This window comes from the organism of the source record quoted next, unplaced genomic scaffold, assembly GCF_019419815.1.
Source record: "Pyrus x bretschneideri cultivar Hongxiangsu unplaced genomic scaffold, Pyrus_bretschneideri_v1 Contig103, whole genome shotgun sequence".
Taxonomy (NCBI): Eukaryota; Viridiplantae; Streptophyta; class Magnoliopsida; order Rosales; family Rosaceae; genus Pyrus; species Pyrus x bretschneideri.
Genome location: NW_025999395.1, coordinates 1,006,827 through 1,078,915, shown reverse-complemented (window position 1 = coordinate 1,078,915; position 72,089 = coordinate 1,006,827). Strand labels below are relative to the sequence as shown.

General features: G+C 36.7%; 1 protein-coding gene, 1 long non-coding RNA gene and 1 pseudogene across 9 annotated transcripts; 2 read left to right on the top strand and 1 right to left on the bottom strand.

Annotated features, from left to right (window-relative positions):
- The first annotated feature begins 10,562 nt into the window (after positions 1-10,562).
- On the top strand, positions 10,563-14,099 carry LOC103942066. 8 transcript variants are annotated; one of them, XR_007253326.1, is made up of 6 exons: positions 10,565-11,134; positions 11,601-11,742; positions 11,964-12,152; positions 12,375-12,457; positions 13,287-13,339; positions 13,872-14,099. It is a non-coding gene; the product is annotated as an uncharacterized LOC103942066 (long non-coding RNA). The 8 variants fall into 8 exon arrangements; XR_007253330.1 differs by having other exon boundaries at positions 12,352-12,457; XR_007253321.1 differs by having other exon boundaries at positions 10,563-11,134; positions 11,964-12,457.
- An 8,174-nt stretch (positions 14,100-22,273) lies between these two features.
- LOC103942067 (hsp70-Hsp90 organizing protein 3-like) lies at positions 22,274-25,678 on the top strand. Its single transcript, XM_048570831.1, has 7 exons — positions 22,274-23,322; positions 24,143-24,431; positions 24,587-24,672; positions 24,756-24,979; positions 25,073-25,139; positions 25,222-25,281; positions 25,395-25,678. The coding sequence occupies exons 1-7, from the start codon at positions 22,426-22,428 to the stop codon at positions 25,506-25,508; spliced, it is 1,737 nt and encodes a 578-aa protein (XP_048426788.1). The 5' UTR covers positions 22,274-22,425; the 3' UTR covers positions 25,509-25,678.
- Positions 25,679-26,551: 873 nt separating this feature from the next.
- Positions 26,552-63,777, bottom strand: LOC125471027 (annotated as a pseudogene).
- Between the last annotated feature and the right edge of the window lie 8,312 nt (positions 63,778-72,089).

Here is a 72,089-nt window from a genome sequence, read left to right as displayed (position 1 = left end):
AGAATTTCCTCAATTCCTTACTAGAATGCACTCTATTTTCACACAGATTTTCTGACTACACACCCTACACTAGTTATATGTGAGAGATTGATGTAAACATGAAAGACTAGTACCTCACATATGTTATAACAAAGAAAGCATTTTCTGGATTTACGATAATGACATGAATATGATCTCATGAATGGAATGCTACTACTTAGAATGAGAACCAGTGATTCCATAAGCTCATATCAATTCCAAACTCCACATTTTGAAACACAAAACACTCAAGATAGAAGTCGAAGGGTTGTAACGGGGCTAGGGTATTGGCTAACAATGAAAGGTGAAGGATAAACAAACATTCTTAAAGCAATAGTGAGCAAAGTATTGAATTAGGCACTTAGAATTCCCTTAAGAACGCAGAAGTCAACTTTGAACACCCAAGGGAAAGTCACACAAAACTTAGGGCCATATTCAACTTTTTGGACCCTTTCTTCAACCATCAACGCTCGTGAGTTCATTCTTACTTATTTTCACTCTTTTTTTTTTTTTTTTTTCTTTTCTTCTTCTTTTCTTTTTTTTGAATCTCAAAACATACATATAAACGTAAGAACAAACTTTTACTCCCCCACACTCATTTTCTTGCATAATGTAACTCAAAAGGAATTCATTTAAGTCATGCTCACTATACTTTAAGAACAAGGGTATAGGAAAGTCCTACTCTAGGCTAGGTGAGGAAAATGTGGGTAAACAAAGAATAAAGGCTAAACAAGGCTCAACGGGGTTAAAACTTACAACATATACAAAATATGGGAAGTAAGGCTATTTGGTTATGGTGGTGGTTACACAACTTCATCTTGATATATGTTATGCAATTCAATGTCATGCTTTGAATGAAACGGATATAAGTTCTAGCATTTAGTTCTATCATGATATAATTGCATTCTAAGTAGCAACCAAGCAAGGAATAATGAGATCATGCAACAACTTTAGAAAACAAAGAATCACATATTATAACTCTCCAAAGAAGGTAATGGCTCGAGTCTCACAGGGTTGTAGCGTTTGTTTGAGTTCCTTCCTTCAAGCATGTTACAAAAACGAATTTTTCTTTTATGATTGCATGTGAAGTCATACATTATAACCATAACCAAGCATATACCAAGAGTAAATCAAACTTTTCTCTATGTTTATAACTCTTTTTAACAGTCATGCAATTACAAACCAAATCCTTATCATTGTGTTGGAAGGTATCCTAAGACACAAACACACAAAAACGACTCAAAACACTCTTTTTAGGCTTTTCAAAACATGTTTTTTCAAATTTTTATGTGATTTTCGGAGTTATAAAACAAAACATACTAAAACACTCTAAAACATCTTAAAAACACCTTAAAACAGCAAGGAACAACATTTGAAGTTATGGGTGATAAAATCCCACGAATTTGCATCAAATATACTTAGTTACCCCCTACACTTAAATCACACATTGTCCTCAATGTTTTAAGCATAGATTTACATAAAACATAAGTAAACACACAAACAACATTTATACATACTAAACATGGCAGAATGTAACTAACAAAGAGAGAGTTTAGGGACGCAAATCTGGAATTGGAGTGCTTTCTCGGTCTTCCTTTGTTGAATGGATGGGTTGATCTTTGGTGATTCCACAGGCTTACTCTTGAACTGGGCTGGAGGATTCTTTTTGGTCTCCTCCACTCGTTGATTTTCCTTTGTGCTACTCTTGAACTGAGCAGCAGGATTCTTTTGGTCTCCCCCGAAGGTCTGAGCTTCCTCCCTTTTTTCTGTTTCTTTGTTCAATCTCTCCAATTCGTATTGAAGAGGGTTAGAGGATAGCTCAGCATACGCAGTTGTAGCTTGTCTCCACATGCTTCAATGTATCATTTTCACTTGCCTTACTTGCTCCCCTTTGCAGAAGTGGTCCCTTCTCTGGAAGTGTATCAACCGTTGAAGATGACTACTCGAGAGCAACGCTAGGTAAGCAATCAGGGAAGGGATTCCAGGCAGTTGGTTCCAGATCGGAAGACTGACTCCAAGTGCCGGCTAATTGCTTCTTTCACTTTGCCATGCGAGTAAGAACAAGGACAAAGAAAAGGACAGGGAAAGAGCATGATATGAGATACTTTTGCTTTTGACCTTGATGATATGAGATACCTTTGCTTTTGAAGAAGCGGTGAATGAATCAGCACATGCTTCCATCTACCGTTTCCTCCTGGGTCATCTGTACTCCAAGCATCTGGTATCATCTTTGGGGAAGAAGAAAAAATTGAGTATTTCGAAACGCTTTGCTGGGAGTGCGCCCTCAGAGGTGAGGAAGAGTTGGGCATTTTCTTCAGGTCTGCCTTGCCATAAAAGATGAAGGTCGACATATATAGGAATTTCAATAGCAAGTGATGGTACTGTTCTTTTACCGTTGTCGACAAACGTTTTGATCCCGCAAATCCGGCTTTTTGAAATAGTGACGACTCTTCGATCTTTGAATATGCCTCTTCGATTTCTGAGCAGGCGCCCCTTCGATTTCTGAATGACGCCCCTTCGCTTTCTGAACGACACGTAGTAGTGCGGATGCGGCTCTGTCAAAGATCTTTTGACAAAGTGGCATGCGCTTTCTGAAAAGCCGGGAGCTTTCGGCTTTGTCACCCACGTTTGTCGGCAAAAGTGTGCAGCTGCTTTCTCGCCTTCCACGCGTCTTCTGAAAAGCCGGGAGCTTTTGACAAAGTTACACACGCTTTCTGAAAAGCTGGGATTCCGTCTGAAGAGCTGGCGATCTTTACGCCAGAAAATCCGACTTTGAAGCGTGGTGTCTCTTCAATTCTGAATTGGTGATTGTGTCGCCTCTCCTTTAATAGAGGTGATCGATCACCTCTATCATGCACACTTTGAAAATTGCCCAGAAATCGTCTCCGGTCCGTCGAGATTTTACTCCATCCAACCCTTCTCTTTTAACTTCTTGAAAAATGGCTAGCTCATCTAACCCATCGAACATTTGCTTAGATTTGAGTCTAAGCAGTGATCCGGTTGCGCCGCGTCAAGATAAGGTATGGTGCCCTTCTTTTTTATCTTCTAACGGTCCTCTTACAGGTGAAGACTCCATGATGACGGATGCAACAACAGCTACGATAGTAGCTCGGAACCTCCTCACTCCCAAAGATAGTCAGCTGCTTTCAGGACGGTCCGATGAGTTGGCCGTTCAAGAGTCCCTGGCTCTCAATGTTCAGTGCGCTGGCTCTGTATCCAACATGGGCCAACGCTTACTTGCTCACTCCCGTCAGGTTGAATCATTGATGGCGGAGGTGGAGAGTCTTAAGCAAGAAATCAAACAGCTTAAGTACGAGAATCGAAGTTTGCACATGCTTGCCAACAATTATTCGACAGGCATGAAGAGGAAGCTTGATGAGCTTGATGACCGTCAAAGGCTTGCAGCTTTCTTCCAGAGGCACCTCTTTCCTGGGTCATCCAGCGTTCCACCAAGGTTTGGGGCCTTGAATGATCTATCTTCGGTGTCTCCCGCTCCTATGCCTTCTACTCCGATGCCTCCTGCTCTGATGCCTTCCGCTCCGATGCCTTCCGCTCCGATGCCTTCCGCTCCGAGAGTTTCGCCACGTAGTGGGTCTTCACGTAAACTACCTTTGTGAAGGCTACATTCTTTTATTTTTCTTTCTTTTTTTTTTATTTTTTTTATTTTTTTTATTTTTTTATTTGAATCAAACGGCATGGAATTGATCTTTGAATGGAAGGTGATACTTGAAATGATCCGGTAATGGTTTAAATTCAAGATTGGATGCCTGAATCATTAACAACATGTTAGTATAAAAGAAAATTGAAATTGGAGGAGGTGGCTTACTTATGTGATCCAATAAGAACTCAAGAATAAACACCCCTTCTTTGAACGTTTCAGGGACTTTGCACTTGGTTAGATTTGATGTGAGGATTGGTCCTTGTCTTGTGTCATAAAATTCAACTTCTTTGGGGTTGTTTATCTCAAGAACGTCCTCTTTGATGAATTCATGATATTCCCTACTTTTCACCTTTGGAAGGGCTTCCAAGGTGTCTTTTTCACTTTCTTCTTCCTTGGAATTCATGAACCTGCAAGGAATAGGGATATGAGGTGGAATGGGGTTAGAACTAATTAAATTTGGAACAACCTTACTTGAATTAGATGGCGTAGGAGCAATAGGTGCCTCCGGCAAAGGTGTTTCCACTCTTGCCGTGGGTTGGGTGTATTCCACTTCCTTGTGATTTGATTTTGATGGTTGAGGGTCCGTTCCAACCTCCTTGCTACTTCTCAAGGCAGTTTCAAATCCTTCCTTCGGATTTGCAATGGTTGAAATAGGGAGTTTGCCTTGGTCTTGAAATTGTCCTACGAACTCCGCGATCTGCCCAATTTGCTTTTCCAAGTAGTCCAACCTTTTGTCTTGATTTTGCCTTGCTTTGTTTAGATCTTCTTGCCCCTGAGACAAATTGGTGAGTAACTTACTAATCGTATCATTATACAAAGACTCACTTGAATTTGTTTGGGCAGGTTGTGGTGGCTGCATAGGTGTTGTGTAGAACTCCTCATATGGTTGCCAATATCCTTCTTGTTGAATATGTTGAGGTTCCCACCACCTAGAGTTTGAATGATCACTCCAATCCGAATTGTAAGTATTGGAAAACATGTCGTTCCTTGATTGATTATGATCAAATGTACCAACTCTTTGCGTTTGGTACTCTTCCATAAGTTGTGACAAAAGAGAAGCACTATCAAGTGCCATGTCTTGCTTCTAAAATCAACAAAATAAAACTAAAAATATATACACACAAACGAAAATAAAACAATCCAAGAGATTAGCAAAGTTGCTAATCCCCGGCAACGGCGCCAAAATTTGATGCGAGAATTATACGCACACAAATTAACCATCTTGTTGTCAAATTGTAGTAAGGATGCAAGTAGGGATCGTTCTAGACCGGGGATTAGGAGGGCTTGCTAAAACCTCTAAATTGACTCAAAAACATAAAAACAAAGTTAAAAACGTTCACAAAGACTCAAAGGACTCAAAACAGGTTCAAAAGACTCAAAACTGCCTAAAAACACTAACTAGGCAGTTTCTGACCTTAAACACAAATTTGGACGAATTTAAGATTATAGGTTGATTCAAGACACTTTAAAACACAAATTAAGACACTTTAACACTAAACTAGACTCAAAGAATGCAAAACTAAACACTTAAAACACTAAAACAAACCAAAAGACTCAAACAGCACCAAAACACTCAAAACTGCCTTAAAAACACTTTCTGGGCAGTTTTGAGCACTTTGAGTACTTTGGACGAATTTAGGTAATAACTTGAATCAAAACACTTAGAAACACAAACTAAGACACTTTCTAACTATATTGGACACTAAAGTAAAGGGGGATTGAGTTTTTGACGAAATTAACTAAAATGCACAGATTGTAATTAAAAACAGATTGTAAAGATGAATGTGATGGAATTGAATGGATGGGATGGCTAGCTAAGGGGTTCATCTCCACACATGTTACACTTGCATAATAAAACGATTTCCAATTGCTTTTCAATAAACCATGATGCTCAACACCCCGGGTTAATTAGGTCCGCTTAAATTAACCTTCAAATCTTCCTAACGTTATTGAATTGGATGATTGCATACGACAACCCAAAACATTCCCCACAAGTCCCCTACATGATTGCATAATAGAGATACAAGCAAGAATCATTACGCTCTATGAAGATTATAAGTGTTGACGAGGCATTCGTTACTATGATTGCATGAAACTTATGCCAAGAATTCGTTTAACGCGATTGTTTATAAGCAACCTCCACTACTTGTGAATATAAGTTCGTAACTATTAGGTGAAACTCACTTATATTCTAGCGTCATATTCATGCATGAAAATTAAGTGTGCACTCTCAATAAACATACATAAATAAGTTATCAATCAAATAGTTAAACAAATTGAATCCACAACTTATGAAACGCAATTAGAAGTAATCAAATCAAAATGCAAGCATAAACATATATTTCGAATCCCCCCCTAGCTAAGGGGGGGGGTTTAGTTCCTCATGATACAAAACAAAGAGAATCAAAGAAACACCTAAACATTCCAACAACTCAAACTTGAATTGTATGAACGTTTAGGTCCTCTTCTCTTCCATTCCTCATTCGTACAAAACAAAGAGTATTGAAATTAAACAAAGAGAATCAAAGAAACACCTAAACATTCCAACAACTCAAACTTGAATTGTATGAACGTTTAGGCCCTCTTATCTTCCTCTTCGTTGTAGCACAAGGTCTAAGGATAGTTTGATGGTGTGAATGGTTTGGGGGAGTGGTGAAAATGGAAGGAGGAGGCCACGGCTTAAGGGAATGGTTGGTGTTTGTGACTGAAATCTGTATGGAAGAATGAATGAATGTTGTGTGAAGTGTGTATGGTTTTTATAGGGAGAGAATGGATGGAAGAGCATGTGCATGGCAGGGATTTGAATGATTATGGAGGGATGTGGCTGAAATAGCATGTGGAATGGCTGAAATGCAATGGAACCCACGGCATGGATGTTTTGTGTGTTGTGGCTGATTTGTTTTGTGAATTATGATGAATGCATGTGTTGAATTGGTGGTGCAATGATGAAATGGATGGGAGAGGGAACATGACAGCTAGGTAAAGTGAATGTGGCTGCATGTTTGAATGATTAAATGATGCATGTGGGTTGGAAATGCATGTGCAATGATTCTTTGGTGCTGAAAATGCATGTGTAAGCATGTGTTGGCTGAATTAAAGAACGTGAGGGAATGATGAAAGGGGAAACATGACAGCTAGGTTGGTTGGTGGCTGCCATGGATTAAAGGGTGAATGCATGTGGCTGATTTAAGTGAATGATTATGGGTGATTATGATAAGTGATAAGTGGTGATGATAAGTGTATGATATGTGATTATGATAAGTGATAAGTGGTGATGATAAGTAATGATATGTGATTATGATAAGTGATAAGTGGTGATGATAAGTAATGATATGTGGGAGTGTGGCTGAAATGAAGGAGTGGAATGTTGGAATGTTATGCACGGCTAAGGATATAGGAAAGGTTTAAATGTCCTAAAACTAAAGGGAACAAGGTTCCAACACTTTGGTCTTCAATTAGGTCTTCAATTTCGTCCAACACTTTGGCTCCAAGCATAGGCTATCCATCCTTAGCCCAAAAGTGCTCCAAAAGTCTCCAAAATGCATCTTTTTGCTCCTTTAGCCCTTTGGACCTACAAACACACGAAAATAGCTTAAAGTACTAAAATAACTAAAGAAACATAACGTAAATGCACGAGAACAAGCCATTTAAGTCGCATGAATATGCTCCTATCATAAAGCCAGTAAGATTTATGCATATTGAAAACTTGCATTTTGAACATTATGAGTAGATTATTTAAATCTAATTCAACTACTAGCACTAGCTCTAGATCTAGTTTATGTAGAATTCCAGACAGTAAATGAAGAACAAAAATTAGAATTTCAAACGAATGACAGTGTCGACTTTGGAGATTGGAATATCCCTAATGTTTCTAGTAAAAACATTTACAAAAAGAAATGGTCAGTAGCCTCTTTTAGAAGTGAACATCACGTCAAAACAGTTGAAAAAGTTTATGCTCTTGGTAAAGAACATGACACTTGTCAATTATTCACACCAAAACAAATCAAAACTCATAGAAAAGATGGTTACAATTACATTCACATAGGTCTAGTCCAAATAGCAGTCAAGCCCTTAACAAGAAGATACCTCAATACCTTTATTTTGTTATGTCTTAGAGATGTAAGATTCACTGACTTTAGTGATAGCATTCTTGGAATGATTGAGTCAAGTCTTTACGACAGACCAATTCATTTTGATTGTTTCCCATATCTCACAGTAAGTCTTTCAGACCCCCACATGCTGAAAGCAGTCACATTAAATATAAAAACTTCAGGGTATCAAGTCCTTGAAGGAGTCCAACCATTAGCCTTAATTTTCGGAGTTTACTACAAAGTCACAGGAACAAACATGAATTTCTAAGCCTTAGTCAAAAGTCCTAGAGACTATACACTACTAATCCAAACTAATCAAGAAAACGCCAACATCAAAATACCCAAAATCATTAGGTGGTCAAATATCAGTTTGTCTTCAGATTGGTGTTTGATTAATGAAAGCAAACCAGTAAGCATACAAAATAACTCAGTCAACTTAGATAGCATAGAACAATATTTTGACATAACAGTTAAAATCAACTTTGACCGACCAGTCAGAAAATCAAGTGTTCACCTTTATGAATTAGCCCAGTCACACAAATCATTAGAACCAAGTAGGAATTCTTTTTCTAGATCCACATCAGCCAATATGGTGGGTCGAGATCAAGATTTAATCAATTCCTTAGCCAATAGAAAATTAAAGGCTGTAGAAACTAGCTCAACAGTCACCCAACAAGAATCAATCATTGACCTGATTAACATAAAACTAAGGTCAATAAAAACAGCCTCTCAGGTGACTCACCTAAGATATCAACCCAATACTCAAAACTAAGGAGAACAAACCTCCTCAACAAAATTCGAAGCAAGTCAAATCAGCCACCAATTATTAGTCTTAAATAAACCATTCAAACCCCGATGGAAGAAACTCAATGCTCACATCGAAGCAACAGAAAATATTCCCAGAAGATTATTTTTCAAAATAAATATACAAAAGAACAAAAATTGGACATTTACAATAAATGGACCAATTTCATGAAAAGGCACAGATTTGAAGTATTTTTCTTCGATTTCATTGAAAAATATTATGAGTCTGAAAAGAAGTTAGAACTCATCACCAAAGAAAATTGGGTTAAAGAAGACAAAACCATAGTCTCTTCTAGCCACCCTCCACAAGAAACAATTTTAATTACAATTGCAAACACAGAAGATTCAGGAGTCAAGTCAGTCATCGAACAAAACAATTTCACAAACCAGAGTTTCCACACCATAGGAAACAATTAGACATAATTGAAACCAAAATAGATAGACTTTCTCAACCAAAACCAATAATTAGGGAAAAACCATTAGTCAACTTCCCAGAGTTTGCCTCTAGCACAATCGCTTTGAAAACAATTTCCACAAGTCAAAAAATAGACCAAATGTTACAAGAGTTAAAACAAGAAAAAACAGTCAACGTTTTACAACACCTAGATGAATCTGGACCAGAAACAATTTCTACAATATGGGATTCAGTAGGCGAGAGTGAAACAAATTCCATCAGAAAAGTAGAAGAAGCTTTTCAAAATCCTGAACTCAAACGAATCACAAACAAAAGAGTCAGCCCAACAACTCTTACCAAAAATTGGTATCCCAGGCCAACACCTCCGGATGTTCAATTTGCGGAAAGAAACATCCAAAATCAAATCTCAATCTCAACTGATAAACTCTATGAATGGAACATAGATGGATTATCAAAACAAGAACTTTTGAACAAATTACAACACATCTCCATGGTTGCTAATAGTTATATTACCAGTCATAACCTCAGTCAAACACAAGTTGTCGACCTTTTGATCATTGGATTTACAGGAATGCTCCATTCTTGTGGGGATGTCCGACCCTAAGCGATTTTAAATGGTACAAAGATGTTTTCATGTCTAGAGTCATGCTTAGAGAAGATAGTAATCAACCATTTTGGAAAGAAAAATTCATTAATGGATTACCAAATCTATTTGCCCATAAAATTAGAAATGTTTTAGTTAATAAAGAATGTATTATACCATATCATACCTTTACTTATGGAAATATTATTAATATTATCCAGAAAGAAGGATTGAAAATATGTATTGATATGAAAATTACAAAGCAAGTCAACAAAGACAAGTCAATAGCCAAATACGAATTAGGAACATTTTGTGAACAATACAGATTACCTCCTATTGCTCCATCTAACAAAAAGAAAAAAAAGCAGAAGTATACAATAGGTACCCAAATAAGTACTCAAGTAGGAGACATTCCAAATATAACAAATTCAAAAATAAAAATTTTGAAATAAATAAATTTTACGAGAAACCCAAGTCTACCAAGTCGAAAAGGAAACCCTCAGGAAAATTCCACTCCAAAAATCAAGAACAAAAAGGAAATTGCTACAAGTGTGGCAAATTTGGTCATTATGCAAACAAATGTAGAGTCAAGAAAACAATCAACCAAAACTGCAACAGTTTGGGTCTTTTACGACTTGAAATATACGGCTTACAATACTGGCATGCCTTAAATGATATTATTCATGACATTCGTAAAGTTCATGTCGTAATACTTGCACATAATGTAGCATTCAAGGCATCACTTTTGTGCAAGTCATTAAATAAAAATATTTGCGCTTAAGTGTTATGTGTTGTATTTGACAATTTACACGACGCATTTTCCTTCTTTTTTTAAGGCATCACATTATGTCGTAAAGTGAATTTTCTATATATTTGAGTCCCTACTTTTTATGGCACAAATGACACATCGCAAATAATGGCTTCTAGCTTCGCGCCTAAACTTTCCCACTCGACACTTGACACTTTTCTCCATTTCCTTCTCAAGCCCCCCAAATAATGGCACCAGTAATTGCAACGTTTTCTATAAGCCCCCCAAAAAAGCTAAAAAAATTGGTGCTAAATGAAAATTCAAAATGATGGTAAAGTCGGCCTTTTTCCATTTCCTTCTCAAACCTTCCTTGCCTCTTCCATCTCGCAGAACCCTCGAGAACGATACAGGCAGTCTCGCCTCTATCTCATTTCTCTTGCCTCCGTCATCTTACTCCTCCTTTCTCTGTCTCTGGAATCGATCGATCTATTTGAAGAGGATCGACAGTTCTGAAATGGTGTTTAGATGGGTGGGGGTTGTGCGTGTGCGGTCCAGCTTGATGATCGTGGAAGCCATCGATTCTGCTTCTACGACATAGCCTCAACTCTGCTTCCATCTCCATTTTCTCTCCTCGCTTTCTCTCTCAGAAATCACCAACGCCAACACTGTGTTGCTCAAAAACCACCAAGCTGTTTGAAATCTCTTCGATTCTCTCTCTCATAAACTACGAAGCACATCGACCTCTTGCTGAAAAACCGTGAATTTGGTCCCAATTCGAAGGAAATTTTAAGCCCAGAAAAGCCTTGGTTTCCTGGTGAGTTCTCAGGCCGATTTGGGCTAGGTAATTTTGTGATTTGTAGTTTATTTTGGGAAATGATTGATGGGTTGTAGTTCATATTATGATTTATAGAATATTAGCATGTTTTTTTTAATTTAGGATTTTTTTTACTGCTTATTTTTTGGGTTTTGTCTAATTTTTGTGGTCTGCTTTATAGATTGTTCTCTTTGGAAGCTTCTTTCTAGCCTTTAGCTTCTTCTTGTCGTGCTCATTGAGTATTGAAGGAGAATTAAAACACTGGTGTGTGTCTGTGTGTTTTGTTAACATAAGAGAGATTTCTGTTGGCCTTTCAGATTTCGGCATGGGAAAGTCCACTTATTTGTCTAATTAGATTGCGCATGCCTTCGATTCTTTATTTAATTGTTCTGTTTGCGTTCGGCTATGATGATCTAAATTTTATATGTTTGGAATTATTCACTTAACACCAATTTGTTACATTCAGGTCTCCACCCCACATTTCACAAGTTCAAATTCCATAGAAGTTGGTTCTGCAGATTGTGTCTGCAATTAGATCAGAGATCAACCGCTCTTTTGTTATCATGCAAAAGATTGCTTTTGGGAAGGAACTGAAGTAGTTACTCTCTGTATGTTTATTGTCATGTAGCTTTGTCTTTTCTAATTAATGGTGTTCATGTTACACTACAATTCATGATGATGAATTAATTGTTTCTTGATTTGTAATTGTTTGTAAATAATGTGGCATATTTGAATTGCAATCTATGTTTCTATGAAAGGGTTGGCATATCATGTTGCTGACTTAATTGTTTATGTTTTTCATATTTTCGATGGTGTTATGATCGATTAGGTGATTGCTGACCTGTGACTTTGCTTAGAGCTCAAATTTTGTGAGCATTACATTGGATTGTATTGCACTTGGTTTGATGTTGTTTTGGTCGACAATGAAAGGACAGGAGAAACAAAGAGGATGACACTTATAACTGCCCTTCCCCATCGGCCTTCTTCAAATTTGGATCACAAGAAGGGAGCAACATAGGTATTGATTCCGTCTTCATTTAGATATGGTTAATGTAAATAATTGGACAAAAGAGCCAAACAAACCCTTTTCTCTCAAATGGAGGCGATGATGTGGTCGACGGCCACCAGCCCCAACTCAAGAGTTTGGCCTTCTGTATAATCGGGTTATAAGATAATTTTATTTCGGTCCATTTCTTTTTTCCTTTATATAAGTGCAGATGTTGTGATGTTTTGAATGAAGGGTGATGAAGGGTGGTTCACACACTTTCTCCTTACTTAGAGCAAGTGGAGATGACGGTTTGTGTAAAAATAAAAACTTACCAGGTACTTCAATTTTCTATTTTATTAATTATTGTTTGGTTTTTGAAATGTTGTATTCAGAGAAGAGAGAGACCAATTGTCCTTGAGAAACAAGTTTCTTTGTCTACATTTCGAGAATTTGCGGTTTGCAACTTTCATTGTTTATTATATTTGATTGAGTTAAACTTAGATTTCTGGATTTTGACTTTCTCGTTTGTTTCTCTATTGTAGAGTTGGCTTCATTTCATTCTAGTAACTCTCTAAATAGGTCCAAGAACTCACTAAATAGGTAGTCAAGAAGAATTCAGTGTTGCCTTCCTTTTTTGCCTGCTGTTTACTCTCTTCCTGGTTGCACTCTCACCGCTTCTGTCGCTCACCACTTTTCTCTCACTCACTGCTTCATCTCTTTTGTTGCTTACAATCATCGCAAAAAAAATTCGAACCCTCAAACCAACATATTCATTTCGACAGTTTCTCTCACAATTAATCTAACCTTGAAACCAACAAATTGCAAAAATCCTCAACTGTTGGATTCTGTTGAGATAGGCAGAATTTGATTGGTGTCTTCATCATCGACCGACACCCAGACTGCTTGGTAGTCATGATTAGTTTCTTCTGTCAACTTTAGGATGTGCATCAATTGTAAAGAGGAACAAAACATTTTTTGTTTGTGTCAACACTTCCAATTGTACTATAATTGACAATTTCTACTAATTAATTTAAGTATTTGGAGTTTAATGTGTTAGTGGTGATTGTTGTTATCTTTATATTGTGTTCCTTACAATATTAATTTAGATGTTATGAAGTTTTACCAATTCACTTATTTATTCTATTTCCTTTTACTATTTTTCAGGTAGCATTCAAGTCTTTGGTGAATTTTTAAATGAAGAGGTTGCAAATGCAGCGGTAATGAGTGGAAAAGTTTATACTTAATTGTATTAGTATTAAAGTCTTTATCAATTTCTAAGTTAACATTTTGTTTTCACTAGCTCTTAATTATCTTGGGAACTTTATCCATTCCCAGCACCTAGTTTCCAAAGACGAAGTTGAGACAAGTTGGGAACTCTCTCTTTCTCTCCTTTTGTTTTAGTTCCCAAGAAAGTTGATTGGATTGAAGAAAATGGAACAAAAAGAAATGAAAAAAATTGAAATTTGTTGGTGCTTCTGTTGATGCTTAATTTGTAATATATTAAGACCCAAAAACTAGATAAATGGCTAACTTTGATGTAAATTGATAACAGCAAGCCACTAAATCAAAAAATAGTGAGTCTTACCTTAGAGTCCTTGGGGATATCATAATTGATAACCATAACCACATTTTGTATGACAATGATTAGGTTTTTTCAGTATCACCTTTCTTACTTGAGATTAAATGTGTATTTCTACATATAGCAATGCAATAGATTTTCTATTATTCCATGTGCTTATGTCTATGCAGATAGAGATAGCAATTAGTGTGGTTCAAGCATTAGGAGCAGTATTTCACTCTCAAAGGACTTCGTTTGGAGGTGTTCAAGGAAAAGTGAAGTCTTTCAAGTGAAGTCTTTCAAGTGATAAATTTCTTTGTTATTAGAGGCCTATTTCGTATTTCATGTGTAGTTTGATATTGACTTTAGCTTTGTTCAACTTGTAATACATTTTGACGATATGATCATTTATGAAATTTTGTATTATGGTAAATGGTAATTTTGTCGATTCACACACACACACACACACACACACACACACACATATATGTATGTATTAATAGAAAATTAATAAATGTAAAATACCTTTTGCAAAATCTACAGTAATTGTTGATGTTAGTCTTCATTTACGATGTACAACGTATGCTGTAATTGCTTTCACAGTATTACGACATTCAACAAACGCCGTATCAAATATAAATTACGGCACACATGTATGCCGTAATTGTTTTCATAATATTACGACATTTCATCAACGTCGTATTTAATTTCAATTAAGGTGCGCAAGGCATGCCTGAAAGGGCATTTACGACGTGTTTTGCTTAAATTATTCACAGCCACTAGAGAATGTTGTATTTGACCAAACATCTTTTACGACAGGGGCTTTTACTGCTTGGGGGCTTACGCCGTGAATAACCGTTTACGGCACTTTTTGTGCGGCGCAAAAGACCAATTATGTTGTAGTGCAATTGAAAATCTCTGAAGAAGAGAAAACTCAACTAATCCAAGTCTAAGAATTAAGAGATACAGACCATAGTCAATCCGAAGATGATTTAGATTCTAATTCGCCTTCTTCCAGTAATTCCCCAAGGAATCTTTCATCCCCCGACATTAAAATAGGATACACTAATACTTATTGTAAAACGATTTCAGTCCTTAATAAACAAGAAGAACAAGAAGATCATCTTATCTAGTTAATCAGCAAAGTAGATGACCTTGAATTAAAGTCATTTTATTTAAAAAGACTTAAGAAGTTAGTCTCCCCTGAAGAAGCCAGTACTAGTCAACCCCCAGTGGCCCCAAAAATCTGTCTTAACATAACCTTGGAAAGTTTTAATAAAGCTAAGAAAGAAATTATAGTCAAAGATCTACAAAGATAAGTCAATAAGATTAAGGAAGAAATTAAGTCCTTAAAATCAGAAAACATAGAAATTCACTCACATTTCAATAGTATCCAAACACAAGCACTCCTTGGCAATAATGATGAAGGACACAATAATTCTTCCTCCGATCAAGAGTCAAAATCCAAGTCCATAGAAAACCCAACAAAAAACCTAGTTTTAGGATTACTACAAAAAATTAGGATCCAGAAATGGTATTCTAAAATAAAAATAATAATTGAAGACTTCTAGTTAGAAACAATTGCCTTAATTGATTCAGGTGCAGACTTGAATTGTATTCAAGAAGGTTTAATTCCCACTAAGTATTTCCACAAATCAACAAAAATTCTTAGTGTTGCAAATCAGTCACAAATGCAATTAAAATATAAAATCCCAAAAACCCATGTCTATCAAAATAATGTCTGTTTTAAAACTCCATTTGTTTTGATAAAAAAAATTTCAAACCCAGTTGTGACATCCCGTCCCGGAGTTATCGGAACCGTACGCGTGAAATTACCATTTTACCCCTAGTTATTTTGTTATGTTGTTTGGTTGTTTGTGTGGTGTTGGCAAACTTTGGGCCACACACACACACACACACACACTGTCTCACTCACCCTCACCCTCTGTCTCTGTCTCTGTCACTCTCTCCCTCCCGTGTCTCTCTCTTTCCCCTTCTTCTTCACCATATACGTACGGACACACACACACACACCCTAAAACGTCACAGATCGAGGGATCCAAGGCTACCATTGAACTCGTGGAGCTGAGAGGAGTCTAGTGGTGCCATTTTCAGGTAAGAATCTCGACGTTTTCACGTCGATTTCACGAGGTCTGTTTTGGGTCACTATTCATGCAAACCTAATCTAGGATGTTTTTGGACATTTTAAGCTTGTAGATGTGTTAGTGAGGTTCCCAGGAGCTTGGGAGTGCTTCGTTGGGTGAATTTGGACGTCGGGAAAGCTTGGTTCAAAGTTGGCCGAACTTGGATCGTTGTTGCAGGTGAGATTCTTTGATTTTTTTAGGCCTTAAAACTAGTCTAACGTGAATCTACTAGTCTTAAGCTTCATTTTGGTATAAAGAACGTGAAAAATGGTTGAAAAACGAGTGAGAAAACAAAGTTGGAAAAATTTGCAGTTTTCCGGCGACGGCGGCGGCGGCGCCGGCGGCGGTGGCTCGCCGGAGAAGACAGGGGAATATTCCGTTAAGGTTAACGGAATATTCCTAACTGACAGTAACGGCGTCAGTCAAGGTTAACGGAATATTCCAGGGAATATTCCTGACGGCGTCACTTGACACCGTCAGTGTGCAGGTCACGTGGCCGCGCGTGGGGTCACGTGGCCGCGCGTGGGGGCGCGTGGACCCGTGCCTGTGCTGGCGCGTGGGGGTGCGTGACGTGTCCAAAAATTATTTTAAAAATATGGTTGTGATCGTGAGGTTGTGTAGATCACGTTGGTATATTCATTTGTCCATTTTGAGCAATGTATGGGAAATTATTTTGAACGGACGGTTATGTGCTTTAAAGTTAACGTTTTTGTAGTTAATTCGCATATAGGTGACACGTATCCCGAGGACGAGCGTGCACATTCGAGGCAGGGGGGCTACGACCCTTCTACTTACCAGTGAGTGGGCTTTTGTTTTTCGTATATACCTATATACATGTTATTTCCCAAAAATTAGTATAAATACCTTGTTTTACGCCGTAATTTTATATGATTGATGACTATGCATGATTAGTGGCATATAAGTGGATTTATATATTTATTCTTACGTCATTTACATATATGTTGGTGCTGCGGCGGCCTAGGTAAGTGCCAGGTAAGCGTTGTTTTACATTCGCATTAAATAGTGGTTCGAGGTGCTTAGAGAGCTCATAACCTGCACCCCCGGTGTTAGTGCTCCCGCCCAGAGTAGGGCACAGTCTTTCACGTGTTGTTCACCTCCCGCACCACACGCTCAGCTTGAATCCAAGTTAGGTGCACAGTCCTGTCGTACAGACCACTATAGGTGGTTCCGACTTGTAGGTGACCCGCAATTATTCGCACAGCCTTCACGTGATCGTAGCACTAGAGCGTTATATGTATTACACCCAGGCTTGTCGTACAGACCACTATAGGTGGTTCCGACTCGTGGGCAGGTTTAGGGAATGAGTGGTAAATTGAGCTCTAGGTTCAGCCGTACAGGTCACTTAAGGGACTTCGGCTGTCATTTTATTATTCTATTGATGTGCTATACATACCTGAGCATTTGAATGTTATATTGGGGCCTTGAGCATGTTGGCATACCCTTGATTATACTTGGCATATTTATACCTACATTTATATGTTTATTTTCTGGGAAGTATACAGGTTTTACGGCGAGGGGTTATTTTACGTTTTATGAAATGGTTTTCTAAGAGATTTGTTTTGCCCACTCACGCTTTTGTTTTTGCGCCCCTCCAGGTTCTAGTAGCTTAGCGGGTTCGGTGGTTTCCCCAGGGACGTCCCGGCATTCTGACAGACCTCCACCTATGTAGGGTCGCCTACGGGCGCACTATTGTCGTAACATTTATTTCTGGGCTGCTGTATACCTTAGGCTCTGAATTCAGCGTTTTAATTTCACTAGCACATACCCTATTACTCTATAGTTGCTAGTTTTAAATTATTCGCACTTTTCTATTACTGTTTCTAGCTTCCGCACTGTGCACATGGCTACGTCACTTCCACGTGGCGGCCAGCATGCCCCGATCTCGGTTGGGGTGTGTCACAGTCATTTTAGGTCTCCCCTTCATAACTCTCCTATATCCTTTTAAGGTACACCATAATCGTATAACCACCAGAATGTTAGGACAAAAAATCACATTTGAGTTCTACACGGAAACAAATCTCAAAAAATTAAGACAATTACAAAAAGATAGCATCTCAAAAACCATCAATCTAGTTACAAAAAAATCAAAGCAAATTAATTTCTTAAAAGAAGAAATTATTTACAAAAGAATTGAAGAACAATTAACAAACAAATCTTTGTTACAAAGTATTGACAACTTTCAAAAGAAACTTGCTAATGAAATTTGTCCGGATATTCGCAACGCCTTTTGGCATAGAAAACAACATACTGTTAAACTTCTTTACAATAAGGAATTTAATGAAAAGAAAATACCAACGAAAGCCAGACCAATCCAAATGAGTCAAGAAGTTATGGAATTCTGCAAAATAGAAATCCAAGAACTTCTCAATAAAGGAATCATTAGGAAAAGTAAATCATCATGGTCTTGTCCTGCTTTCTACGTCCAAAAGAACGCTGAATTAGAAAGAAGAACTCCCAGGTTAGTCATTAATTACAAATCTCTTAATGAAGTCTTGGAATGGATAAGGCATCCAATTCCTAATAAAAAAAGCATTAATTAAAAGCTTTAATAAAGCTGTAATCTTCTCAAAATTCGACATGAAGTATGGATTTTGGCATATTCAAATTCATGAGGATGATAAAAATAAAACAACATTTGTCACTCCTTTTGGTCATTATGAATGGAATGTAATGTCATTCGGTCTTCAGAATGCCCCCAATGAATTTCAGAATATCATGAACGAAATATTTAATCAATACAGTCATTTCTCAATTGTTTATATTGACAATGTTCTCATTTATTCCAAATCGATAGATGAGCATTAGATACACTTAAACATGTTGGCTAGGATAATTAAGTCAAATGGATTAGTAGTCTTAGCAACCAAAATTAAGTTATTCAAACCAAAATTAGGTTCTTAGGATACAATATCCATCAGTTAACCATTTAACCAATAGATAGAGTAATTCAATTTGCAAATAAGTTTCCAGATTTGACAAAACCTAATTATAGAGATTTCTAGGATCTCTAAATTATGTTGAAGAATTTTATCCACATCTTAGACAACAATGTAAACCCTTATTTGATCGTCTAAAAGAAAACCCTTCATCATGGTCCAATACTCATACTTCCATAGTTAAACAAATCAAATCACATGTTAAGGCTTTGCCCTGTCTTGGCATTCCAACTCCTAATTCCTTCAAAATTGTTGAAACTGATGCCTCTGAAATTGGTTACGGTGTTATTCTCAAACAATCAATTTTTTCCGGATCTCTTGAACAAATTGTTCGTTTCCATTCAAGAGTATGGAATCAAACACAAAGTTATTATAGTACTATTAAGAAAGAAATATTATCTTCTATAATATTATGTATTAGTAAATTTCAAGATGATTTATTAAATCAAAAGTTTTTAATTAGAGTTGATTGCAAATCTACAAAACATTGCATCAAAACAGATTTTTGCACGATGGCAAGTTATATTAAGTATTTTTTATTTTGAAATCGAATACATCAAAGGTAGTCAAAATAACATCCCTAATTTCCTAACCAAAAAATTTCTGCTGGGGAAGAATGATAACAAGAAGACTTGATCAAAGGAGGCTTCCAGCCACTCTACCACCACTACCAGTAAAACAAGAATCAAGCCCAAATTCTTAATCGGTCTTAGCCATTACCAACCGTTTCACTCCCTTAGGTTCCACAATAGGAAACCTTAGGCCAAACTACCAATCACCACGTCCCAATTATAAAAAAGGATTAATAAGTCAATATGATCCTTATTCAACCCCAACATACCAATCATCATCATCCCAACCAATCAGCTATACCAAAACATCACCATACGTCAAGAAAAACCCTAATGAATATCTTTTAAGTATCCCTTTCAATCTCAATCAAGAACAAGCACCAGAAAAATTAGCCAAAATAGTCTTTCCACCCAATTTTCATTATCATCCTACATAATCACATAAAACACTGAAATACTATCAATTCATCCTAAGTGAAACCGAGTCCATTTTAATCAAGCCTCTCTACAGCAAAACCCATGAAAATAAAATCCTATTCTTTTTACATTGAAAGGTTTTTAACCGAATCAGATTGGGGAATCCTCCTTTACAAAAGCAAACCCCTTCACACCCAATATATCCACATTCTCAATAACCATTATAATTACTTTGATTACATTGATGCATGAACTAACATCTTTCTCCATCAAATAGAAGATTTTAGTCATTCATGGTTCATTAATTTTGACAAAAGTTTCAGATTGAATTTTCCTGCATGGTTCCCAAAATGGTGGCCAATTCACGGCCCAACAGCCAGTCTCCTACCATAAGAGCTCATGTAGACCCTCTTTGCCAGCTTCAAGTAGAAATTTGAAAGAAGCCGATTCAACTACAGAATTACACATCTCCCAATATTCATGGCCAAGTACAAAGTCCCATGGATCATGAAGTGGAATTATGAAGTCAAAACAGATGAAGTCTACAGAGCCAAATCAGTCAAGTGGTGGGATAAATTCAACTATCAGAAGACCATCAGTCAGGTCCTTACCGAATTTCCCATTACTCCACCTCTAGTCATTCTGGCATAACCAACACGGCCATCAATGCCAGTCATCCCGAAACAATCATTATCGGACATTAGTCCATCTTCATCCCTTAAAGGAACAGTCAAGTCTTCCAAATTGTCAAGCTCAAAGAAAAAGAAAGCAACACAGCTCGAAGATTTAGCACAACAATTACTTGCAGAAACAGCGATGCTCTATACTAAAGAAGCAGAAGCCGCAGACTCCGAATCTTCAGACGCATCCTCACATCAACCATCCAATTCAACAAGCCAAAAAACATAGTCAGCCAAGTAGGCCGATTATCAAAATTCCCAGGACCCATTTGCATAAGAGTCATGTGAAAATTTTAGTCATCTTTCCAAAATCAACCATGTGAAGTGTTCAGGTGTTCAAGCATTATTCGCACCAATAATTCCATGGAATTATTCAGTTAGGCAACACTTTCTCGCCAATTATTATGACAAATTTTGGAGTCATTCAATCATCCATCCCGTGCTTCCACAATAAAAACAACAATTATTCCAACAATTTTCAATGTTCATTAATAGTGAAAAGCAAGTCATCATTGATCAAATAGTAAAAACAAGTCTTCCAAGCTCTTTTCCAGGTCTATAAGAAGTGGACTACGGAGGAGAAAAGGGGAAGTTTGGAATTTCCACAATTTCTCAATCAAAAGTTTCTTTGAGTTCACTGTACCCAAAGAAATAAAAAATTGTAAACACTTTTAATTTTAGAATGTCAAGGATGCCTGCGTGCACCAATATCCTTTTCATCAGTCATTTTCTCATTTGCTGACTTAATCGTCAGTAAATTAATTGTAAGTTTTAGTGTAAATTTTGCAATAAAACTTATTTTCAAATTATATTTGCATCATTATTTTGAATTCATTATTTTCATTATAAAGAATATTTTCATAAAAACTGATTTTGAATGGCATAAAATCCTTATTCACAGTAAATTCATCAACTACCTCAAGTTCAAGGTAAACACCGATTAATCATTTGTTCAATTCTTTCTATTTGTTTATAACAATTGGTTTCATGGAATCTTTAATCCTGATTATCCTCCACATCAAGTTCCACATAACTCAATTAACAATTCATTTAACAGTTCATCCAATCCTAATCATCATTGCCCTTGGTATTATTGTCCTCATGGTTATTATTATCACTAGTTTCGCCCCATATGCTAACTTTATTATTATCACTAGTTCTGCCTCATTTGGTATTGTATATGTATAGATATTGTATATATATATATATATATTGTATATGTTTCATATATTTGTCAACATATATGTATCAGAAAGAAAATATAAATATAAGGTGTTCATGTATCATGAAAAATGTTTTCATATATATTGTATATGTTTCATATATTTGTCAACATATATATATCAGAAGGAAAATATAAATATAGGGGGATCATGTATCATGAAAAATGTTTTCATGTTTCGTAGATGTTTCAAATATCTTACTTTATTTTAAGCATACCTGATTGGCAGAAAACAAATAAAAGTCTTTGAATTTTGTAGAAGAAAGCCTCATCCAACAATCCTTAAGTTCTTTAGCTTCTGACAAAAGTGCGATGATAATGTGTTTGTAAGCCTAATTTACTGAACTATTTTTAGAGAATAGAGAGAAGAGGCCGGCGACAATAAGAGAGAGAAGAGAGATTTAATTGTGAGATATATTGTATCACCCCATTATTAGGATAGGTTAAATTCTTAGCATAATAAGAATACAATTCTAATAGAATAATATCTAACTTAAGGAATATTCAAACAGATACACATTAATATTCTAAATATAATTACAACAAAAATATGTATAACCCAAACAAAAATATATATAGACCGAAGGTTCCAGAACCCCAAACAAAACCCACTTTCACTAGAAGCCTCTGGTTCCTTAAACAAACTATTGATCTATCTTATATTAAGCTCGCCCTTTCGTCTTTTCCTCAATCCCCTCAACCCGCAATCCCTCTACTTTCTGTAGAATAGGTTTCTTCAATCGCCAAACAGCCATGGCCGACGAAGCCAAAGCCAAAGGCAACGCCGCTTTCTCCTCCGGTGACTTTACCGCCGCCGTCAACCACTTCTCTGAAGCCATCGACCTCGCTCCCACCAACCACGTCCTCTACTCCAACCGATCCGCCGCCTACGCCTCCCTCAACAAATACTCCGAAGCCCTAGCCGACGCCAATAAGACCGTCGAGATTAAGCCCGATTGGTCCAAGGGCTACAGCCGGCTCGGCGCCGCTCACTGCGGATTGGGCCACTACAACAACGCCGTTTCAGCTTATAAGAAGGGTCTCGAGATCGACCCCAATAACGAGGCTCTGAAGTCTGGTTTGGCCGACGCTCAAGCCGGTGCGGCCCGCTCCCGGGCTGAACCTCCCCCCATGAACCCGTTTGGGGATGCGTTCTCAGGTCCTGAGATGTGGGCCAAGCTCACTGCGGACCCGTCGACCCGAGCTTTCTTGCAGCAACCTGATTTTGTGAAGATGATGCAGGAGATTCAGAAAAACCCGAGCAATCTCAATTTGTATCTGAAGGACCAGAGGGTTATGCAAGCCCTTGGGGTTTTGCTCAACGTGAAGTTACACGGTGGAGCGGGGACGGAGGATGAGGAGATGCCAGAGTCTCCGCCGGAGCGGAAGCAACCTGAGCCCCGGAAGGAGGAGAAGAAGCTGGAGCCTCAGCCGGAGCCAGAGCCAGAGCCGATGGAGGTGAACGAGGAGGAGAGGGAGGCGAAGAAGAGGAGGGCCGAGGCAATAAAGGAGAAGGAGGCTGGCAATGCGGCTTATAAGAAGAAGGACTTCAACACAGCGATTCAGCGCTACACTAAGGCCATTGAGTTGGATGATGAGGACATTTCGTTTATCTTGAATCGCGCTGCGACGTATTTGGAAATGGGTCAGGTATGGATTGCATATCTAGTGTTTGCCATTTATTTTTAAGCTGCATAATAATGTTTACACTTTGATTGGTAGTATGGTTGACTATAAGCTGCTACTGTTTGTATAATTTAGTGTTCTTTGTGGATACGCTGTGATGTTTATTGATTTAGATGAAGCTGCTCGATGCTGTAACTTTAATGATGATGTTACAGAAAACGAGCTAGCTCAATTTAGATTGATGTATAGACCTAGCCCCATAAGTTTAGTTGGTCTAATAATTATTTGTGGTTTATGAATTGCCCACGCAAATGAAAAAACAATTGAAGTTTTTCCCAAAGACTAATGATTTAGCTGCGACGCTGCACAGATTTTATTCAGTTGCTCTGACCAGACCGTTTGTCCTTTGTTAATTATGCTTTGTTTGTCCTTATGGTCTGACAAATTTGGACTTGGGATGTCCTCTTCAATAATGCTTGCACACCTGAGGCTGAGCTGGCTAGACCCAAATTTCAGTAATCCTCCTTTTTGTATCATTTGTAGAAGTTCATGTTACAATTTGGATGTGGTAGAATATCTACACAAAAAAGTGAAACCTCTTTCGGCTTCATACTTGCATATTCGGTGTTCTTTTTTATGGGCCATATTGTTGTTTGCTTTCGCTCCTTGCTTGGTCATGCTATACCTGTTATAGACTTTGGTTTTCTGATGTGAAAGATGAAAGTAGTCTTGATCCCTAGTCTTGTTGACAACTTTATGCTTCGTCGTAATATTGGTATTGTTAGCTTGTTATGGATTATGGATTATTGATTATTGATTTGAGTGCATTGTTAAATTATATCAGTTTGAGGACTGCATTAAGGACTGTGAGAAGGCTGTGGAAAGAGGAAGAGAGCTAAGGTCTGACTTTAAAATGATAGCCAAAGCTTTGACTAGGAAGGGAACTGCCTATGTGAAGATGGCGAAATGCTCCAAGGACTTTGAACCTGCGATTGAGTCATTCCAGAAAGCTCTCACAGAGCATCGCAACCCAGATACCTTAAAGAAATTGAATGATGCTGAGAAAGCAAAGAAGGATCTAGAGCAACAAGAGTACTATGATCCAAAGTTAGCTGATGAGGAGCGTGAGAAAGGTTTGTCATTAACTTTCATGTGCTTATAACTTCCACCTCCTTGAAACTTTATTATTGCCTGTTTTTATCTGTCTGCATCAAGTGGTTCTGTGACATGTATTTTTACTTATGCCTTCCATGTCTCTCTAGCTTGACTGCTTGTCGATGATGGGCAGGTAATGAATATTTCAAGCAGCAAAAGTACCCAGAGGCTATTAAGCAGTACACCGAAGCTCTGAGAAGGAACCCCAAGGATGCAAAGGTGGGAGAACCTCCAGTGTTCTTATATAGTTGATCATCCAAATGTGTATTAAATGTTGTCTGACATTTCATGGTTTGATTTAGGCATATAGCAACAGAGCTGCATGTTATACAAAACTTGGGGCAATGCCTGAGGGGCTAAAAGATGCAGAGAAGTGCATTGAGCTTGATCCAACCTTTGCAAAGGGTTACACCAGAAAAGGTGCTGTCCAGTTTTTCATGAAAGAATATGAGAAAGCTTTGGAAACATACCAGGAGGGGTTGAAACACGATCGTAGCAACCAGGAATTGCTTGATGGTGTGCGAAGGTTTGTTTATGTGAATTGTTCTACTCTCTGTTGCTTAATTTTTACTTCATGTTTTGTGTAATGCTGGAGAGCACCACTTGAAATTGATTGCAGATGTGTAGAGCAAATTAACAAAGCAAGCCGGGGGGATCTGAGTCCCGAGGAGTTAAAGGAAAGACAGGTGTGTGACTTGCCAAACTTCTTCGTCGGTGATTTAGTTTCTCGAGATTGTAATACGTTATTGAGTTTGTTGTTTCTTGCAGGCTAAGGGAATGCAGGACCCGGAAATTCAAAATATTCTCCAAGATCCTGTTATGAGACAGGTCAGCATAATTTATAGTGTCGCTGTTGTTTCATGGTTTCCTCGTTAATTCAGTTTTATTTTGTATACGCGGTGTATGAATGTCTAAAGTTCCATTGGTCGGGATGTGTTCAGGTGTTAACCGACTTCCAGGAAAACCCCAAGGCTGCTCAGGAACACACAAAGAACCCTATGGTGATGAGCAAGATCCAGAAGCTCGTCAGTGCAGGAATTGTCCAGCTTCGGTAAGCAATGGGAAAGTCTTGACCATGTAATCAGAAAAGAATCCTTTGTCATCCAATTGTACTTTTCAATTATTTGATGTCCATTTGAGTAATTAGCTTAGAATTTTTCACTTCGGAAAATTTTGTGATGTATCTACTGTTTTGGTTTTAATGTTTTTTCATATGTTGGAATCACTCTCTCTCTAAATCGGCATGTCTTATCAATTGGTGGCGAAAATGTTTGCTCACCACCCTATGGATTGCGTCGTATGAGTTTTTAAGTTTAGTTTTCAAATATCTGTAGTAAAGTTAAGAGATTTCCATAGGAAATGGATTAAATTAACGTTAGTGAGGTCGATAGCAAGTTTAGATGATCGTATGCGAAAGCTAAAAACAAACTCAAAAGAACATGAGATTTACATGGTTAGGCGTAAAGCTTACGTTCACGGGTGAAACGCGGTGAAGAATTTCACTATACAAGTGGAGATTACTCTTTTCTTCACCATTCAAATTTCATAAATTACAAACTCTAAACCTAACAATTAGAGGATTAACAAAGAAGATTCTCTCAAATTACTTTTTAACTCACGAACTCATAAATTGATTCTCATCAAATTGTCAAACAGATGAGCCATGAATTGCCACACTCATGGCTCATGCATTTGGCAATTTTGTGAGAATCAAGATGTCAGAGAATGTGGGAGATTCTTCTCCGTTTGTTCAAGTTCTTTACTCGTTTGGTTTAGGATTTATAATTCGTGAGATTTGGGTTGTGAGAATTACATTGTTTTGTATTCTTCATTTGCTTAGTAAAATTTCTCATCGTGCTTCGCCTCTAAACATAAGCCTTTATGCTGGACCACGTTAAATATCATGTTCTTAGTTTGAGATTGTTTATTTCTTTGCTTTCATCTACAACGTTAGCATTTGGTATTTTAATAAAATTCGTTTTTGTTTGCGCATAAAATTACAACACAAATTTATGAGCGGTATCCTTTTTAGAGGAAAAATCACTATAAACTCTCAATGTCTTTTGGTAAAGAGAGAAAAAATGGGGAAAAGGAGAGGAAATAAAGACCCTCATGTTTCTTAAATAATGAGTTGGGACATAATTTATATGGTCCCTCTGATCATACAGTGTAACAAAGTCAAGCAGCAACTTCTTCCTCCTTGGCAGCAAGCTGGTTCTGAATGTGCTGAGGAACAACATCAAACTTAGCTAACTACATGGTATACGATGTACGACCTTTTGTCATGCCCCGTAGCGTACTAACGTACTGAAACATCTCCGCAAGAGGAACCAGTGCATCCACAACCTGCATTAATACCGGCACGAACGATTAGTAAGTGCAACATGATTACCAGTCCATAATACTTCGTCAAGATTCGAAGGTAACAGTCGTGCTATAAATCCTTAACATACCTTGAGACCACCAGGCTTGTCATTAAAGCTGTTGATCTGTCCTCTCCTTGAGTTGAGATCACCAATAACGTCTCCAAGATGTCTTCAGGCGTAACAACTTCAACTTTCATTATTGGTTCAAGCATCTTCGGGGCAGCTTTCTTTATTCCATCACGGAAAGCCCCTCTTGCTGCCAATTGAAATGCCAACACGCTTGAGTCGACATCATGGTAAGAACCATCGAGTAGTACAGCGCGTAACTTGACAACAGGAAAGCCTGCAAGTACACCGTTACTCATACACTCCTCTAATCCCTTCATCACCCCAGGAGTGTATTCTCTTGGCACTGCACCTCCCTTGATTTCACTCTTAAACTCGTAAAGGTCCTGGAAATGCTTTCCCCGTAGTTAACCTGGGGTGCTCCAACATTCGCTTCAACCTGCACAGACCAAGCAATCCCAGTTATGAACATCCAAATCAACAGCGTATCCAAAGCACTCAATTGTTTGAAAATTCGAAAGGAATAACAATTAACACATTTCAAGGAACTATTCAAGACAACGGCCTATCTCAGATAGTCGAGAAAGAATACGTCCCTATGCAAACTGGTTTCAGAAACTCCAAGAGATCACAAAACTGTCCGTATACACACCTTTTATATGCTCATACGTATATATTCATGCATAAGATACAAGCATAAACATGGTTGAGATATAATAGTCCAGACGACACTATGCCAAAACAAGAAAAGGAACAAACAAAGAAAAAAACATCTCGCAATATCTTAAGGATCATAAATAAAATGGACAACAAGAAACATGGAGTAGTAGACACAGACCTTAAATTCTCTCTTGAGCCGATCAACAATAATTTCAAGACGCAATTCTCCCATTCCTTCAATCACTGTCTGGTTTATCTCTTCATCCCTTGGGAAGTGGAAAGAGGGGTCTTCTTGAGGAAGCTTAACCACACCAGCTCCCATCTTGTCAACATCAGCTTTAGTCTTGGGTTCAATGGCCATCTTAATCACAGGATCAGGGAAGTCCATTCGTTCAAGTACAATAGGATGTTCGGGGTCACTCAATGTTTCACCAGTAATGGTATCTTTCAGGCCTGCAAGTGCAACAATATCACCAGCTAAAGCTACCCTTACATCTTCCCTACTGTTTGCATGCATTTCTAGAAGCTTGCCAATCCTCTCCTTTTTCCCCTTGCTTGCATTCAGCACATAGGATCCAGCTGTTAGCTTTCCTGCATAGATTCTCACAAACGTAAGGGACCCAACAAATGGATCACTCATGATCTGAAATGCTAGCCCGGCAAATGGTTTGTCATCACTTGAGGCCCTTTCAATTGTGATTTCTGGGTTGTCTGCATCAGTGCCCTTCATTGGTGGCACATCAAGTGGTGAAGGCAAATAATCCACGACTGCATCAAGCAATGGTTGAACACCCTTATTTTTAAAAGCTGAACCACACAGTACTGGCACGAAATTAATAGCAATGGTTCCCTTCCTAATTAATTTCTTAATGGTTTCCTCATCAGGTTCAACTCCTTCTAGATAGTCCTCCATAGCTTCATCATCCAACTCAACTATGGTTTCTATCATCTCCACCCTGTATTCTTGAGCGAGCTCCAGCAGATCAGATGGAATCTCCTCGTAAACAAACTTAGCACCCAACTCTTCTCCAGACCAAAGTATAGGTCTCATCTTCACAAGATCAATAACTCCCTTAAAATTATCTTCTGCACCCACTGGAATTTGAAGTACAAGTGGTTTGGCACCCAAATTTGTCACTATCATGTCCCTTGTTTGGAAAAAGTTTGCTCCAAGACGATCCATTTTATTGACAAAGCAAATCCTGGGCACCCCATATCTATCAGCTTGCCTCCACAGAGTTTCAGATTGAGGTTCCACACACAAGCATATAGCGCCATCCAGCACCCTGAGTGCCCGCTCCACTTCAAGGGTAAAGTCAACGTGGCCACGAGTGTCAATGATGTTAATCCTATGGTTGTCCCAAAATGTCGTAGTTGCAGCAGATGTTATGGTAATGCCTCTTTCTTGTTCCTGCTCCATCCAGTCCATAGTTGCTGTTCCTTTGTGTAACCAGCGCTGCACCGCCACAAACCCACCCCCCCCCCCCCCCCCCCCCCCCCCCCCCCCCCCCCCAACCACCCCCGGCGCCCCTATTTTATAGTTTCTTCCAGTATAAAACAAAATTCGTTCACTTGTAGTAGTATTCCCTGCATCTATGTGAGCCATAATCCCTATATTGCGATTAGGTCTAGCAATTTCTGACACGACCCGATAACCCGACACGACACGACACGAAATTAACAGGTGTTTGGGTCGACAAGATTACAAATCGGGTCGTTATCGGGTAACCGGATAAGCACCTGTTAAGATAACGGGTTGGTTCGGGTATACACGTGGGTAACACGATACACGATAAGCAGAATATTATTTTTATAATTTTATAACCCTAAAAAAATACTGTAATAATTATATACATTAATTTTACAATTTTATACCCCTAAAAATTATAATATATATATATATATTAAATTAACTATAAAATTTATAATAATTATAATAATTATATATACTATAATAATTATACCCCCAAAATATTAAGTCTATCTATAATAATTATATATATATATATATATATATATATTAAATTTTATAAAAACTATAATAATTATTAATTAATAATTTAATATGCATGATGCATTGCATGATTTTGCATCCATTGAAATTTGATGTGATTTCTTTCCATTCAAATTTCAATAATCAATTTCTTGCCGTTGCCAACTTGCCGCCCTTTTTGAAAAAAAAATTGGAGGGAAAAGGAAAATGTTAAGAAAAGTTGAAAATAAAACAAAAAAGTGAGGGAATTAGGGAAAGATGTTGGAGGGAAAAGTGAAAATGATAAGAAAAAGTTGAAAAGGAAACAAAAAAGAGAGGGAAAAATGAAAATTAATAGAAGTGGTGAGAATTTTTTTTTTTTTTTTTTTTTTAAGTTATTAACTTTTTATCACACACATGACTGTCATGACATATCTCACTATTTTTATAATGACACACGTGACACGTGATGTATGTACTATTCCGTGAACCAGTCAATTTTAATTTATACATACAAAATAAATAGATTTAAATCTACTTAATAAATATATATATACACACACACACACGGAACTTGATTGATGGCATACGAATTCTCCAAAACTAATTTCAACGATCCCAACCGTCAAACTTGTTTGTATATGCTTTGAGATCACATCAACAAAAAATCATAAAAAATAAACATTCAGAGATCAAGTAACGGGACAAAGCTTTTCAACGGTTATAAACGAAAAATCACGATTTTAACGGTTATTTTAACTCCGATTTTGATGATTTTTTATAACTACACTCCTTGACCCTATATGAATACAATGAATGAATTCGATCTTCAATTAAAAATATTTACACAAGTGGATACCACAAAATCTTATGTTATACTTAATGAAAGTATAAATAAACTCCAAGTGTTAGTCAATCTATCGTTTTACGAATTCTCCAAAACTAATTTCAACGATCCAAACCGTTAAAATTGTTTGTATATGCTTGAAGATCACATCAGAAAAAAATCACAAAAAAAAAAACATTCAGAGATCAAGTAACGGGACAAAGCTTTTCAACGGTTATAAACGAAAAATCACGATTTAACGGTTATTTTAACTCTGATTTTGATGATTTTTTATAACTACACTCCTTGACCCTATATGAATACAATGAATGAATTCGATCTTCAATTTAAAATATTTACACAAGTGGATACCACAAAATCTTATGTTATACTTAAGAAAAGTATAAATAAACTCTAAGTGTTAGTCAATCTATCGTTTTACGAATTCTCCAAAACTAATTTCAACGATCCAAACCGTCAAAATTGTTTGTATATGCTTGGAGATCACATCAGCAAAAAATCACAAAAAAAAAACATTCAGAGATCAAGTAACGGGACAAAGCTTTTCAACGGTTATAAACGAAAAATCACGATTTAACGGTTATTTTAACTCCGATTTTGATGATTTTTTATAACTACACTCCTTGACCCTATATGAATACAATGAATGAATTCGATCTTCAATTTAAAATATTTACACAAGTGGATACCAAAAAATCTTATGTTATACTTAATGAAAGTATAAATAAATTCTAAGTGTTAGTCAATCTATCGTTTTACGAATTCTCCAAAACTAATTTCAACGATCCAAACTGTCAAAATTGTTTGTATATGCTTGGATTTTCGAGTGTAGATATTGTACTTGAACGAGAAATGTTTTAATGTTTTGAAGTAGTATTTATGTGGCAATGTGTGGAATGTGCAAATTTAAAATTTTTTTTTTTTTTTTCTTAACGGGTCATAACGAGTCGGGTCACTTTACCCGTTGGGTAAAGTGACACGACCTGTTAAGGACCCGTTAAGATAACGGGTGTGACACGACACGACCCGTTAAGATAACAGGTGTTAGACGAAAACGACACGAACACGATAAACACGACCCGTTTGCTAGGCCTAATTGCGATAATCTTCTAATGGTACTGCATGCTTTCCATAATAACATTACCGCAAATATCAAAAGCAAACTGAAACAAGTACAAAGGCAATTGAAGAAGCCCCGAAAATATCTTTTAAAATAGAGAGCCATTCAGCTATAATATTTCATTGGAAAGACCGAAAAGTGTCATTATTGTATTTACAACCAGCATCCAAGTAGCTACATACCATGGTGAGGCTAACTCCTAGAACTGTCGAGAATGACATCACTTATCAACATTTCCAAAGATTGAATTCCTATCACTATATAAGTTCTATAAACAAACAAAATGGATCCATACAACATTCGATTTCCTTCCTTCGACAAACCAAAACAAAATTTGAGTATATTAAGAACACAGCAAGCTAAGCAGGCTACTTCCACCAAGGTTGCAGATTGACAGTGAATTTTAGTGAAGTTCAGATGCTCTAATCAATCTCAAGTACCCTTATATGCTTACAAAAATGATATTTGATTGAGAAGAAATTAGAATATTAAATGGGAGTTTTAACAAAAAGCCCACGGTATTGTTCACTTTAACGAAAAACCACATTTTTACATTAAAAAGTCAATCCTGGTACTATTAACTTTATCCTTTATTTTGTCCTTATCGTTAAAACTCAAAGTTTTCAAGCTCTTTTCATTAATTTTCCTATATTAAATTCCTAAACAAAATATGAGGCAAAATTATCACAATTAGAAAAATCAATTCTTTTGGATATAAATATTCAATTTGATTCATTTCAAATAAGAACCAAACCAGAAATGCACACAAAAGGTCACTGAATTACCAAATTTGAACAATTTGTGCAGCTGCGTATTCCTCAAAACAATTCAAAAAGCAATAATTCAGCAAGAAAGCAGTAGATAAACAAAAGCAAGACAAAGAATTACTGGAGAAAAATACCCTCAGCAGCCATGGCAAAAACAGAAAGATTTCTTCGGCTCTATTGGCGCAAATTAGAGAACTTTGAGGAGTTGGAGCAGATACGACCCATTATGACCCGTTTTCATAAATTTGCACATACCACACATTGTTACATAAATATTACTTCAAAACATTAAAACATATTTGTCGTTTAAGTACTACATCTACACTAAAAAATAAGAGCCTAATAAACAAACATCCATACACTCCTAGTCTATTACAAATATTAAATGTGCAAGGATATGCAAAATGAAAGAGTTTTTGTTTTCAAGGTTGTGAAGCCTTTCTCAAAAATTTAAACCTTGCCAATAGAACTCAAAGCTTGCATGTTATTCCTTTTACAAAATCTTCAATTTTCATCGATCGTTATGACATAAGATTTTGTGGTATCCAATGGTGTAAATATTTTAAATTGAAGATCAAATTCATTCATTGTACTCATATAGGGTCAAGGAGTGTAGTTGTAAAAAATCATCAAAAGCGGAGTTAAAATAACCGTTAAATCGTGATTTTTCATTGATAACTGTCAAAATTTTTTGTCCCGTTACTTGATCTCTGAATGTTTATTTTTTGTGATTTTTGGTGTATGTGATCTTGAAGCATATACAAACAATTTTGATTGTTGGATCGTTGAAATTAGTTTCGTAGAATGCATATCCCATCAAAACGATAGATTCATTAGCACTTAGAGTTTATTTATACTTTCATTAAGTATAACATATTCATATAGGATCAAGGAGTGTAGCTATAAAAAAATCATCAAAATCGGAGTTAAATTAACCATTAAATCGTGATTTTTCGTTGCTAACCATTGAAAAGTTTTGTCCCCTTACTTGATCTCTGAATGTTTGTTTTTTTACAATTTTTGGCATATGCGATCTTTAAGTATATCCAAACATATTTGACGGTTTGATCGTTGAAACTAGTTTCGTAGAATGCGTATCCCATCAAAACAATAGATTCACTAACAATTAAGAGTTTATTCATACTTTCAATAAATATAACATAAGATTTTGTGGTACCCACTAGTGTAAATATTTTAAATTGAAGATCGAGTTCATTCATTGCATTCATATAGGGTCAAGGAGTGTAGTTGAAAAAAATCATTAAAATCGGAGTTAAAATAACCGTTAAATCATGATTTTTCGTTGATAACCGTGATAGGAGCATATTTATGCTACTTAGCTATGTTGTTTCCTTGCATTTAGATAGTTAATTACTACTTATTAAAGTCTTTTAAGCTATTTTCGTATGTTTTTAGGTCCTAATGGCAAAAGGAGCAAGAAAGTGCATGGATTGGATAGCTTAACCATGGAGCAAAGTGGATGGACAAATTTGAAGATCAAGAGATGCTAGGAATGTGATTAAGATCTAGAAGAATTAAATTGAAGACTTTGAAGATAAGGAATCAACTACAAAGAAGGAATATTATCCAAATTTACGTATCTTATCCAACCTTATCCAAACTTATCTTATCTTATCCTATCCTAATCTTTCCCTACCTTAATTCCAACTTCAAAGAGGACTCCTTCTCACATTAAATCACCTAAATATCAAGTTCTAGAAGCCCTATTTTCGTGCATTAAGTTTATGCCACATGTAACCCTTCTAGAAGTTCTAGAATCTGCCACAAGGACCATTCCTTGTCCTCCTTCGAAGCTGATTAAAAGTGTCCTTGTTCTTTGGTGATTTGGAGTCCTAATTCCTCTCCTTTTCAGCCCAATTTCGTGCCTCCCCTTCACCCTATAAATACATGATACCACAACACTCAAAAACCACCACCCTCTACCCCAAATTCACACCACACCTCAAAAGCCTAAATTCACACAAATCCCCATTGTTGGCAGCAAGGAAGGAAGGACGAGCCACCTGGAGTGTTTCTAGGTGTATTCTATCTTTGTTTTTAATGTTTAAGTTTAATTATCTTTGTTTTGCGAACATGTGGAACTAATTTCTTTTTAGTTGGAGGTGAATTCGAAGCCATGATTATATGTTTTATATGAATTGATTATGTCCAGTTATTGTTTTTTAAGGCATGAATGTGATTTGATTATCTAAGTTATTAAAACTTGTTTATGTATGTGGGTTGGGGGTCGACACTTAATTTGCATGCATGAATTTGATGCTAGAGTATAAGGGGGTCTCACGTAATAGTTATTCACTTATATTCACAAGTAGTGGAGGTTGCTAGTCACAATCATGTTAAGTAAATCCTTGGTATGAGTCTTATGCGTTTCATAGTGATGAATGCCTTGTCAATGCTTATGATTTTTATAGAACTTAATGACTTTTGACATGTATCTCTATCATGCGTTTCATATAGGGAACTTGAGAAAGATAATTTGGTTTAGATGCATATTCCATCTAATTCAATGAAGTAAGGAAAATCTGATGGTTAGTTGTGCGATGCAACTAACTTGGGGTGTTGTCATTCATAGTCTAAAGGAAAAATAACTGGAAATTGGTTCATATGCATATATCATGTGTGGAGAAGGACTCTCTAACTAGCCATTCACCCATATTTTTCCCCAATTTTGTCCAAGTTGTTTAAGAGTCTTTAATCTACTTGTCTTTACCTTAATTTCATCCAAAATCCAATCCCCCTTTACTTGGTTGTGTCTTTCAGTTAGAATATGTCCAAATTTATGTTTTTAAGTGTTTTAAGTCAAGTTAAAAGTAATTTTCGTCCAAATCATCCTTTAGTGTCTAGTTTGAGTCTATTTGATTATTTTGTGCTGTTTTGAGTCATATAAGTATAGTTTTCTATTTTTGAGTCTAGTTTAGTGTTTTAGAGTCTAATTTGAGTAGATTAGCATCCCTTCTAATCCCTGGCCTAAAACGATCCCTACTTTCATATACTACAATCATAGGGTGTTAATTTGAGTTGTCAAGTTAATTTTCACATCAAATTTTGGCGCCGTTGCCATGTATTAGTAAAATTGCTAATCCCTCAGTTTGTTTGTTTATTTTTCTTTTGATATTTTATTTAGTTTTATTTCTTTGATTTCATGTACTAGAGAAGCAAGACATGGCAATTGCTAATCTTCAAGCTCAAATAGCGAATCTTAATTCTTTGTCACAGTATGCCGAAGGGTCCACAATGCAAAGTGTCCCTACATTTGGTGCTTCTTATAGGCAAGAATATCAAGCAAATCAATGTCCACAAAGAGGTTGGAAGAATGTCAACACTTGGGGTTATTAAGATCATAATCAATCAAGGAACAATTTGTTTTCCAACATGTACGATTCAGATTGGAGTGATCATTCAAACTCTATGTGGTGGGAATCTCAACAAGTTCAACACGAAGGATATTGGCAGCCATATGAGGAGTTCTATTCAAGACCTGCACAGCCACCACAACCTCATATACAACCTGCCTAAACAAATTCAGGTACGTCATTGTATAATGATACGCTTATTAAGTTACTCACCAATTTGTCTCAGGGGCAAGAAAATCAAAACAAAGCAATGCAAAATCAAGACAAAAGGTTGGACCACTTGGAAAAGCAAATTGGGCAGATAGCGGAGTTCGTAGGACAGTTTCGAGACTAAGGCAAACTCCCTAGTTCAACCATTGCAAATCCGAAGGGATGATTTAAAATTGCCAAGGAAATCATCTTGAGAAGTGGCAAGGAGGTTGGAACAGACCCTAAACCATCAAAATCAAATTACAAGGAAGATGAAAGATTGCAATTTGAGGAAGAGGAACACACCCAACCCACGGCAAGGGTGGAAACACCTTTGCCGCAGGCACCTATTGCTCCTACGCCATCCAATTCAGGTAAGGTTGTTCCAAATTTAATTATTTCTAACCCCATTCCACCCAATGTCCCTATTCCTTGCAGGTTCATGAATTCCAAGGAAGAAGAAAGTGAAAAAGACATCTCGGAAGCCCTTCCAAAGGTGTAAAGTAGGGAATATCATGAATTCATCAAAGAAGATGTTCTTGAGACAAACAACCCCAAAGAAGTTGGATTCTATAACACAGGACAAGGAACAATCCTCACACCAAATCTGTCTAAGTGCAAAGTTCCTGAAACGTTCAAAGAAGTGGTGTTTATCCTTGAGTTCTTGTTGGAGCACATAGGTAAACCACCTCCTCCAATTTCAATTTCGTTTTCTACTAACAGGTTGTTGATGATTTAGGCACCCAATCTTGAATTTAAACCATTACCGGATCATTTCAAGTATCACCTTCCATTCAAAGATCAATTCCATGTCGTGGGCTCCAATGAAGTTTAAAGAGAGGTATCGTCCGGCTGGAAGACATTAATGCAAGCGTTTCTTGGGAGGCAACCCATGCATTCAAATAAAGAAGACCTAGGAATCTTCGGCTCCCACAACCAGATTTGGGTTCCTAAACCCTACTCTTTATTGCTTTTACTTTGCCATTATTGTCATGTTGTTAATTGTGTTATTTGTTTGTTTGTTTGTGAGTCTATGCTTAAAACATTGAGGACAATGTTTGGTTTAAGTGTCGGGGGGAGGGGGTAAACAAGTTGTTTTTGCATGATTTTCGTGAGATTTTATCACCTATCACTTCTAAAGTTGTTATTTACTGTGTTTAAGTGTTTTTAGTGTGTTTTGAAGTATTTTTATGTGTCTTAAACAGAAAATCCGAAAATTTGAAAAAAAAATTGAAAAAGAGTGTTTTAAAAACCCAAAAAGAGTTGTTTTTAGAGTCGTTTTTGTTTTTATGTGTCTTAGGATACCTTCCAACACAATGATGAGGATTTGGTTTTTAATTGCATGACTATTAAAGAAAGTTACAAACATGGATGGAAGTTTGATACGCTATTTGGTTTATGCTTAGTTGTAGTTGACATTTACGAATTCACATGTAATCACAAAGGAAAAAAAATCAGTTTTTGTAACATGCTTGAAGGAAGAAACTCAAACTAACTCTACAACCCTGAGAGACTTGAGCCTAAACTTTATTTGGAGAGTTATTAATCTTGATGTTCTTGTTTTCTAAAGTCGTTGCATGATCTCATCATTCTTTGCTTGGTTGCTACTTAGAATGCGTTTCATCACTATAGTTCCAAATACTAGAACTCATGCCCATTTCATTCAAAGCATAAAATTGAGTGCATAACATAAAACAAAATGAAGTTGTTTAGTTAAAACCAGAGCCAAAAAGCCTTACCCTTTGCATATGTATTGTATGTTAACCCCTTTGAGCCTTTGTTAGCCCACATTATCCTTACCTAGCCTACAATAGGACTATCCATACCCTTGTTCTTAAAGTATAGTAAAGCATGACGTAGAGGGAATTCCTTTTGTTCTACAACTTGCAGAAAAACAAGTGCGGGGGAAGGTGTTTTTCATGGAAATCTAGGAGGATGCATGTTTTATGTACCAAAGAAAAAGAAAAGGGCACGGGAAAAAAAAAAAAAAACGTGAAAAAGAAGAAAAAGTTGAAGAAAGGGTCCAAAAATTTGAATTTGACCCTAAGTTTTGTGTGAATCGTCCCTTGGTGTTCAAAGTTGATTTCTGCATTCAAAAGTGAATTCTAAGTGTTTATTTCATTACTTTGCTTACTATTGCTTTAAGAACTTTCGTTTATCCTTACCTTTCTTTGTCAGCCAATACCTTAGCCCCGTTACAACCCTTTGACTTTGATCTTGATTGTTATGTGTTTCAATATGTGGAGCTTAAAATTGGTTTGAGCATATGGTATCCCTGGTTCTCGCGTCTAAGTAGTGGCATTCCATTCTTGAGATCATACATATAATGTTAATAATTCCAGAAAGTTCCTTCTTTCATTATACATATGTGAGTATTAGTCTACATGTTTACATCAATCTTCTCACATATACCTAGTGTAGGGAGTGTAGTTAGAAAATCTATGTGAAAATAGAGAGTATATCCGGTGAGGAATTGAGGAATTCTCTAAGGCATGTTACTAAATTCAAAATGTTGTTTTAATTGATTAAATGCGAGCTAGTGAGTGGTGAATATGATTAAGTATATGCTAAAGGGTAGGGATAGCTAAAATCTATGGGAGTAGTAATCCTTAATATGTCATGTTGCATTGGAAATCCCTGAGGCAATTGTTGGAAGGTTTAGATTGTGTCTTGGTTGTTTTGTTTATTTTGTTTTGCTCGAGGACTAGCAAATGCTAAGTGTGGGGGAATTTGATAGGAGCATATTTATGCTACTTAGCTATGTTGTTTCCTTCCATTTAGATAGTTAATTACTACTTATTAAAGTCTTTTAAGCTATTTTCGTATGTTTTTAGGTCCTAATGGCAAAAGGAGCAAGAAAGTGAATTTTGGAGCTATTTGGAGCAGTTTTGGGCATGGATTGGATAGCTTAACCATGGAACAAAGTGGATGGATGAATTTGAAGATTAAGAGAGGCTAGGAATGTGATTAAGATCTAGAAGAATTAAATTGAAGACTTTGAAGATAAGGAATCAGCTACAAAGAAGGAATATTATCCAAATTTCCTTATCTTATCCAACCTTATCTTATCTTATCCTATCCTAATCTTTTCCTACCTTAATTCCAACTTCAAAGAGGACTCCTTCTCACATTAAATCACCTAAATATCAAGTTCTAGAAGCCCTATTTTCGTGCATTAAGTTTATGCCACATGTAACCCTTCTAGAAGTTCTAGAATCTGCCATAAGGACCATTCCTTGTCCTCGTTGGAAGCTGATTGAAAGTGCCCTTGTTCTTTGGTGTCCTAATTCCTCTCTTTTTCAGCCCAATTTCGTGCCTCCCCTTCACCCTATAAATACATGGTACCATAACACTCAAAAACCACCACCCTCTACCCCAAATTCACACCACACCTCAAAAGCCTAAATTCACACAAATCCCCATTGTTGGCAGCAAGGAAGGAAGGACGAGCCACCTGGAGTGTTTCTAGGTGTATTCTATCTTTGTTTTTAATGTTTAAGTTTAATTATCTTTGTTTTGCGAACATGTGGAACTAATTTCTTTTTAGTTGGAGGTGAATTCGAAGCCATGATTATATGTTTTATATGAATTGATTACGTCCAGTTATTGTTTTTTAAGGCATGAATGTGATTTGATTATCTAAGTTATTAAAACTTGTTTATGTATGTGGGTTGGGGGTCGACACTTAATTTGCATGCATGAATTTGATGCTAGAGTATAAGTGGGTCTCACGTAATAGTTATTCACTTATATTCACAAGTAGTGGAGGTTGCTAGTCACAATCGTGTTAAGTAAATCCTTGGTATGAGTCTCATGCGTTTCATAGTGATGAATGCCTTGTCAATGCTTATGATTTTCATAGAACTTAATGACTTTTGACATGTATCTTTATCATGCGTTTCATATAGGGAACTTAAGAAAGATAATCTGGTTTAGATGCGTATTCCATCTAATTCAATGAAATAAGGAAAATCTAATGGTTAGTTGTGCGATGCAACTAACTTGGGGTGTTGTCACTCATAGTCTAAAGGAAAAATAACTGGAAATTGGTTCATATGCATATATCATGTGTGGAGAAGGACCCTCTAACTAGCTGTTCACCCATATTTTTCCCCAATTTTGTCCAAGTTGTTTAAGAGTCTTTAATCCACTTGTCTTTACCTTAATTTTGTCCAAATTCCAATCCCTCTTTACTTGGTTGTGTCTTTTAGTTAGAATCTGTCCAAATTTATGTTTTTAAGTGTTTTGAGTCAAGTTAAAAGTAATTTTCGTCCAAATCATCCTTTAGTGTCTAGTTTGAGTCTATTTGATTATTTTGTGCTGTTTTGAGTCTTTTTAGTTTGTTTTGAGTCATATAAGTATAGTTTTCTATTTTTGAGTCTAGTTTAGTGTTTTAGAGTCTAATTTGAGTAGATTAGCATCCCTTCTAATCCCCGGCCTAAAACGATCACTACTTTCATATACTACAATCATAGGGTTTTAATTTGAGCGTGTCAAGTTAATTTTCACATCAAGCCGTCGAAAAGTTTTGTCCCGTTACTTGATCTCTTAATGTTTTTACTTTTTTGCAATTTTCAGCATATGCGATCTCGAAGCATATACAAACAAGTTTGGTGGTTGGATCATTGAAATTAGTTTCGTAGAATGCGTATCTTATCAAAACGATAGATTCACTAACACTTAAGAGTTTATTCATACTTTCATTAAGTGTATCCACTAGTGTAAATATTTTAAATTGAAGAACGAATTCATTCATCGTATTCATATAGGGTCAAGGAGTGTGTAACTGTAAAAAAATCATCAAAATCAGAGTTAAAATAACCATTAAATCGTGATTTTTCGTTGATAACCGTTGAAAAGTTTTGTCCTGTTACTTGATCTCTAAATGTTTGTCTTTTGCAATTTTTGGCAATGCGATCTCGAAGTATATACAAATATGTTTGACGGTTGGATCGTTGAAACGAGTTTCGTAGAATATGTATCCCATCAAAAAATAGATTCACTAACACATAAGAGTTTATTCATACCTTCATGAAGTATAACATAAGAGGTTGTGGTATCCACTAGTATAAATATTTTAAAATGAAGATCAAGTTCATTCATTGTATTCATATAGTGTCAAGGAGTGTAACTGTTAAAAATCATCAAAATTGGAGTTAAAATAACCATTAAATTGTGATTTTTCGTTGTTAACCGTCGAAAAGTTGTCCTGTTACTTGATCTCTGAATGTTTGTTTTTTGCGATTTTTGGCGTATGCGATCTTGAAAAATATACAAACAAGTTTGATGGTTGGATTGTTGAAATTAGGTTCGTAGAATGCGTGTCCCATCAAAACGATAGATTCACTAATAGATCGTTGAAACGAGTTTCGTTGAAATTAGGTTCATTGAAATTAGTTTGACGGTTGGATCGTTGAAACGAGTTTCGTAGAATGCGTATCCCATCAAAAATAGATTCACTAACACTTAAGAGTTTATTCATACTTTCATTAAGTATAACATAAGATTTTGTGGTATCCACTAGTGTAAATATTTTAAATTGAAGATCGAATTCATTAATTGTATTCATATAGGGTCAAGGAGTGTAGCTGTAAAAAATCATCAAAATCGGAGTTACAATAACAGTTAAATCGTGATTTTTCGTTGATAACCGTCGAAAAGTTTTGTCCCGTTACTTGATCTCTGAATGTTTGTCTTTCGCAATTTTTGGCGTATGCGATCTCGAAGTATATACAAATATGTTTGACGGTTGGATTGTTCAAACGAGTTTCGTAGAATGCATATCTCATCAAAACAATAGATTCACTAACACTTCAGAGTTTATTCATACTTTCATTAAGTATAACATAAGATTTTGTGGTATCCACTAGTGTAAATATTTTAAATTGAAGATCGAGTTCATTCGTTGTATTTGTAAAGGGTCAAGGAGTGTAGCTGTAAAAACTCATCAAAATTGGAGTTAAAATAACAGTTAAATCGTGATTTTTCGTTGATAATCGTCGAAAAATTTTGTCCTGTTACTTGATCTCTGAATATTTATTTTTTACGATTTTTGGCGTATGCTATCTTGAAGTATATACAAACAAGTTTGATGGTTGGATCGTTGAAATTAGGTTCGTAGAATGCGTATCCCATTAAAATGATAGATTCACTAACACTTAAGTGTTTATTCATACTTTCATTAAGTATAACATAAGATTTTGTGGTATCCACTAGTGTAAATATTTTAAATTGATATCAAATTCATTCATTGTATTCATATAGGGTCAAGGAGTGTAGTTGTTAAAAATCATCAAAATTGGAGATAAAATAATCGTTAAATCGTGATTTTTAGTTGATAATCGTCGAAAATTTTTATCCCATTACTTGATCTCTGAATGTTTATTTTTTGCCATTTTTGGCATATACGATCTCGAAGTGTATACGAACATGTTTGAGGGTTGGATCGTTGAAACTACTTTCATAGAATGCGTATCCCATCAAAGTAATAGATTTATTAACACTTAAGAGTTTATTCATACTTTCATTAAGTATAACATAAGATTTTGTGCTATCCACTAGTGTAAATATTTTAAATTGAAGATCAAGTTCATTCATTGTATTCATATAAGGTCAAGGAGTGTAGCTGTAAAAAATCATCAAAATTGGAGTTAAAATAACTGTTAAATAATGATTTTTCGTTGTTAACCGTCGAAAAGTTTTTTCCTGTTACTTGATCTTTGAATGTTTGTTTTTTGCGATTTTTTGCTGCTGCGATCTCGAAGCATGTAGAAACAAGATTGACAGTTGGATTGTTGAATTAGTTTTGTAGAATTCGTATCCCATCAAGTTCAATGGTGTGTGTATTGAAGGAAAATTTATGTCCTAGCTAAGAACATGTAAAGAACATTTGAATACATAGGCAAACTATTAACAAATTAAAGTAGGCATGCATCCAAAAACAATTCATAAAACCCATGACTTTCAAAGCCTAGTATATGGTGAACCATAAGACTCTTTAACAATATTAAAGAGAATAAGAATTTAGAGATTCTTTACCCTTGAAGCTCATCCTTGATTGCACAAGGGATTCACCCAAGTGGAGGGCCTTCAAGTCACCTCCTTGCTCCTTGGATCTTCCTTGTGATTTCCTCCCTTTTAGTGCTCCTTTTCTTCTTTGAGGATTTGAGGATTTGTTCTCCAAAACACCAAAGGTTTGGTGTCTCTAAGTCTCCACACCAAAGATATAGTGTGAAGATGAAATGGATGACTTAGGGAAGAATAGATTGCTAGATGTTCCTCCCCTAAGTGGCCGGCCTCTATGTAGAAAATGAGAGAATATGTTTCACCCAAATTCAATTAGAAAACCCTAATGTGAAACAAAGCTATAATGTTGATTTTATACTTCATTTCATGTGAGTGGCAAACTTGTAATTAATACAAGTTTGCTACCCCTCACCCTTATGGCTGGCCATATGTTGTTATTGGGCTTAATTGCCCATTTTGTTTTAGTTGTCATACAACTTAAACATAATGGGCCTTGTGGACCAAAACGTTTTTGTGCCCCGAAGCCCAAAACTAACTTAAACGCCCAATACGAACGTTTCGTATAATTAATTAACTATTTAATTAATCTTGACCATTCTTCAATTAAACCATTTAATTGCTTATCCATTTCATATAATTTCTTCACTTATATCCTTACTCGGTGTACGATCCATTAGGTTCCAATTAGCGAGGTAGTGGGCGATGTTACTCTTAACAATCGATTGTGAATTGAAACCACATTTCAATTCTCCCTTAAAATTAGTGTTTGCTAAACTTTAGGGCTTCCACAAACCATGGGTGACGCCTAGCAGCATGTCATGGTTACCCAAGCTAAGTAGAAGTGGTTGGAGAACCTATCCAGTTACAACTACAATGCAATACGGTCCTTCTCTAATACAATACTCTTAATCACATTGTTTAAGTGATAGTTTGTTTCATGTCTACTATCCAATGTGATACTTCTCTATATGATTCAATTGAATAAGATTTGGAACAAGCTTCCTTAGTCATATTCATATGCTTTGGCCAAAGACTCTCGAATCATATCTTAGAGTATTCTCCTTCCACCATGGAAGGTTAGAGATCCCTTGTTGTGCATTCATATGCCTACATGACTAGATAGCTTGACCCCAACAATGCCGTGGACACTCCAATGGAATGCCGTTGACATAATCAAAGATCAAGGACCTAACCATTAGACATCAATGATGCCTCAGGTCAAAGGACTACTTTGCATATTGCAACTATCGAGTTCTCACATGACATGTATGTTCGAACTCTCGTTTGATCGTTGTTCAGTGTACTCGATTACTCTTTCGAGCACCTATGTGTTTGCCTTAGTGTCCAACACTAAATGACTTGAGACTAGTTCATACTCACGCTTGAGTCGACATAACACATACTAACCTTAGCGGATTGTCAATGCCCAATTGGCAATCCTATGGCTAAGAACGTTTTAGGAATGAACATAAGAGAAAGGTCTCGTTAATTTAACTAACTTAAATCACTTGTCTCTTAGATCAAATACATTCCTTGGATTCCCTTATTGCTTAAACACAAGATACTATAAATAGTGATTAACAATAAGCTTTGCCCTCTATTAAACATATAAAAGTTTAACACAATAAGTATTCCAAAAAGCTATTACATCAAATGAGTGGCTTTGTGGGCATACTTCCAACATGTATATATATTTATATAGTTATTTATTTATTAAGTAGATTTAAATTTTTTTATTTTGTACGTATAACACTTAAGAAATTGAATGATATGTATATGTAAGCCGATCGAATGGTCACCAATTTTGAATATTTAATTTAATATATATATATAATTATAGTTTTTAGGGGTATAAAATTGTTAAATTAATATATATATAATTATTATAGTATTTTTTAGGGTTATAAAATTATAAAATTAATATTTTGCTTATCGTGTATCGTGTTACCCACGTGTATACCCGAACCAACCCGTTATCTTAACAGGTTCTTATCGGATTACCCGATAATGACCAGATTCGTTATCGTGTCGACCCGAATACCTGTTAATTTCATGTCGTGTCATGTCTGGTTATCAAGTCATGTCAGGAATTGCCAGGCCTAGTTGTGTGTGTGTGTGTGTTTTGGCGCCCTATCTTGTTGTGGATGTTAGAATCTAGAGAGAGATTCAGTAAGAGAAATGTAGAGAGAGTGAAATAAAATTGTGAATTGTATTCATTGAATAATATTACACTTAGGTATATATACCATCATTTACATATAGAGTAACTACCTATCTTATTGACTAAGTAAGGTATAACAAACTCCCATAACATACTCTAACAATACTACTCAACATCATTTTACATTACTACCCTTAGTATCCCCCCTCAAACTAAGTTGAGGTAGCAGAAGAGAAAGTTTGTCTTAGAGAAGAAGGAAGCTCTCTGAGACAAACTTTCTCTTCGGCTACCTTAACTTAGTTTGATCCTACAGTTTGATCCTGTGCACAAACAAAGTGTAGTGTGACAAAATTTGCCAAGACTTTCTCCCCAATGTAATGATAGTCAATCTCCACATGCTTGGTTCAAGCATGAAAAAGTGGATTCTTAGCAAGAGATATAATAAATATGTTGTCACATCAGAGTTTGGAAGGATAGGGGAAGAACAAGCCTAATATCAACTAATAATTTGCAAATCCAAGCCAATTCAGCAGTAGTGTTAGCTAAGGATCTGTATTCTGCTTCAGTTAATGATCTAGCCACAGTAGGTTGTTTCTTAGCACTTCAACTGATGAGTGAATCACCTAGAAAAATACGTAAACCACCTGTGGATCGTCAATCTATAGAATAACTGACCTAATTTGCATTTGAAAAACTATTAATGCTGAGTGGTGTAGAACATTTTGGAACTAGAGACCAAGAGAGATAGAACCTTTCAAATATCTGAAAATTCTTTTGACAACATGAAAATGGGATTGTCTTGGACTTTGCATGAACTGACAAACAAGATTAACTGCAATAGATAAATCTGGTCTAGTCCAGGTTAAGTATTGAAGCCCTCCAACTAAGGATTTGTATTTTTCTGGATTTGAGAGTAATGCAGAAGAGTGATCCAATTTAGATGTGCTCAGTGGAGTGGCACAGGGTTTGGCACCATCCATATGTGTCTTTTTAAGAAGATCCAAGATGTATTTAGTTTGAGAAATGAATATACCCTTGGAATACCTCATGACCTTAATTCCCAGAAAATAATGAAGTGATCCCAAATCCTTGATAGGAAATAAAGCATAGAGTTGAGAAATCATAGTTTTGCATGCTGCAGAATTTGGTCCTGTAATTAGGATATCATCAACATACACCAAGATATACACCACTAAAGCATCTTGCTTTACAAATAGAGAGTGAGCATCTTGCTTTACACCACTTTGCATACCAGGCTCTAGGAGCCTGTTTCAGCCTATACAGAGACTAACGCAATTTACAAACATGATGTAGTTTAATAGGATCTTCAAAACTGGGAGGTTGAACTAATAGGAGCATATTTATGCGACTTTGTTATCTTATTTCTTTCCATTTACTTAGTTAATTTCCATTTATGATCGTAATTTAAGTTGTTTTCGTATTATTGTAGGTCCAATTGGTAAAGATGACAATAAATGGCTAAATGGAGCAATTTTGAGTAGTTTTGGACTTGGATTGGATAGCATGCGTGTGGAGCAGTAGGGCTGGACATTTTTGGTGTTTAACATGTGCTAAATATGTGCTACAATCCGGAGGAATCAAATTTGGAAGCTTGGAAATCAAGGAAATACATAATCTTATCCAACCTTATCCAGACTTATCTTATCCAAACTTATCTTATCTTATCCAAATATTATCCACTTTATCCAACATTATCTAATATTATCTCCAGCTGCAAAAGGAGTCCTTATCCTATTCTAAATACTTCCCATTTGATTCTAGGAGTCATAATCCATTCAAACACCCTAATTTTTTTTCTCCTTGGTTTTTGCCGAACCCTACCCTATATATATGTATTTCTGCCACATAATTGGGGGAGAAAACTTGGTGCCACATGTTCTATTCCAAATTGGTGCCGCAACCTGCAAGAGCCAAAGGAGAAGGATTGTGCTGCATCTTGTCATTCAACCATTGGAGTTTTCAGAGTTCTTTTTGTCCTTACTTAGTTTTCATGTTTATTTTAGTTTGCTTTCCAATTATGATGGACATGTGTAACTAATTTTTTTTTTTTTTTAGCTAGAGGTGAATTCGAAGCCATGATCATATGTTTTATATAAATTGATTACATCCAGCTATTGTTTCGTAAAACATGAATGCGATTTACTTATTTGCTTTATAGATAACTTATTCTTGTATGTTTATTAAGGATGCATACTTAGTTTGCATGCAGGGATTGGATGCTAGAATATAAAACAATTTCACCTAATCGTTATGAACTTATATTTATAAGTAGTAAAAGTCACTAGTCATGATTAAGTTAAGTAAATTCTTCGTCAATTCTTATGATTTTCATAGAACTTAATGACCTTTGATATGTGTCTCTATCATGCTTTTCATAGTTAGGGAACTTGAGAAGGATAATTTGGTTGTGTCGCTGAGTCCCATTCAATGAACTTAGGAAAGTCTGAGAATTAATTAGTGCATTCACAATTAATTTGGGGCATTGTCATTCATGGTTTGTAGAAAGAATAACTAGAAATCGATTTATGTGCATATGTTTCATGTGTGGAGAAGAATCCTCTAGCTAGCTTTTCACCCATATTCCCTTTACAACTCAATTTAATTGTTGCTATTTACTTTTGTTTTTTAAAATTCGTCAAAAATCCCCCTCAGTTCTTATTTTGTGTTAGTCTAGCTTAGTTTTCAGTTTTTAAGTTTAATTTGTGTTGATTAGCATCCCTCCTAATCCCCGGCCTAGAACGATCCTTACTTGCTCGTACTACAATTGTCTAAATTCTAGGGTTTAATTTGTGTGCTAGTTTATAACACATCAAATTTTGGCACCGTTGCTGGGGATTTGCAAAATTGCTAATCTTCCCTTTTGTTTCTATTTGTGTTTTTCTTGTGTTTCTAATTTAGTTTAGTATTGTTTTCTTTGTTTTAGGTACTAGTTTATGACTCGTAGTTTTCAACCTGTTCATGAGCATATATTGGAGTTTGACGACGATTTTGAACGAACTTTGAGAAGGAAGAGGAAGCAGCCAGAATCCAATCCACCTAGTTCTAGCTCTGATTCTAAATCTGAGGAAGAGGAAGAAAAACAAGACATGGCTGTTGACAATCGAACAATCAAGGAGCTCTCACCCTCAGGATTGGGCAATGCCGTTCCTCTTTGCATCCAATACCCTAGGGCAGTTTAAGGTAAAACCGATGAGTTTGAATTGAAGTCTAGTTTGCTGCATCACAATCCTAAGTACCATGGGCTGTCCATGGAAGATCTGGACAAGCATCTTAAGGAATTTGAAGTAGTATGTTCGAGCATGACACTAATGAATGTCGATGGGAATATTTTGAAGATGAAAGCCTTTCCCTTCTCTCTTTTGGAAAAGGCTAAAGATTGGCTTTTTGAATTAGCACTTAGAACTGTAACTTCTTGGGAAAGCATGAAGAAAGCATTCTTAGAGAAATTCTTCCCCACTTCAAGAGTCATTCTTTTGAGGAAGAGAATTAGTGGAATTCAACAAGGCCCAGGAGAATCCTTTCCAGCATATTATGCGCATTTCAAGACTTTAGTTGCATCTTGTCCACAACATCAAATGAAGGAAGAGCTTTTAATTCAATATTTCTATGAAGGACTACTTCCACTTGAGAGACAAATGCTTGATGCTTCAGTAAGGGGTGCTTTGGTTGACAAAACACCAGTTGCTGCGAAGATATTAATTACGAATCGAGCCTTGAATGCACAACAATACGAAGGAGTTGAAGGAAGAGATCATACACGACAAAGTCAAGTTAATGAGGTAAGTGCAATTTCAGAACTTCAATCTCAAATGGCTAATCTCTCTACTCTCATTTCATAGGTTGTTGAAGGATCTAAGTGAAGGAAGATTTGTGAAAAACAAGTTCATTTGAGCAACATCAACAACATGCAATTAACAATTAAAAGGCGGAATCATGTTTATATGCACTCAAAAACAAAACTTAACCCATGAACTTCAAAGCCTAGTAGATAGGTGAACCAAGACTCAACTCAAAACAAAGTGAGTTGAGAAATCAATACCTTTGTAGATTCCTCTTTGCATAAGCAAAGGCTAATCACCCAAAGAGAGGGCCTTCATTCCTTGCATCTTAGATCCATGGATTTGGATGGATGAAAAGGTTTCTCCAAGTTCCCAAAATTGAGAACCTCTAAGTCTCCACACCAAGGCATATTGTAGAAGAAATGAGTGACCTAGAGGAAGTAAGATTGCTAGATGTTTTCCTCTAGGGTGGCCGGCCTCTTTGAGAGCAAAGGGAGGTTTTTTTCTCATCTTTACTCCTAAAAAACCCTAAGGATGAAATGGCTATAAAGATGTCTTTATACCACCTCACAATGGAGTGGCAAACTTGCAATTAAGCCAAGTTCACTACCCTCCTCTAAATGGCCGGCCATATGGGATTTATTGGGCTATTTGGGCCTTTGTGAATCATTATTCATTAAGTTGTCATACAACATAAGTCAATGGACTTGACGTTCGAAGCCCATTGGGCCTTAAGGTCCAAAACTATCCCGTGGTCTTTTAACGAACTTATTGTTTTGATTAATAATCATATTATTTAATCCTTGCCATAAATAATTAAACCATTTAATTATTCTTACTCATCTCCGTTGAATCTTCAATCTCTACCTTACACGGTGTACGATCCATTAGGTTCCTTTTAGCTAGGCAGTGGGCGATTCAAACTCTTTCAAATCGATTGTGAATTGAAACTTACTTTCAATTATCCGGTTAGTGATAATACACTTTTAGGGCTTCCACAAACCATGGTTGACGCCTAGCAGCATGTCATGGTTACCCAAGCTAATCAGAAGAGGTGGAGAACCTATTCAGTTTTAGGATTACAAATGCAATACGGTCTTTCTCTAATACAATACTCTTGATCACATTGTTTGGTTTGATAGTTTATTCATGTCTACTATCCAATGTGAGTCTTGTGCTTATATGATTACCTTGAATGTGATTTGGAACACATTCCTAAATCTCATTCATACTCTGGCCAGAGATTCTAAATCATATCATAGAGTATTCTCCCTCAAACAGTTTGAAGGTTAGAGATCCCTTGTTGCGCATTCACTTGCCTCCATGGCTAAGTGGCTTAACCCCAACGATGATGTGGACACCCTCCTGATGGAGTGACTTTGACATAATCAAAGATTAAGGACCTAACCACAAGACAACTGTGATGCCTCAGGTCAAAAGACTAATTTGCATTATCCCAACCATGAGTTCTCATGTGACATGAATATGAGAACTCTTCGTTGATCGTGTTCAGTGAACTCATTCTCTATTAAGCACCTACGTACTTGTCTTGATGTCACACACACCAATGACTCGAGACTAGTCACTCTCCCTGAGAGAAGACATAGCACGTACTGATCTTAACTGACTGTCAATGCCCAATTGACAATCCTATGATCAGGAACGTTTAGGATGTGTCAACGAAAGAATGGTCTCATGAATCTAACTTCTTTAGATCGCATTCTTCCAATCACATATTCCTTGGACTTATCGTTTAAGCATATAACATTTATATGAGACGCCTCAAACAATAATCTTTGCCCTTTACATTAAACTAGATTAGTTTAACATGTGAAATGTCCATAAAGTATCATCATATGATTGGTTTTAGGGCACATTTCCAACAATCTCCCACTTGCACTAGAGCCAATCAGCTTAGTCATCAGTGATGATACCTCTTCTGTAGTCATTTCATAAATGGCTGAGTAGTAGGCCTAGACAATGGATATCTATATGTTATCCATAGAAGCAACCTTGAGAATAACGACGTCACCATTATACATGATTCTCAATCATGTGGTTCAGTCTCTCATTTGAGTTCGGACCTTGATGAGACCTTGATTCCCTGGCTTGAGCTATCGCCCCATTAGTGCCATACACTTTCTGGTTGGAACCGAATGGAGAGTTCATAAATGAACTTTCCCATCCAAACAACAATGTTGTAAGCTTCTATATGGCAATATATTTTGCATACATGATGGAACACATTAAAGTCATTACTTTTAACGTTTCCACCCAAATATCTCTTTTAGTCATAATAAAGAGATATCTCATTATCACTTCATTCATAATGAAGAGATATTCTATGATGGATTAGATTCATAATCTAATACATTTACGCTTCCATTACGTTACTCTAATTCTTCCTCATTCTTGAGGAATCCATCCTGAGTATTTCTTAAATACCTAATGATTCACTTGACAGTTGCCATGGTTCTGATCCTGGGCTTGCACTGATATCATCTTGTACCGTTCTAGGTACAACTTATATCAATGTTTTCATACAATATGAAATACATAAATCACCTTTCTGCGTATGCATAAAGGATTCTATTTACGCATTATTTCTTTGGGAGTCAAAGGGTACATTCCCTTTGAGAAGAACAACTTCCTAGTCTCACTAGAATTGTCATTCTAATTGAAGTTTATCATCATATGAGAAACTTCCTAGCATCTCTTGTCTATTTTAGGGATTGATATAATCCAATTATATCTTGAAATATATCATTATAGATTTCCATCCCATAGACTATATCTCCCATATACATTCTATCATTATAGAATGTTTAAAGTCATAACTTTAACGATGAAGAATTCCTTTCATTTTCAAAATTAATATATATCATGTATATATATTCAAATTTAGGAATATGATTAACTCCCACTAATCTTTTGTAAACCTAGTAAACAAAAGATTCATTTACATCTTTATGAGAAATCAAACGATTTGATCCTTTTTCTCATAAGATGCTTATAGCTCCCACTAAGTGTAGTCATAAGGATTTTCATTCTTATTTCTTTCGAATTAAGAGGTGTAACTCTATGACATAGTCATAAAGTTCAAACCATTCAACTGAGACGATTTATAAATCCTTCTCGACTACCTTGGAGCTTGTGGTGTAGGAACTAGGTTGTTATATTTGTTGATCATATCAAACAAATATTGCTTATTAGCACACAACCCCAAATCTTAACATGTTTAAGATTTGTCTTTCTTTCCAACTACATCCTATGGAGTTATGAAAATTTTGGAAGATCTTCTAATTGACAATCATATTGTTTTAGAAGTATATATATCCTATATATGGGTAATAGATAACATCCAACGAACTAAATTTTATTCAAGTTCGTTCTTCTCCTAATGAAGAAATTCATTATCTTATGATGCTATTTTCCTTGATATCTTTCAAGGAAACTCATCTAAAGTGTTATCTTTCCTTGGATCAAATCTAAGGAGGTAAATACTTTAGACGTCTTACTTATCTACTTACATTTCTTGAATTCTTTGAAACCTTTTGCAAAGTATTCGGACTTGTGTTTATTCAAAATAAACTATAGTCCAACCGAGAGTGATCTTCGGTGAATGTCATACGGCATGAGTAGTATTATGTTGTGGATAAGTGCCACTAATATCTAAGTGAATTAACCTTAACAACTTTGTGATTCTTTCTTCTTTCCAAAAGAATAAAGATTCGAACATTTCGCCTCTATACAATTTTAACAAGAAGGTATTGGATCCGGATCTAACGATCCAAAGCATCCATCTATGACCAACTCGTAACTTATGTTTTAGAGGTATCACAACTCAGTTGGGATTAGTCACTACCTTGCAACCTTTTGGGTTTTAAGCATCATCGTATTCTAAACAGTTAAACTACCACATCATCTCTACTATAGAGACAACCAATTAAATTACAATAATCTAATTATTGATTAATATAGAACAATGTTTTGTCAAACAAAACATTTATCCATCTCTACTATAGTGACGGATTTTAGTTCCTTAAAATTGGAATGTAAAGACAATCTTTAGTATTTTCCAATTTCTTTGGTAGTTCATATGAGGAAGTAAGTACAATCCGCTTTCGTAGAGATCTATATTTTATTCACTTTCCGAATGTGAAGTACTTTCTCTTCTCTCATTAATCTTCTACTTTTTATTAGCACACTTTTACAACAATTGTAAAACATAGTTGCTAATATAGAATCATGTATTCAAGTAGAAGAACCAACTATTTTGAATTATTCAAGAACATTTTACAATACCTTCGAAAGGTGTGTTCTTGACACTTGCAAGACATTTCTTGCAAATACCCCTTCCAATGTCCATCCTTTCATAAAGAAAGTTTGTTCCCTTGGAGTTATTTTGCCTTCTTCATTTGACTTCCCTTTTGACTACAATAGTCATGGTCCCTAAACTCCCACTATCTCTCTTGAAACTTATTTCAAATGTGTTATACACATCAAACGATTTGGAGAGCGTGCGGTTATTGTTCACTATATAGTTTACAATAAACTTAGTGAACCATTAGGATAGGGACACAAAGGTGAAGTCCTTGCCTAGTTTCCATCTCGTTAAGTGTTTTGACACTTCAACATTCAATGATTCAAAATCATCATAAGTCCATGTTGATGGACTATTTTTGTCAACCAACCATTATGTTCTCAACATAATTACAAACTTTCAAGAGTTGTTCAAGGCAATTCTCATTTCTTCATACAACAATTTGTAAGTGAAGAATCATGGCACATAAAGTGTCCATGCCCTTGTGCTTACTTCTCAAGTTCCTTGTTCGTGTAACAAAGAGACAAGCACTAGAGTTTGCATTGTCCTCTTCATGGTAGACTTATCTAACATGTTCTTCCATTGATACATTATCAATAGGAAGATTGTGAGGATGAGACTACTTAGGCACTTTTACAATCCATTCAAGACAATCTATGGGATTGTGGTACCAAGTTCGGAAACTAAAGCGTTCGGTTTTTCTTTGTCAAGTTTTGGATAGCGTTTTGCAAATATATTGGTAAAAAAATACATAACGAATATAAATTGATTGATTTTAAGCTATTTGATCCGGGTCTTTAAATCAAAATAGCACCACCCACTATTTTTAGCAAATTCCATATCCTTCATCGGAATTCGAGAGTTTTGTTGAACTCTTAGCGGGGTATGGGAGACTCACCATTACCAAGCCCACCTCACGATGATACGATATCGGTTAGCAAAAATAATGATGAGAGAATAACACTTTACTCATTTACAACTCTTGTAATTACCCATCTAGTTTGGCCTCTAGAGAATGTGGCCTCACGATGATACGATATCGGCACCATTGCACTTAGTTAAGTTATTCCCACCATGCTTAGTTCATGAAGGGGTTCAAGAATAGCCTCACAATGATATGATATCGGCCATCCTCGTTGCCTACACTTACCTCATCATATGTTTATGGACTCCTCCTGAGTGTAAGCATGCACTTTGTACTCCCCCATGATAGGGTGAAGCCGGTGTACAAGTCACAAACGATTGGAGCCCACCACGGTGGAAGGCCACGAAGAGATATTCAAAGCATCTCTCGCTTATCAACTTAATAATGGTTTGTTGAGGGTTTTAGGTCTCATCACATATAAACATACATTTTAATCCAATTAAAACATTTTGGTCCTATTACAACTATTGGTCCATATGATTGATTTAATAGTATATAATACTCCCACTATGCTTTTAAAACGGTTTTTAAAGCAAGACTATATGGTACTACTAACATAAGATTTGCATTCATTGATGGACTATATAGTTGCCTTAGGGCCTTAGGATGACTATGAACCTTTGATTCGATTCAACACGAGCCTAGTGTTGAATCTCGGTCTAGGGATGGTGATTGATTTTAGTTACGCGTTTAATCACATTAAGGCGTGTTGTCTTATTGGGCGTTGGACCCAACTACTCCAATTTCATGCATATCGAATAAAACAAGAAAGGAGTACTTCAACGTAAATAAGAGCTTATGCTCTTTTACAACAATTGATCAAATCAAATTACTTTAAAGTAAAGAAGAGCTTATGCTCTTTTACAACAATTGATCATTTCAAATTACAACCAAAATTTAATCTACACATTCCCATGGTTCAAACAAATTTGAAACGACCTTTCACATAGCTCAATTATAGTAGGCTTAGGTTCATAATCACCCTTTCTTTAATTAATTAACACTTTAACTAATTAAACTTGAATGCAACATTTTCATTTGGTTTTTGTATCCATAGAATTGATTTAAATGGAGCTAAATGAAATGAAAATCCAATTCTCATTTAAAGAGACAAAACAATTTTTGTTCTCATTTTGTTTTGGGCCAAAAACAATGACCACAACAATTTGGGTCACTATGTTAAAACAAAAACTTTTGGGGTCACTTTGTAAAAACACAAAAGTCCACTACTTCATGTAATTACAACTAGAACCCAAAAATTTCCACAAAAGCTAAAACTTCATTAAAGGAGCAAAACAATTTGTCCTTTTAGTGATTTTGGACCTTTACGTAAAAACGTAAACTTTTGGGTCAAACTACAAATACACAAAAGTATCAAAACTTTATGTAATTGCATAAAAGCCCCACAAGGACCCTAATTGAGTAGGGTGGCCGGCCATTGAAGCAAAGTATTAAAAAAAATTTCAAAGTTTTTGTAAGTGGGGTGGGTGAAATGGAATAAATCATTACACACCTACCCACTAAAATTTCTTTAATTTTTCAAAACAAATATCTAAGATATTTAAACATAAGAAATATTTCAAAACAAAAACTTTATGAAATAAATCAAAACTTTGAATCAAAACACCAAACCTTTTGTTCTTGGCAAGAACATATCAAGAACAATGAAGAACATCCATGAAAACCCATAAGAGCTCCATGAACATTCTTCACCCAAAAACATACCAAACCACTCAAACTTAAGGGAAATAACATACAACCATACTAGGGTACATAGGGGTTCCAAAAGTCACTTTAAAACACTTTTAACAAGTCAAACAAGAACCCAAAAATCCACCCTTTGGATTTGGCCGAATTTCCCCAAAAACATGGCACCAAAATTTAGCTCCAAAATTCATGCTCATATGAACTACATCTACAACATTTGAGATGGCAAAATTTACATTCAAAGAAGCAAGAATAAAGCTTGTAACAATTACAACATTCAAATCACAAACTATGAACTACAAAACCCAAAAGGATTCACAAACTACTAGACTTAGGCTCTTGATACCACTTGAAGGAAGATTTGTGAAAAACAAGTTCATTTGAGCAACATCAACAACATGCAATTAACAATTAAAAGGCGGAATCATGTTTATATGCACTCAAAAACAAAACTTAACCCATGAACTTCAAAGCCTAGTAGATAGGTGAACCAAGACTCAACTCAAAACAAAGTGAGTTGAGAAATCAATACCTTTGTAGATTCCTCTTTGCATAAGCAAAGGCTAATCACCCAAAGAGAGGGCCTTCATTCCTTGCATCTTAGATCCATGGATTTGGATGGATGAAAAGGTTTCTCCAAGTTCCCAAAATTGAGAACCTCTAAGTCTCCACACCAAGGCATATTGTAGAAGAAATGAGTGACCTAGAGGAAGTAAGATTGCTAGATGTTTTCCTCTAGGGTGGCCGGCCTCTTTGAGAGCAAAGGGAGGTTTTTTTCTCATCTTTACTCCTAGAAAACCCTAAGGATGAAATGGCTATAAAGATGTCTTTATACCACCTCACAATGGAGTGGCAAACTTGCAATTAAGCCAAGTTCACTACCCTCCTCTAAATGGCCGGCCATATGGGATTTATTGGGCTATTTGGGCCTTTGTGAATCATTATTCATTAAGTTGTCATACAACTTAAGTCAATGGACTTGACGTTCGAAGCCCATTGGGCCTTAAGGTCCAAAACTATCCCGTGGTCTTTTAACGAACTTATTCGTTTGATTAATAATCATATTATTTAATCCTTGCCATAAATAATTAAACCATTTAATTATTCTTACTCATCTCCGTTGAATCTTCAATCTCTACCTTACACGGTGTACGATCCATTAGGTTCCTTTTAGCGAGGCAGTGGGCGATTCAAACTCTTTCAAATCGATTGTGAATTGAAACTTACTTTCAATTATCCGGTTAGTGATAATACACTTTTAGGGCTTCCACAAACCATGGTTGACGCCTAGCAGCATGTCATGGTTACCCAAGCTAATCAGAAGAGGTGGAGAACCTATTCAGTTTTAGGATTACAAATGCAATACGGTCTTTCTCTAATACAATACTCTTGACCACATTGTTTGGTTTGATAGTTTATTCATGTCTACTATCCAATGTGAGTCTTGTGCTTATATGATTACCTTGAATGTGATTTGGAACACATTCCTAAATCTCATTCATACTCTGGCCAGAGATTCTAAATCATATCATAGAGTGTTCTCCCTCAAACAGTTTGAAGGTTAGAGATCCCTTGTTGCGCATTCACTTGCCTCCATGGCTAAGTGGCTTAACCCCAACGATGCCGTGGACACCCTCCTGATGGAGTGACTTTGACATAATCAAAGATTAAGGACCTAACCACAAGACAACTGTGATGCCTCAGGTCAAAAGACTAATTTGCATTATCCCAACCATGAGTTCTCATGTGACATGAATATGAGAACTCTTCGTTGATCGTGTTCAGTGAACTCATTCTCTATTGAGCACCTACGTACTTGTCTTGATGTCACACACACCAATGACTCGAGACTAGTCACTCTCCCTGAGAGAAGACATAGCACGTACTGATCTTAACGGACTGTCAATGCCCAATTGACAATCCTATGATCAGGAACGTTTAGGATGTGTCAACGAAAGAATGGTCTCATGAATCCAACTTCTTTAGATCGCATTCTTCCAATCACATATTCCTTGGACTTATCGTTTAAGCATATAACATTTATATGAGACGGCTCAAACAATAATCTTTGCCCTTTACATTAAACTAGATTAGTTTAACATGTGAAATGTCCATAAAGTATCATCATATGATTGGTTTTAAGGCACATTTCCAACACTAAGGTGAAAGGTGTAGCTACTTATGGCGTGTGCTCTATGCAAGGACATCTCACTGATCAATGTCCTCAATTGATAGAGAATGAAGGTTGGGAAAGTGCCAATGTCGTAGGTTATCAAGGCCAAAATCAACCAAGGTATGACCTGTTTTCCAACACCTACAATCAAGGCTGGAGAGATCATCCAAATATGAAGTGGAGGGAACCTCAACAAATTCAACAATAAGGCGGATATAGACAGCCACCTCTCGGGCTCTATCAAAGGCCATAAGCACCACCACAGCCTTCACCACAATCTTCCCAAGCAAACTTAGGTTCGTCAATGGATAATGATAAAACTCTTCAAGTACTAACTTCTTTGACTCAGGGTTTACAAAATCAAGCCAAAGAGATGGGCGGAATGAAAAAGCAATTTGGGTAGATGGCAGAATTCATGGGACAATTTAGAGACTAAGGCAAACTACCTAGTTCAACCATTGTCAATCCAAAGGGAGGTTTTGAAATTGCCAAGGCCATTACTTTGAGAAGGGGTAAAGAGATTGGAACCAATCCACAAACGTCCAAACAAAGCCAAAAAAAGGACGAACAACTGCTCCTGAAGAAGAAGAGTTGGACAAGGCCACGGCAAGGGAAGAACAATCCTTGCTGCAACCTTTTAAGGCTCATACACCACCCCAATTAGGTAAGGTTGGTTCAAATTCAAATCCTTCTAACACTATTCCACCAATTATGCCTTTTCCTTGCAGATTTATGCAATCTAAGAAAGAAGAGAATGAAAAAGACATCTTAGAAACCTTCAGGAAGGTACAAGTCAATATCGCACTTCTTGATGTAATAAAGCAAGTTCCAAAGTATGCTAAATTTTTGAAAGAGCTTTGTACAACAAGGAGATAGATTTCGAACAAGGAAGTGGTATAGGTAAGTGAGAATGTCTCTGCAGTTTTGCAAAGAAAACTGCCACCTAAATGCAAAGATCTAGGTAGTTTCACAATCCGTTGTGTTATTGGTAATACCAAGTTTGAACATGCTATGTTAGATTTATGTGCTTCCATTAATGTCATGCCATACTCTATCTATGTATCTATGAATCTAGGAGAGCTTAAAAATGATGGTGTTATTATTCAATTAGCTGATCGTTCTAATGCATATCCGAAAGGAGTTTTGGAAGATGTTTTGGTGCAGGTTAACCACTTGATATTTCCAGCAGATTTTTATGTGCTTGGCATGGAAGATTCGGCCCATTCTAAACCATTGCCAATCTTACTTGGAAGACCTTTCATGAAAATAGCCTAAACCAAGATAGATGTGTTTAAGGGGACATTAACAATGGAATTTGATGGCGATATCATTGATTTTAACATTTCTGAAGCTATAAGGTATCCTATTGATGATCATTCTTGTTTCTCTATTGACGTATTTGATTCTTTGGAGCAGGAATATCTTGACTCCTTAGAGAGGGATGCCCTTGAAACAACCATTGCCGAAGGAATTGGACTCAAAACCAATGTGACTGAGCCTTATCATGCAGAAATTGTTGAGATGGTGGCTTCCCTTGAGTCTTTGCCACAACATTGGTAAGCCTACAATCCCAATTCCAATTCCTGTTTCTACTAATAAGTTACCTTTAGTGATTCAGGCACCCATTCTTGAGCTTACACCATTGCCAAATCATTTGAAGTATGTCTATTTGGGAGATAAAGAGACATTTTCCTTCATAGTCTCTTCATCACTCACGGCAGTAGAGGAGGAGAAACTGGTTCGGGTGTTGAAAGAGCACAAACCAGCCATTGGATGGACTTTGGCCGACATTAGGGGAATTAGCCCTACAACATGCATGCATCACATACTTCTAGAGGAGGGGGCTAAACCAACTCGAGAGGCTCAACACCGACTTAACCCTCCGATGATGGAAGTTGTGAAAAAGGAGATTATCAAGCTTCTTGAATGTGGAGTGATTTATCTAATTTCGGATAGTCGTTGGGTTTCACCGGTTCAAGTAGTACCAAAGAAATCTAGAGTCACTGTGGTAAAAAATGAAGAGAATGAACTTGTGCCTACTCGAATCCAAATAGGTTGGAGAGTTTGCATTGACTATAGGAAGCTTAATGCCACCATAAGGAACGACCACTTTCCTCTACCGTTCATTGATCAAATGCTTGAAATGTTAGCTAGTCACTCTTTTTATTGCTTTCTTGATGGTTATTCGGGATATAATCAGATTGTTATAGCTCCAAATGATCAAGAAAAGACTACTTTTACTTGTCCATTTGGTACTTTTGCTTATTGTCGAATGCCATTTGGTTTATGTAATGCACTGGCCACTTTTCAGAGATGCATGGTAAGTATCTTTTTAGATTTTGTCGAGAAGATTATTGAAGTTTTCATGGATGATTTTAGTGTCTTCGGTGACTCTTTTGATGATTGTTTAACTAATCTCACTTTGATATTGAAACGCTGCATCGAAATTAACCTTGTTTTAAATTGGGAAAAATGCCACTTCATGGTAAAACAAGGCATAGTGTTAGGTCATATAGTTTTGGAAAAGGGAATTGAGGTTGATAAATCTAAAATAGATCTTGTACGCTACCTAACCTCTCCCACTTCGGTGAGAGAGGTTTGTTTTTTCCTTGGATATGCAGGATTCTATAGGAGGTTTATCAAAGATTTCTCAAAGATTTCAACACCCTTGTGCCGACTTCTACAAAAGGATGTGCCGTTTGTGTTTGATGACGAATGTGAGAAGGCATTTAATCACCTCAAGGAGATGTTAACTTCGGCACCTATCATTGTTCCACCAGATTGGAGCCTTCCGTTTAAGCACATGTCATCTACTACGCTTCCCAGACCTTGAATGATGCACAATTGAATTACTCCACCATTGAAAAAGAACTCCTTGCTGTTGTGTTTGCTTTAGATAAGTTTCGTTTTTATTTACTTGGAACTAGAGTCATAATTTACTTTGACCATACAGCTTTGAAGTACTTACTCACAAAGAAAGAAGCCAAGCCAACGCTTATTCGCTAGATGCTTCTTCTTCAAGAGTTTGACGTAGAAATTTGATGTGGTAAATAATAGCACTCAAATTAAACCCTCTTATTGACAATTGTAGTAAAGATGTAAGTAGGGATCGTTCTAGGCCGGGGATTAGGAGGGATTGCTAATCTAATAAAAACTGACTCAAAGACACAAAAATATGCTTAAAAACACGTAAACAAACTCAAAGACTCTTAACTAAACTTATATGACTCAAAACAAACTCAAAAGAAACAAAACAACACAAAACAATCAAATAGACTCAAACTAGAGTCTAGGACTTAATTTGGACGAAAATAGAATTGGTTTTGACTCAAAACACATAAAAACACACAATAGGATAGATTTGACACAACAAAGTAAAAGGGATTGGGTTTTTGATGAATTTAAGGTAAAAACAAGTAACTAAAAGACTTAAACAAAGTTTGGACGAATTTGGGGAAAAACTATGGATGATTAGCTAGCTAGAGGATTCTTTTCCACACATGATACATTTGAACACAAATTGATTTCCAGTTGCTTTCTCAATAAACCGTGAACCTCAACACCCCAGATTAACCGTGACATCACTAATTAACCCTCAGATTTTCCTTTAGTTATTGGATTGGATGACGTCATTCGACAACCCAAAGCATTCTTCAAAAGTTCCCTACATGACATCATAATAGAGATACAATCAAAGATCATTACGTTCTATGAAAATCATAAGCATTGACAAAGCATTCGTAACTATGACATCATGATACTCATGCTAGGAATTTAACTTAACATGATTGTGATAAACAACCTTAACTACTTGTGAATATAAGTTTGTAACGATTATGTGAAGTTCCCTTATATTCTAGCATCAAATTCAAGCATGCAAAACTAAGTAGGCCTTCTTAATCAACATACACGAATAAGTTCTCAATCAAACAGTTAAGTAAATTGCATTCACAATTTATGAAATCACAACTGGAATTAATCAATTCATATCACAAATATAATCATGGTTTCAAAATCTCCCCTAGCTAAAACAGGTTTAGCATCTCATGTTCACAGCAAAACAAAGAAAACTTAAATTAAAAATTGAAAACAAAAGATAGATTACACCTAAAAACGTTCCAACAATCCAACTTGAATACAAAAACGTCCAAGGCTTCTTCTTCTCTTCTTTTTCCTTGCTATGTTGCTGCACAAAGGTTTTAGGGATGATTTTGGATGTGTTTCTGGGTTAGGAATGGATTTGGGTTGGTAAGGGAGTGCGGCAAAGTAGAGGAATGGTGTATGGATGTGTGGTTGAAGGTATGATGAAGGGAAGAGCACGGAATGGTGTAAGGAAGGGGATGAAAGCTACGGATTAAGGTGTGGAAGGGTGAATGATGGCTGGTTGTGTATATGAGTGAATTAGGGTTGTACATGGGTACGGCATAGGGTTATATATTTGAGGGAAAGGATCTCAACTTTTATTAAATGGATTAGGAAAGAATTAGACCCCAAATCCACAAGGACAATGAGACTTAAAGTCAGAATCCCAAGGGAAAAGGGAAGGAAACCCACGGCAAGGAAGAATAGGAAAGGGAATGTGTTTTAAGGCTAAAATTAAGCAAGGATTTAGAATAGAATAGGAATGTAAGGTGTGACATTGACTATGATTAAAAAGGAATGTGATCTTGGGACACAAAATAAGGAAGAAACAATCCCCTTGCACAACAAGGAGAGGAAAGGGTAAGGTGGGTACGGCAAGGGCTAGAATGGTGCAAGGAAGGTTTAGTTTGTGTCCCAAAATGCATAAGAGACTTTCAATGATGCTGGAACTTAGGGACATTTAGGATTAGGAAAGGTCAAACCAAAATAGGAAAGCTTGGCTTAACTTTCCTACTTCAAGTAGGAAACCTTCTTTGATTAGGAATCCTAAAATCTTTGAGTCTTCAATTTCGTCCATTCCTTTTGCTCCAATCATATGCTATGCATTCCAAGCCCAATTTTGCTCCAAAAGGCTCCAAAATGCACCTTCTTGCTACTTTAACCATATGGACCTACAAATACACGAAAATAGCTCAAAATACTAATATAACTATGGTCTACCAACATAAATGTAAGATTTCAAAATCGTTTCAATAACAAAAGTTCTAACCCCTCACCGTAAAACCTGTATAGTTTCCCAGAAAATAGAATATAAACATATATAGAAAACATGCTCATAAATATGCCATGTCGAATGCCTCTATATAAAATGTAAGTACTCAGGTAATATCAATCAATGTCATGTAATCTGTCAGTCGGAGTCACCTAAGGTGACCTGTACAACTAAATTTAGAGCTCAAATCCCCAACTCACTAACTATACCTGTACACGAGTCGGAACCACCTAAAGTGGTCTGTACGACAGGACTGGGTGTAAATAAATATGCTCAAGTGCTACGATCACTTGAAGACTGGGAGAATAATAGTGGGTCATTTACGAGTCGGAACCACCTAAGGTGGTCTGTACGATAGGACTGTGCACCTAACTTGGATCTAAGATGAGCGTGTGGTGTGGGAGGTAAACAACACGTGAAGGACTGTGCCCTACTCTGGGTGGGTGCACTAACACCGGGGGTGCAAGTTATGAGCTCTCTATGCATCTCAAATCACTACTAAACACAAACATAAACCATAACTTACCTGACACTAACCTGTTCGTTGGGAATATTCCGTTATATCTGACAGATTCTGTTAAAGTTAACTTAACGCCGTTAGGAATATTCCGTCCAAACTGATGGAATATTTCGTCATCTTCTCCGGCCAACCTCCGCCACCGTCGTCGTCGCTGGAAAACCGGGAAATTTTCTAAACTTAATTTCTCATTCATTTTTCTCCCAAATTTCATGAAATTGGTACAAAAATGAAGCTTACAACTAGAAGAACAAAACCTTATCACTTTCAAGCACTAAAACCAACGGAATCTCGCCGGAAAAACTTCACCAAATCCGGCCAAACCTGCAACTCACGATCCTGACGTCCAAAACCTTCAAACGAACCACCCCGAGCTTCATAAGGACCTTACCAAGCTTCCTACAACCCTAAAATTCCCAAAAACACATGATTTTACATGTGCATGAACAGGACCCCGAATTGAACATCTCAGGTTCGACGTGAAAACAAAGGTGTCCTTACCTGAAATGGGTATGGTTGAACTCATATGAAGCTCACAAACACAAAGGTATAAGTCTCTACCACGATCTACCATGTTTTCGAAAGATTTGATCTTGTTCGTACAAAGAAGAAAGGAAAAGGAGAGAGAGACAGGGAAAGGATGAGAATGAGTGTGGATGTGTGTGTGTGGTCCAAAAGTAACCAACCAAAACCCCAAAATAACATCACAACAAAACAAAACCACTAGGGGCCAAACCGTCATTTTACCTTTACGGTACGAAAAATCCAGGATGGGCTGTCATAATTAGACCCCAAATCCACAAGGAAAATGAGACTTAAAATCAGAAATCAAAAGGGAAAAGGGAAGGAAACTTGCGGCCAATAAAGAGTAAGAAAGGGAATGTGTTTTAAGGCTGAAATAAGGCAAGGATTTAGTATAGAATAAGTATGTAAGGTGCAGCCTTGAATGGGGTGAAAGAGGAATGTGATCTTGTGATACAAAATAGGGAATAACCATTCCCCTTGCACGGCAAGGAAAGGCTAATCTTAGGGAAGGCACGACAAGGGAAATAAGGATGCAAGGAAAGTTTAATTTGTGTCCTAAAATGCATAAGAGTCCTTCAATGTTGCTGGAACATAGGGCTTTTAGGATTAGGAAAGGTCAAACCAAAATAGGAAACCTTGGCTTAACTTTCATACTTCAAGTAGGAAACCTTCTTTGATTAGGAATCCTAACATCTTTAGGTCTTCAATGTCGTCCATTCCTTTGGCTCCAAGCATATGCTATCCATTCCAAGTCTAATTTTGCTCCAAAAGGCTCCAAAATGCACCTTTTTGCTACCTTAGCCAAATGAACCTATAAACACACGAAAATAGCTTAAAATACTAAAATAACTATGAACTAACAACACAAATGTAAGAAAACAAGCTAACTAAGTCGCCTAAATATGCTCCTATCAGGCATGGCGTTATTTCCGCTATGAGAGAAAAAAGGTTATTATCGAAAGGTTGCCAAGGATATTTAGCTCATGTGGTGTTGAATGATGTTGCTCCTAGTAGTGTGGAGAATGTGAAAGTAGTCAGGCATTTTCCAGAAGTATTCCCTGATGATTTACCTAGTTTGCCGCCAGACACGAGATGTGGAGTTCACTATTAATTTGCTTCCAGGTACGGATCATATATCTTTGACTCTTTACAGAATGGCCCCTGCTGAATTGAGGGAATTGAAAATTTAGTTGCAGGAATTAGTTGATAAAGGTTTTATTCGGCCTAGTACTTCACCCTAGGGAGCTCCAGTGTTTTTGTGAGGAAGAAAGACGGGACCTTGAGGCTATGCATTGATTATAGGCAATTAAATTGAGTAACAATTAAAAACCGTTATCCATTGCTGCATATAGATGATTTGTTTGATCAGCTTCGAGGTGCCTGTGTGTTTTCTAAGATTGATTTGAGGTCCGGTTATTACCAGTTCAGGACTCGTTATGGTCATTATGAGTTTTTGGTGATGCCATTCGGATTAACGAATACACCAGTAGCGATGAATCGAGTATTCCAGCCATATTTAGACAGTTTTGTCATTGCCTTTATTGACGATATTCTGGTATACTCTAAGTGTAAATTGGAGCGTGTTTGACATCTCACTTTAGTGTTGAAGAGATTGAGGGAACACCAATTGTATGCTAAGTTTTGCAAATGCCAATTTTGGTTGGATCAAGTGGCATTTTTGGGACACGTCATATCTGCTCAAGGTATTCAGATGGATACTAAAAAGGTAGCAGCAGTGGAGAATTGGGACCAACCTTGAATCGTCACTGAGGTACGAAGTTTTCTTGGCTTAGTAGGATATTACAGATGGTTTGTTAAAGATTTTTCGATCGATGCTTTGCCAATGATGAGGTTGACTAAAAAAGAGGTTAAATTTGAGTGAGATGATAATTGTGAGCAAAGTTTCCAGCAGTTAAAGTATTATCTCACTCATGCACCTGTTTTAGCACTCCCAGATGATAGTGGTAATTTTGAGGTTTACAGTGATGCTTCCTTGAATGGTCTGGGATGTGTGCTGATGCAACATGGTATTGTGATTGCTTATGCTTCACAACAATTAAAGCCTCATGAGAAGAATTACTTTACACATGATTTGGAGTTAGCAGCCATCATTTTTGCCCTGAAGATTTGGAGACATTATCTTTGTAGAGAAAAATGTAAGATTTTTACGGCTTATAAGAGTCTTCAATAACTTTTCACTCAGAGGGATCTTAATCTTCGACAGCGGAGATGGTTGGAACTGCTTAGTGATTATGATTGCACGATTGACTATCACCCTGGTCGTGCAAATGTGGTAGCTGATGCACTTAGCAGAAAATCTCAAGGCCATATTGATGCTTTGTATGCTTGTCATGTTTCTTTTCTGGCAGACTTAAGATCAACTGGAGTGAAGTTAAAGGTAGAAGATCGGGAGGAAGCCTTACATGTTAATTTTCAAGTTAGGCCAATTTTAATTGATCGTGTACTAGAAGCCCAGATGGATGATGAAGAAATCCAAGACTTAATTGAAGCCAGAAGTCAGGGGAAAAAGAAAGATCTTAGAGTTTGGGAGACTGATGGCATGCTTATGCAGGAGAACAAAATGTATGTGCCAAATAATGCAGAACTAAAGAAAGAAATTTTGGATGAAGCGCATTGTTCGACTTATGCAATGCATCCTGGAGGTACTAAAATGTATCATACCATTCGACCATTTTATTATTGGACGGGTATGAAAAGAGAAATTGTTGAGTATGTGAGTAGGTGTGTGCCATTTGTCAGCAGGTTAAAGCTGAAAGGAAGAAGCCTTTTGGGTTGATGCAGCCGCTTCCCGTTCCACAGTGGAAATGGTAAAACATTACTATGAATTTTGTGTACAAGCTTCCTCGTACACATAATGGTTATGACGACATTTGGGTAATAGTTGATTGGCTTACTAAGTCAGCACATTTTATTCCAGTGAGGGAGAAGTATTCTTTAAGTCGATTAGATAAATTATTAATATCGAAGATTGTGAAGTACCATGGAGTTCCTGTTAGTATTGTCTTGGATCGTGATCCCAGGTTTACTTCTAAGTTTTGGGTGGCATTTCAGGAGGCTCTGGGATCAAGGTTACTTTATAGTACAACATATCATCCTCAGACAGATGGACAATCAGAGAGGACTATTCAGACGTTAGAGGATATGTTGAGATCTTCCGTTTTAAAGTTTGGTGACGCTTGGCACAAGCGGTTAGATTTGATGGAATTTGCCTATAACAATAGTTTTCATCCAAGTATTGGTATGGCACCATTTGAGGCACTTTAGATCTTGTCGTGCACCTTTATGTTGGTCAGAGGTTGGTGAAAGAGTTTTGGAGGGCCTGAGATAGTGGACGAGACTACTCAAAATATTCAGGTGATTAAGTCTAACCTGAAAGCGGCCCAGGATTGACAAAAGAGCTTAGCAGATAAACATGCCATTGACAGAGTGTATAAAGTGGGTGACTGGGTATTTTTAAAGCTTTCACCGTGGAGAGGTGTGGTACGGTTCGGAAAGAAAGGTAAGCTAAGTCCTAGGTACATCAGACCATATATGATCACCGAGAGAGTCAGTGAAGTTGCTTACAGGCTTGAGTTGCCTCCAGAGTTGTCTAAAGTGCATGATGTGTTCCATGTTTCCATGCTTCGTCATTATGTTTCGGATTCGTCGCATGTTATTCTTCCTTAACCTTTAGAAATTAATCTAGATTTGACTTATGATGAGGAGCCAGTGACTATCCTGGATTGGAAAGATAAAGTTCTGAGGAATAAGACAGTGCGTTTGGTGAAAGTTTTTTGGAGGAATCACTCGGTGAAAAAGGCTACTTGGGAGACAGAGGAGCATATGAAAGAGATGTATCCATGCTTGTTTTTATGATTACTAGTGGTTTGTATTTATTGTGTGAATTTCAGGGATGAAATTTTCTTAAGGGGGTAGGTTATGACAGCCTATCCCGAATTATTTGTATCAATGGCATGAAATGTCTATTTTACCCTTGGACGTTATGTAGTGTTGTGTGGTTTTACTTTGGATGTGGACTATTTATGTTAAGTCCCTAATATTTTGGAACCAATTAGGAACTTAGACTTAGGTTTTATTTTCTTTTGTTTTGGTTGGCTGCCATCTGGACCACACACATGCACACACACTTAAACCCTTTCCTGTTGACCCTTTCTCTTTCTCCTCTCTCTCAGATTTTCTGGCATTTCCATACAACCCGCACGGACAAACCTTCAACCAACCAGTTCAAGCATGGATCAAGGTTTTAAAGTTAACATTCAGACCCCTTGCAAGCCTAAGAGTTGATCTATACCTTTGTTTGGACTTAAAACCTTCGAAAACCTTAGTTTCTCTCGAGCTCTGATTTGGATATTGTTCATGCAATCGTGATCGTGAAGTGTTTAGAAGTTTTTAAGCTTCTAGGGAGCTTTAGAATGTCTTCACGAAGCTTGGAAAAGAAAAACAAAGTGTTTTGGACGTCGGGAAGTTGAGTTGGTGAGTTTCAAGTTTGGCCGGATTTTCATGGGTTTTTCTGGCAAGATTTCGTTGGATTTAAGTCCTAAAAGTGGTAAGGTTTCGTTCTACTCATTGTAAGCTTCATTTTGGTACAAATTTCACGGAATTTGGTTGATAAATGGAAAAGATATGAAGTTTTAAAGTTTTTCCATAAACTAGCGAAAATTCAAGTTGTAGATGACGACGACCGGTGAGGCTCGCCGGAGAAGGAGACGAATATACCGTCAGAGTTGATGGAAAATTCTAACGATGTCAGGTAATGCCGTTAACTTCTGTTAAGGTTTTAATGGAATATTCCTAACTGCCGTTAACTATTCCGTTAGGGTTGGCCGCGCGTAAGGGCGCGTCTAGCCGTGCCTTGGCCGGTGCGTAGCGGTCCGTGGGTGGTCGGATAATTTTTCAAAAAATATGGGGATGTTTGTGGTGTTGAGTAGATCACGTTGGTATATTCAAACACCCTATTTGAGCAATGGATGAGAAGTTATTAGCTAGTTTCGTTTATGTTCTTTAAATTAACGTTTATATAGTTGTTTCGCATATAAGTGAGACCTATCCTCAGGACGAGCGCAGTCAATCGAGGCTTGGGGGCTACGACATTTTCACATACTAGTGAGTGGGCTTTTGGTTTTCTGTACATACCTATATACTTGAGATTTTTCCCAGAAAATCGATTTGAATGAAATTATGTTGAAATGCCATGCATATTGATTTATGCTTAGACTATAAATTTGTATGATATGTGCATATTGTAATTTGACGCGGTGGACGCTTAGGTAAGTACCAAGTGAGTTGTAGACTGTTTATGTGAATTGATGATTATGTGAGATGTGTAGAGAACTTATAAACCTGCACCCCGATGTTAATGTTCCTGCCCAGAGTTAGGGCACAGTCCTTCACATGATGTTCACCTCCTGCACCATACGCTCATCTTAGATCCAAGTTAGGTGCATAGTCTTGTCCTACAGACCACTTTAGGTGGTTCCGACTCGTAGGTGACCCATGATTATTCACACAGTCTTCACATGATCGTAACACTTGAGCGTATTTATTTACACCAAGTCTTGTTGTACATACCACTTTAGGTGGTTCCGACTCGTGTGCAGGTATATTTGTTGAGATATGGATTTAAGTTGTACAGGTCACGTTAGGTGACTCCGGCTAGATGGATGAGCTCTAGATTCAGCTGTACAGGTCACGTTAGATGACTCTAGCTAACATATCATTTGCATTGATTTATATCACTTGGCTTACATGTTTTATGCTGAGATATTTGACATGGCATATATGTAGATTTTGCTAATTTGAGAATGGTTTCGATATATGTATGTATTCTATTTTCTGGGAAATTATACAGGTTTTAAAGCGAGGGGTTAGAACTTTTGAGAAATGAAATGATTTGAAAAACTTTGTTTTTGCCCACTCACACTTTCTGTTTTGCGCCCCTCCAGGTTCTAGTTAGGAGTGCTTTTTGGTGGCTTGGGAGGAATCAACAGCAGCTCTGACAGATTATCACCATTGTATGGTCACCCTTGGGTGTTGTATAATTAGTTTTCGTCTTGCTGTACTGCACTTAGGCTACTTATGCTCTGATTGTGAATTCATACTTATTTCGTCTTACCCCTTATCTTTTAGTGTTCTAGTTAGTTTGGTTTTTATTTATTCGCATTCCTTATATTATTATTGCTTCCGCACTATGCATATGGGTACGTCACCCTCACATGACGGCTAGCACGCCTTGATTTTGGTCAGGGTGTGTCACCTCACTTTGGTCCTTGAGATTTGAAATCAATAGAAGTAGTCCTTGAGTTTGTCCACTATCAATCATTTTGGTCATTCCATGAAAAATCTCCATTAAACAATGCTAAAATGACAAAAATACCCTTAATTTTTGTCAAATCATTTGGCCCATTATTTATTAAATTGAGGGTATTTTTGTCATTTTGGTCCTTATTTAATATAGTTTTTTTTTATGGAATGACCAAAATGATTGATGGTAGACAAACTCGGGGACCACTTTTATTGATTTGAAATCTCAGGGACCAAAGTGATAAGTTATGCAAATCTCAAGGACAATTTTGACTAAAAAGCCTTGTTTATATCTTCTTCACCTCCCATTACAGCCCCTACTCCATCGTTGTTTTTTTATTTTATATTCTTTTATTCTCTTTAAAAATTAAATATCTCCCCTGCTACCACCACATGTGGCTGGGCCGCTTGAAATCGAAGAAGAAGAGGCTTGCAATTGCCCATCTACACCGCCAACTTAAACCTTCGATGGAAAACGAGATGAAATTGGACATGGGACTGGGTTAGAAAAGTCATAGCCATGGAATCCGCCGTCGGAATAGCCCAGAACTGAGGCTGGTTCTGAATCGCCCTGGTATCCAGAAACAAGAAGAAGGCACAGCTGCGCTGGTTGCTCTGATTTGCCATATAGGCACTAAGCCACGACCACCTCCTCCACAGAGAGTTTTGGTCGTACATGTCAATAAACTCACTGATGGACCTTCTCATCTTCTTTCCTTTCTTAGGTGCGCCGATGGCTTGAAGAACCCAAAAAGACCCCAGATGGAAACGCACAAATCGAGCTAAGGAAATTTCAAGAATTTAAGAGGGAATTTAAAGAATTTAAAAAACAAAACCTTAAAAATTAAATCTCTCCCTTCAACCTTGGTGGGGGCCATAGTGCTCGAGTACGAGAGGAAGATGATGATGAACGACTCATCTCTTCTTTTTTTTGTTTTTGAAGTTTTTAATTATATAAAAATAAAACTTGTTTTTAATTATTTAAAGATTTTTAATTAGACTTGTGGGACTCAATTATGCGTCACATCAACACATAACAGAAATTTTAACAGAATTATGACGGAAGGACCACATTGATTTGCAACACCTATTTTCAGGGACTACATTGATTGATTTTCAATTTCAAAAACTATCTTGAAGGGGTGGATGAATTTCGAAGACTATTTATGATAAAAATCCTTATTTTTATTCACTTGCTTGCTTCATATATGTACAATATACATATATTGTCCTTGTCAAACCTACACGCACTTTTTCGTGATAAACAACCTGTCAAACTTGCATGTATCAACATATATAGATATGTGTGCCTCCTCCACACACATATCCTTATGCGCACATATATACATGTATTTATTATATAAGTCTACACACCTCATCCATACATTTATATATCTCTGCACACTTACACACACACACACACACACACACATATTTCTATTTCTTTGTACACATACACATCCATTTTCGAACTCGCAAACTTCAAGCTCAAGTCAGCATGCTTTATAATTTCTTTCACAGTTAAATTATGCCATCACGTGCGCTTCTTCAACTTTGGAACATGTGCTCCAGAGCAAGTAACAGTTACATTCTTCTTTCACTCTTGGTTGTCAATTTGTCGTCTCCCATCGGAATAACCTCGATTGCGATTACACTGAAATA

Bases quoted from the DNA above. Each gene is read 5' to 3' on its own strand.
- LOC103942067 (XM_048570831.1), top strand. From the start codon at position 22,426: ATGGCCGACGAAGCCAAAGCCAAAGGCAACGCCGCTTTCTCCTCCGGT. The intron at 23,323-24,142 runs GTATGGATTGCA...AAATTATATCAG, and splicing joins CGTATTTGGAAATGGGTCAG to TTTGAGGACTGCATTAAGGA. The intron at 25,282-25,394 runs GTCAGCATAATT...GGATGTGTTCAG, and splicing joins AAGATCCTGTTATGAGACAG to GTGTTAACCGACTTCCAGGA.